This window comes from Lygodium microphyllum, chromosome 16 (assembly GCF_053477565.2).
Source record: "Lygodium microphyllum isolate KBCC chromosome 16, Lygodium_microphyllum_v1.1.10, whole genome shotgun sequence".
Classification (NCBI taxonomy): Eukaryota; Viridiplantae; Streptophyta; class Polypodiopsida; order Schizaeales; family Lygodiaceae; genus Lygodium; species Lygodium microphyllum.
In genome coordinates, this window is record NC_141150.1 from 109,738,621 (window position 1) to 109,810,709 (window position 72,089).

General features: G+C 37.8%; 1 protein-coding gene and 1 pseudogene across 3 annotated transcripts; one reads left to right on the forward strand and one right to left on the reverse strand.

Annotated features, from left to right (window-relative positions):
• Nucleotides 1–7,686: 7,686 nt before the first annotated feature.
• On the forward strand, nucleotides 7,687–8,609 carry LOC148023233 (glutamine synthetase PR-1 pseudogene; annotated as a pseudogene).
• Nucleotides 8,610–14,955: 6,346 nt separating this feature from the next.
• Nucleotides 14,956–31,837, reverse strand: LOC148023234 (ABC transporter G family member 22-like). Of its 3 annotated transcripts, none has more exons than XM_087696255.1 (11): nucleotides 31,368–31,837; nucleotides 30,314–30,984; nucleotides 28,783–28,910; nucleotides 28,189–28,442; nucleotides 27,008–27,338; nucleotides 23,942–24,364; nucleotides 23,438–23,743; nucleotides 22,800–23,084; nucleotides 22,163–22,270; nucleotides 21,760–22,049; nucleotides 14,956–15,394 (listed from the first exon to the last, which is right to left on the reverse strand). In XM_087696255.1, the coding sequence occupies exons 2-10, from the start codon at nucleotides 30,963–30,965 to the stop codon at nucleotides 21,783–21,785; spliced, it is 2,754 nt and encodes a 917-aa protein (XP_087552381.1). In that variant the 5' UTR covers nucleotides 30,966–30,984; nucleotides 31,368–31,837; the 3' UTR covers nucleotides 14,956–15,394; nucleotides 21,760–21,782. The 3 variants fall into 3 exon arrangements, with proteins under 3 accessions (XP_087552381.1, XP_087552380.1, XP_087552379.1); XM_087696254.1 differs by lacking the exon at nucleotides 14,956–15,394 and adding an exon at nucleotides 20,331–20,654; XM_087696253.1 differs by lacking the exon at nucleotides 14,956–15,394 and having other exon boundaries at nucleotides 21,546–22,049.
• Between the last annotated feature and the right edge of the window lie 40,252 nt (nucleotides 31,838–72,089).

Sequence of the window (72,089 nt, forward strand, 5' to 3'; positions counted from 1 at the left end):
TGCACTCAAGATTGGTATAAAGGTTTAATTATGATTGGTCCTCGAAATGATTGGGTTAAAATACAAGTTATTCTAAAAGGATTTTTGAAAGAGTTAGGAGATGAGATGGTTAGTGAAATGGATGAGAAATCCAACAGTGACTTTTATGATTCGAAAATGGAGAGGATTGATAATAAAGGGCGTTATGCTTGGTTATTTAGAACACAACACCCAGCAAGAGCAGAAAAAGTGGAGGTAAATACAGTACATCAGCCTCACAAGGTAAAACAGTTAGGGATTGGTGAATATGCTGTAACATTTTCATTAGACAACGATTCGGATAGTGATATAACTCACTGGTTGTCAACGACTAAAGATACAACCCTAGACTGCTTAATGCTCTCTACAGGGGAAGCGGAATACTTTGATGATTCACTCGAAACATATTCCCGATTATCCATGGATTAGGAAGAAATGATCAAGAAGATGTGTTTTTTATGTATAGCAAGGTAGAAGCAATTTGTATGGATGAATTAGAAGAGGAAGAGATGCCTGAGTTAGTGACATTTAATGTAGATGACATCTGAACAACCTCTTTGGAGAATATGGATGAATTTGATGTTACTGAGAATAATAATGGCATGCATGAGAGTAGGGTTTTTACTATTTCCCCTTATGAGGAAAATGCTCTACCCTTTGGATTTGAACAATTGCCAAATATAGCTAGAAGAACTTATTGTCACTAGTTAGAAAGAAAGGAAAGAGAAAAGAGGAGTAGGAATAGGTGCAAACTATTACAAATACCAATATTGTAGGATGATGAGGCTGACTCAACTTCGGCCTTACATAGGTTTGCACAAACATCTAGTGAACATCATGGTAATTATGTTAGGATCATTAGAGAATTAAATGAGGCTTTGGAAGTAGAACGCGAGGCAACAGTGAGCTGTAAATGAAGTAATGAAGAAAATTACTAAGTTACAAAAAGCAAAGGCAGAATTTCAATTTTGAGAAAGGCGATATCTAGATGAAATTTCACTTCTAGAGTTGTGTTTAGATGAATGCAGGTCAGAATTTAGTAGTGGGGAGTTACAGATGAAATAAGCCTTACCTATAGATAAGAACTATTGGGACGAATATGAAAGGACTAATTTGTCTTGGGAAAAAGATAAGTCACAAGTGTCTTTTTGAACTAGAAACTCGAGGGAAAAACCCTACTAGTGCTCCTTGGTTGTATCAGCCCTTTAAGCGCTTCAATGGAACTACACAGAAGATGTATCATTGTTCTAAGGGACCACTAGTTGGTTATCGATGAGTCCAATCTAAATACGCTAAGATCAATATGCAAAATATGCCAGAGATTGTATTACCTCATTCCAAAGAAAGGTTGATGGATTTTACTATCTATGGGGATGGAAAGGAACCACAATTTAAAGGGTTTGAACCTATGACACCTAGGGATTTTGTAGAACTTAGACAAGTCATACATTATTTGGGTTGTCAAATTCAAGGTGAAAAAAATGAGGATATGCATTCATTAATTCTTAAGCTTAAGGGTAACCAATGGTCTTGGAGTTTAGATGATCAAGAATGTTTAGAAAAGAAAAATAAAATCTTATGTCAATATCATCGTAAGTTACATGATCAATATCGATGTGATCAAGAGGGCCTATGTGTTTCTAGCATGATGATGATGAGTGTATTTTCTGGGACATCTAGTAGAGGCCGTCTTTCTTTTAAGTTATGCCTACAATCATGAAGGAGAGGAGAAGATAAGTGAGTCTGAATAGACGTGTCTTGCATGTTGATGGGCTCTTTGTGTGCGATCTTGGAACCAAACTGATTGAGTTAGGAGGATGTTTATCATGGCTACGAGCCAGGAGGGAAATCCTAGGGGCAAGGCTCGATTGACATAAGAACCATAATAATGGTTTTAATTAAGGGATAGAAAGGAGGGGAAAGGAAATGAATTACAAGAGGAAAATTAAAAAAACTAGCAAGAAGGAAAGGATGTTATGGGAAAGGAGGGGTCGTGAAGATGGAGGGTGCCATCATGCTAAGTGGAAGATCGAAAGAGGGAGATGGGGAAGAGGCTATGATTGCTGGAAGAGTATTCAGAAAGGGGAAGGAAGTCGATAGATGGGCAGTTGGAGGAGAGAGAGAGAGAGAGAGAGAGAGAGAGAGAGAGAGAGAGAGAGAGAGAGAGAGAGTGTGTGTGTGTGTGGAAATCTCAAGGAGGGCATCATCATCTTCTTGGGCGCCAACAATTAGAGAGAGAGAGAGAGAGAGCATTTACATTGCAATGGAGAGATTGCCCTGTCCTTGAATGTACGCCAAGTATAATAGTATACTTTCCATTCATCAAAGAGAGAGAGAGAGAGAGAGAGAGAGAGAGAGAGAGAGAGAGAGAGAGAGAGAGAGAGAGAGAGAGAGAGAGAGAGAGAGAGAGAACATGATGAAGAAGAGGGCACCATATTCTTCAACAGTATCATTTAAGAGAGGAAGAGGCTTCCAAGCCAATCAAAACAAGAAGATTGCAAAAGAAATGCAATTTTGGGGAAGAGCAAGAGAGGAGCATTGAAGCCAATGGAACCATCGCCATGTCTTCTCCTCCAATCTCAAATTTGAAGCTTCAATGTACCCCCTTCATCTGAAGTGATAGGGTAGGAGAATAATTTTTTCCTTTCCAATTGCTCCAGTGTGCTTTGATTTTGTGGAAGCATGCTAGAGATATTGAATTACTCTCTTTTCCCCTTTTAGTCGTCAACATGAAACTATGGAGATATTGAATTACTCTCTTTTCCCCTTTTAGTCATCAACATGAAACTATGGAGGCCAAGCTCTTAAGCTTGAAATTAATCAAGATTTAAATCTTAAGAGAGTTACAAGTGGCTATTCCTATGGGAATAAGGCAATTTGAAAATGAAAACTCAAGAAAGCGAGAAATGATGAACTTGCTGTTTGAAACAAGGATTACGATTCTCGCACTTTACATAAGTGCCTTAACTCGTTTAATAGAAAAAAGTGATTCAACATAAATATTTCTTTGGTTTAGAATTTTTATAAATGTATTTGAACTTTGAGTTTCAACTCTAGATAGTTGTTAGAAATTATATACGTCTAATTTTATATTTTAAAAATAAAAAATAGTAAAAAATACTTTAAAATGATAAATATAAAGTTTTATAAATATTTGGTTGAATAATTATGAGATGTAATATTTTTATAATAAATTATGTGATATTAAAAGTATTTTATTTTTTCTAAAATTTTTGGAAGATGTTTAGTATGTCTTAAAAATCAAAAATAGTTATTTTGGATAAAAATTATTATATTTTTGATAAAAATCATGTTTTTAATTCAACAAAAATTAAGATCTTCTATAAAAAATCAGAGAATATAGTTTTGGATATTTGGGATTATAGAAAAATAAAATTAATTCGATGTTATTACGTTGAATATTATTAATATAAAATATGGTAGTTCTAACTTTATGCAAATTAAAAGTGTTGATAAGGTATTAAGTTATACCATATTGGACAAGGGAAATGTTTTTAGAAGAAAATTAGAGTTTATGGGTTTGTGGAATGTTAGTTGATTTGATAATAAAAAGAATTAGATAGAACTATTGGATTTATGCTCTGAAATGTACTCCATGAGAGATAAAAATCCTAGGTTTAGTATTTTAGTGTCCAGTATAGAGATAGAGACGAAGAATAAGAATATGCAAGTTTATTGAGTTCTCGATATTAGATTAGTGGGACTACTACGAATGAGTGTCGTAACTATTGAGAAAGGCTAGCATAAATAATATAAATTAGTTATCAATATCACCTATTTAGTGCAACAACTCCTAGGAGTTGGCTTGACAACCTGATTAAAAGTGGCTTGGTCTTTGGCTAGTCATACAACAAACCTAAGAGAGGTAACATCTCGTCATTTTGGAAAAAAATAATTATTGATAAGCTTATTACTATATTTGGCTTTAAACGATTACAAACGCATTCCAAAGAAAATGCATATGAACTATCACTTAAAAAAATAACCTAATTAATATAATAATTTACTATTAAGTGAAAAGAATCTTTCACTTGAAAAAGGGTTATATGCTTGTCATTAAGAAATTATCTTAATTATGGTTTATTTCATGATATTTATTATTATTTCATTAATGATGCATGTGATCATAATAATAGAAAAAAGATAGATGGTATTAGGGAAGTGAATATTTGATAATTTTTTTTCTTAAAGTGACTATCTCTATTTCATTTTGCTAATGATAAACATACACATATGAGTTTTATAATAAGTTATAAAAAATCATTTAGATAACACCATGAAATAATCAATGTATTAAATCAACATAAAATTGTATAGGAAAATATATACTAGATCTACATAAATTAGGTGTGTAGTAATATAATTCAATGACTAAAAAGATGAAAGAAAAATTACACTTATGATTTTTTCATTGCTTAGAATAATTTTTTCAAAAAAACAATCAACATTACACTTAGGACATAGCTAAATGAGAATTGATCTTTCTAGATAATATTGAAAGTTCAACAAATAGTTAGACATTGTCAGTTAAACCATAGAATATGAGTATAATAAAATAAAAATTATTTTCTTATTGAAAACTCACACAATATTAATATTAATGATTATATTAGCGAGAGCATCAATATCATGAGTTGACCCATGTATGAATCAGCGAGAAAACCTAACCTAAAATATCGAGAATGTTGAAGAAAAAAATCACTATGAAATACTCAACAACCGTGAGACTATCAATTTCAGAAAATTAAATAAATATTGGAAGTCTGAGGACTTATTGGACATCGATAAGAATTTGTAGATAGAAATTCTAAAGTCTAAACAGACTTGGAAAAATATTTGAAATCCTGCTAAGCACGGGTTAGGGGAAGGCAATGTATGTATTGCTTACCATAGCTATAAATGCCCATATTATTTTTTAGGGCGGAAATACCAAAATTTTCATATGGATAAAATAGACTTTAGATTCGCGAAATAACTTGTAGATCCTGAAAAAGAGTTAGAAGTAGGAAGTGAAACCCTAAGAATAAGGTGGGACCTTAAAAGAGAAATCCTAGATTTGGATGGGGCTACTTCCTATGCTAAAAACACTTGTTGCTGTTTCTTTTTGTTTTGTGTATGCATTGATGGTTTCACAAGAAATATTGATTGTGCTTGCAACAGTTAGATCTGATTGTAAATATATAATTAGGATAATAAGAGGAAAGATCGTGCTATGCCTCCCCCACGGCTAAACGTAGAACCTTGCTCTAAGGGGGATTGTTTTGTACCACCGTAAGGAGCTTTGGACCGGCCCCCTATGGTGAGAGGTTGCTCGGTGAGGAATTCATTAGGTAGGAGGAGGTGGGAGTGCCAAGAGGGCTCTGGCCGCTCTCTGGCCATAAATCTCTCAATCACTCCTAGGAACTGCTTGGCCCTCACACGAATCAGGATGGGATCTTGGAGTCCCTGATACTAGTGAAGGGACGGAAATCTTGGAGGGTTTCTTTTCTTTTGCACAGATAGAAGGGATTTACTGGTGAACGGAGGTTTATCTTCTACGTAGGCTGAATGAAAAATCATCGTAAATAACTTTGTGAAATAATAAATAAATATGTTTTGCCAAAAGACTGTTTTCTTTGTCTTTGTGTTGTGCCATAAAATTACGCGAAGGAACTTGTGACAACGGGTTAATCAATGAAGTTGCTTTCATATGTCATAACTTAATATGATAGGTAATTAGAAAACTAAAGAAAACCATTTGTGACAAGCGGGTAGGTGAGATCCCTGACAGATCCATCCCACAGATAGGTGGTCTTAGTAAGCTGGGAGCTTCTCTCAAGAGATTGAACGAAACACTAATTAACAAAAATTAGGTAGAGCCGAGCATTAACTTACCTAGGGTCGGGTCTTAAAACCTTGATCGAAAATTCTTAGGGGAAGGTGCAGCAGCTGTACCATAACTCTGTTAAGGTTCCCTGAATCCTAACCAGTTGGCTGAAAAAAAGTCATGCACTCCATGAACCAAGGGTAACTACGATCGCTCCAGTTGGACAAGAAGCCCTTGTGGGACACCCCTGATGGAGCTAGTTGATGCATCGAGACCTTAGTTGTCAAATTAAGATCCCAAGCTTGAAGGTTGATCCTCGTGGGGATGGCTAGTACCTTCTGTTATGGGGTGGACTTTGGGAAACCTAGACAATAAACCCCTTGCATTCTTGTGAGTGCCGAGCAAAGCCATCTAGGATAGTTCCTCGATGGACCACCAAAACGTGCTGTAGGGAATTTAGGCAAGCACGTCATATACTCCTTACTCAAATTTTGTCCATATTGCATCTTGTAATTTCTACATGATATCAAAACTCGGGGGACTCTAAAGAGTGAACATTATGCAAGAGGCAAGGGCTTTAACAATGAAGAGGAGAAATGCCATTTGTTGCATTAGATAGTAGTGTTGGTGCATTAAGTGGTGTTGCTGTATCAACAATTCAAACATTAAGGATTTGTCCACCAACCTTCAGTGAAGGCAAGTTAGATGGTACAAAATACACTTTGTGGAAGTTTAAAAATACAAATATCCTTGATTCTTATGAGCTTTTGGAGACAGTGCTAGTGACTGACCCAAAACAATAACCCACCCCCGACGACCCATGAAATTCCAAATATAAATCTTCTATGACCTTAGAAATGAAGAAACAAAGATGTGTTGTTTGCCTTAGTTACAAGCTGTTTTGAGAGTGTTTTGACCTTGATTCAACATATTTCATCACTCGAATCAAGAATCTATATGACTAGATGGGATGGCATTGGGATATAAAAGACTAATGAGGAGCTAGCTCGAAGGTGCCTTTGGATTTTTCCACCACCAAAGTTTGATGGACTAGTAATTATCCTAAATACTCAGGTCAATCCCCAAGCTTTGATGTTTGAGAAATTTTGTGCACTATTAATGGATGAGGAGTTGCAACTTTAAGCTTGAGGATATAGTAGAAGTGGAGATGCTACATTCTTCACTAATGTGAAACGTAAATATGGTTCCGCTATCATGACAAAAAGAAGAATGGTGGTAAGAAAAAGTTTTAAAGGAGAATGCTTATGCTACAAGAACAAAGGACATGTAATTGTAGATTATAATGTCAAGAAGGCATATGAAAAGAATGGCACCATGAAGATTAAAGGAAAGGAGACATCTAATATGGTTGAAGCGCATAGCTGGAGTTATTAATGGTGACCATTGAGAAAGTAAAATTTGGCATGAAATATTTGGCCATGTAAGAGAGGGGGATTTAATAATGGGGAAATACTAGCTACACTCGCTAGTATATAAGGTGTTAAGAACTTGAATTTTGACCATCAAATAATAATACAAGTCTCCTTTCATCCTCACCTCTCTCTCCAAGCTTTCATGGCTTCTTTCTCCCTCTTTTTGTCTTTCTCTCTCCTTTTCTAGTATTTCTCTCTCCTCATCTCTCTCTTTCTCTCTCTTCCTGCAGTCTTTCTCTCTCTTTTGCAATCTCTCTCTCCTCTTCTTCTCTCTCTCTCTCTCTCTCTTGTCCTCTTCTTGACAAGTGGTATCAGAGCCATAGGTTCTTGATCAAGTTGGCCAACATTCCATTTAGTTTTTTTTTAAAGTTACACAAATCTAAGAGCCACAGGTATATGAGTACAGACATGACATGGAGCGCAGTGGTGTTCCTAAGGACTTCTGGACCACAACAAGGTCTACAAGCCCGCATTAATAGAGACTTGGAACAAGTTTGGTGGTAGGAAGGTTTAAGTTAGCAATTCATTGGTCATTTTAGGCCATTTTCTAAAGGTATTTTTCTAAAAATAGTGGTAACAGTAGTGGAGGAGGGAGTAGTTACTATTAATTTTTTTTAAGGGAGAGTCTCTCTCTCTTTCTTCTCAGAGCTCCTCGATCTGGACATCACTCACACTGGCAAGATCATTACTGAATACATCTAGATTGGTGGATCAGGTCTAGACTTGCGCAGCAAAGCAAGGACTGTGAAAGCCCGAGTCAAAAGCCCAAAGGACCTTCCCAAGTGGAACTATGATGGATCTAGCACAAGCCAAGCTCCTAGAGAAGACAAAGAGGTTATTCTTTATCCCCGGGCCATCTTCAAGGATCCTTTTTATGGTGGCGACAACATTCTGGTGATATGTGACTGCTACACCCCTACTGGTGAATCCATTCCAACCAACAAGCATGCAGGAGCTGCAAAGATATTTTCCCAGAAGGAAGTAGAGCAAGAAGAACCTTGGTTTGGCATTGAACATGTGTTTACTCTTCTCCAGAAGGAAGTTAAGTGGCCTTTAGGCTGGCCAATCAGAGGCTTTCTAGGCCCACAAGGTCCATACTACTGTGGAGTAGGAGTTAATAAGACCTGGGGATGTGACATCATCAATGGCCACTAAAAGGCTTGTATTTATGCTGGCATTCAGGTTTCGAAGGTGATGCCTGGCCACTGGGAATTTCAAGTCGGTCCTTTTGTAGGTTCTCTGTCGGAGATCAGCTTTGGTGCGCTCGTTACTTTTTGGCATCAGGGACGCCTGCATCGTCATCGATGCTAAGGCCAAGCTTCAGAATGTGATGGATTTGGTTGCCAAACCCAAGCTGAAACCAGATATGAGCAAGGCAGTCTCAAACAGGAGCATCACCACTTGTCATTTTTATCCACCTCTGCCCGTCCTTCTACAAATGCTGTGACAATGGATTGAAATAGATATCTTCTTTGTCCTCCTTATCACTCTATGTGGAACCAGTACCGTCAATCATTAAGGAGAACCATGGCAACAATAAAAACATGAACTATTGCCTTGTCTTATGATATTGGGAAAGCTATCAGTGCACAAATCCATCCTTAGAGATGTTAATGAGCTGATAATCAGCTCGAGTCACTTCAGGGACATCACAATTGCGAGGGGAAGGCACAATATCTTCCAACTTCTTCCCTGTGAAAATGTGTGCTGCTGCTGTAATATAGAAGGGGAATTGACAAATGAGTCAAAGACCTTGATTCCTAGAAACAAATACTTTGGTGCCCAACTGAAGCTCCAACAATGGCTCCTTCTCTCCTCTTTTGCTGTTGAAAAAGTTTTGATGTTTATTGCCACTAGTACTACTAAAGAAATAGATGCTTTAAAGCTGCCACATCTGATGCTATCTTGAGCTTCTTCTTAGCTACTTCTTTGCTGTCCAACTATAGTGAACTTCCTGTTGTTCACACTGTTTGAATGGTCCATTCTATGCTGAAAATTTTCACTACTGTTTAGTGATTGCATCACCCTAATCTCTTGACTTGTGATGATTGTTTGAGCATAAAATAATCTCTGAAATCCATAAAATAAATGAGGTGAGATAGCAGTGAGTCACTGCTTGGTAAGCCCCTACCCTTGAACCCAATTTTCTTGGCCAAGCTTTAGGAGATGATGAGAAGGCCTACGTGGTCGCATGTCCAATGTTAGTTGAGTGTCAAGACCCTAGGTTTTGACCTTGTGCCAATTGCAGTAGGTTCGGGCCATGATGCCATGCATTGTAGATTGTCACAAAGACTCCCATATTTGCAGCCTTACAACTAGCCTTACCTAGGTAATAGACCTCCAAATTTCTTTGAAAGAGGAGCCCCATTGGCCCTCCCAACACCTAACGATACAAAGCCATCCATCCCTAGGATAGAGATCAATTCCATGGCATACCTAGGGTGCGTGGACCCTACATAACCCATCCACTAAGTGATGCTCTGGTCCACTACGTGGAGGAGGCTAACAATGAGGACTCCTATGTGAACCCTTACATCTCATATGATGACAAGGGCAATCTAGTCCTCATGGACTATTGACCAGTGCCCGTGATGGAATTAGGGAGGGGAAGAGATAGAGGCTTAGGAGGGTAGACCCAAGAACCAATTTTTCATTGTGCTTGTAGTCACCAGGATACATCTCTTTGCATTTCCCCGAGAGGAAGCAAGAAAATCAAGAGAAGACTGATCTCAGATATGCTGAGTGTGGAATCACTCGTCTCTTTGTTGATTGCTTTAGGCAACATCCATCTTCTAGTTTGGCAATTGTCCCATTGGTTCCACTGGGATTGTTCGGTGTTGAGACATGCGACGAGGAGGCCACATCCACCCATTGCATGTCATGACCCACTTATAGACAAGGCATGATGGCATATCATTGCCAAGGCCTAGCAACCTAGGTGTAGCCTCAATCAGAAAGAAAAGTCGTAGGCAAAGAAAGAGGAGAAGTGAGGCAAAGGTTGCATTGAAAATTGAGAGTGCAATGACCTCAATGTCATGTTGGCCAATAGAACGAAAGTGAGGCCATTTGGAGTGTTAAGAATTGGCCATTGAAGATTGCAAGTGAGGTTCTCTTTGGACTTTATAGTCATCAAAGGAGTGGACTACAATATCCTATTAGGCCGACCCTAGATGTGCAACGCACGAGTCATAAAGACTAGAGTAATGGTCTGATCTTCTTGGGCAATCGAACATAAGGGGTAAGAGTGGAGATGGATACTTGGAAAACTACACTAGCCAACCTAGATACCATCTCAACTATGCTCAAGGGCGACGCTCAGGTTAGGAAATATTACGGGCCATTGACTAAGTATATCCCTTTCCTAGAGGATAAGCGAGATTGGATGCATGTGTTAGCCACAATTGATCTGCCATTCTCACATAACAAGGAATCCAAGAAAGCTACTAAGGTTGTCAATAAGCCCAAAGACATGCCCCTAGTGCCAATCTGTATGATGGCTAGGAGCTCGCATGGGCGACCCGCCTCTATCATGTTCCACATCCCCAACAACAAATGAGACCTACAAGAGATCTTAGAGCACCTAACAGACAAATTAGCTGGTAAGCCAGCCACAAATCTTAAACCACTCAAGGATCTCTTGGATGAACCCAAGTGGCAATGGACCAAGGTGCATGACTTAAACTTGATGTATAATTGGGTCTTAACCATGAACAACAAGGAACTACACGTGGGAAATGACAAGCAGTTAGATGAGGATGAGTCCAACAATGAGTACGAAGATTGTTGTTCCTCCAATGATGAAAGTATAGCAACAATGTCGATTTTAAAATACTAGTATAAGTTTACATCATCTCTTCACTAAGGTGTCAACAATGCTTTTGGGATAGCAAAGGTCAAGCATGATATTACAATGGTAATATGATGTAAAAGCATGTGACTAATGTCATACAGTTGACCTATCGGTGCACTTTTTTTGTGGTACCAATAGGTGGAGATGGACAATATAAAAGACTCATTCAATCAAGGCAAAATTTTTGGTTAGCACCTTTGTAGGACACAATTTTGTAGGGATGATATCTTTCAATTCAACCAACAACTTTTGGAGGTGTATGAAGATGGCATATACATATTTTTTGGTTCTACAATGTGATTAAAGAAAATTTCTAGATTTTTAATTGTAGTTGCTCAAGGCTTAATTCTAGTCATCACCCTTCGAATTCTACTGAAATTCTCAATTGTTGTCAATTGAGAGACCTTCCTCACAAACAAAGCACTTGGCCTAGACCGATGAGGATCAACTTGAGGGATCTTATCGTCCTAGTAGTCTCTAACAACACTCTAGCACCCAACCATGGATCATTTCTTGTCCCTTTCATAGACCAACTATTGGACACAATGGCAGGGTATCTATGACTACAGAATGATGCCCCTTTGGCTCTTTGATGCTCCAAATACCTTCCAACACGAGATGGTGGCCACTTTCCAAAACCACTTTTATGATTTCATTGACGTATACCTAGATGACTTCTATGTCTTTGGCCTACTCTATAAGCATTGGGAATACTTGCATCAATGATTTAATTGATGCTAGAGTATAGAATCTTTCTTAACCTCGACAGATGCATCTTTGGGGTTTCTTTAGGAGTTCTATTAGGCCACATCGTCTTTCCATAGGGAATACCAACATATATAGAAAAAATTTGAAAAGATTACAACCCTTCACACCAACCAATCTTAAACAATTAAATGGATTTCTTGGCCATGTTGGCTATTACAAAAGGTGCATTGCACATTTTGTAACAAAGTTAACCCCCCACACAAGCTTCTTAGAAAGAGTGTAGATTTAATTTGGGCATCGAATTCTGAATAACCTTTCAACACCCTGAAGCAGTGTTTAATTAAAGCATCCATCCTACAACCTCTTGATTTGACAAAGGAGTTCGAGTTGCATATATTGATGCATAAGTTGAAGGGTTAGGTGTAGTCCTATGTCAAAAAGGCTCCTCAAAGAAGCTATATCAATTATTTATTAGGCTAGCTGTAAGATCATTGATAGGAAGAGGAACTATATAATGAGAGAATTAGAGTACCTCGTGATGGTGTTTGCATTAGAAAACCTTTAGCACCTCTTGCTATTGACACACTTCAAGTTCTATGTGGATCATAAGGCTTTGTACTTATTGACTAATAAAGCTTATGCGAAAGGAAGATTGATGAGGTGGCTACTCTTATTCCATGAGTGTAATTTTGAAGTTGTCCCCAACCCTAGTCACTCACATATATTAGATGATCATCTATTTGGAACCTTAAGGGTGAGGAAGAGGTATAAGATGATGTGGACCTTTTTTACACTTCCTTGTTTATAATTGAAATAGTTACCCATGGTACTTTGATATCACCAATCTCTTGGCTACATAAGAATACCCTCATTGACTTTCCAACTGAGAAAAGAAGAAGCTTCTATTGGAATCAACCCCTTACACTGTTTTAAGCAACACATTATACAAGATACACGAGGATGAAGTGCTATGGGGTGTGTTGTAGGATATGAGATTGGCATTGTCTTGAGGATGTGCCATGATGAGCCATGTGGTGGTCATTTTGCAATAGAAGTCATAGCCAAGAAAGCTCTAGTTGTAAGATACTGGTGGTCTCCCTTGCATAAAGATGCCTATGTTTATTGCAAGCACTATGATACATGTTAGTGGATGGGGAAGCCTACCAAAACAAGTACCATGCCACTAAAACCTATCTTTCCCTTGAAGCTATTCAAGAAATGGGGCATCAACTTTGTTAGACCTATCAATCCTCCCACTAGAAGGAAGAAAAATAGATATATCCTACTTTATGCTAATTATGTGACAAAGTATTGTGAAACCAAGTAAGATGATGGAAACAATGTGGCTTTGTTCCTATACAAGAATATTATCACTCACTTTGGCAGTCTCTTAGAGCTCGTAAGTGATTGGTGTACCCACTTTCCTTAAAAATTTATGAAAGGATTGGTAGAAGTTTACAAGATTAGACATCTAAATTCTATCCCCCTATTACCCCAGAGCCATAGACTAAGACAAAGTCACCAATCCCATTCTCTATTTGATCCTAACAAGAATGATTGTAGCATATCCCATGATTGGAATGACCAACTTACAGAGTCCCTTTGGGCATACATAACCTCCCATAAGGCCACTACTATTATATAGACAAAGGTTATCTTTATTATTGAGCTAGAACTCCCCTCTTTGTGAGTGGCCATTAAGGAGTGTCTAGGAGATGAAGAGTCCTTGCAACATTACCTCTTGCACTTGGAATGATTGGATGAGATATGGCGGATGACATTACAATGCATGGAAGCCATGCAAGCCTAGCATAAAGCCTACCATGATAGCTTCATAAAGCACGAATAATTCAAGGAAGGAGAGCTAGTTCTAGTGTATGATTCGTGCTTTGGAAAATTTCATAGAAATCTCCAATCGATTTGGATGGGCCCCTACAATGTGCTTGTAGTAAACCTTAATGGCTCTATCCAAATCCAACCTACTGATGCCTATGATGATCCCTTTCTAATTAATAACTATCACCTAAAAAAATATTTCCCTCCCTAGGAATTTTGACAATTAAAGTGACTAGTCCCTTTCCCCCTTGGGTACCCACCAACTGCACATAACAAAGAATGAGCATACCATATTCATTTCATACCAACACAAATCTCTGCTATACCTCTCTCTCTCTCTCTCTCTCTATATATATATATATATATATATATATATATATATATATGTTCGCACTCCATAGCTTCTACTTTACTTTTCCCACCATAGCTTCCCTCTCATGTAGTAGGGACAATTGTAGTGGTTAAAATTTGGAATTGGATGTTTATCCATAAGAATCACAATTATACTTAAGTCAAATTTAGTAGTTAATATTTGCCAATTGGACATTTATCCATAAAAGTCAAATTTAGGGGTTAAAAGTTGACTAGGCAACTTCTATATCTTATGCATGAAGTTCATAAGGATCCACTATAAATTTTATAAATTTAAAATATATAAGGATGTTTTGATCATCCTAGCTCATCAAAACTACATTTGGGAAAAGCATAAACATGATGGCATTTGCTTATAGGTTAGTTTGTCCAAAGTTGGATTAATCCAAAACTTCATAGAGTCACAAAGAAACTACTATTATTAGATTCTTATGGTTGGATTTGCACTACACCAAACTACTTCGAAACAATTTAAAAAAAAAGAGATTCAAATGGAACTTCAAGTCTACTTGAAGCTCCTATCACTTCTAGTGGGCTAATTTTGTAGCATGTCAAAGTAATTTGAACCAATTCACATTAGAATGCTTTGGAATTAAAAATATAATTTTAATGAGTATTATTTAAAACCCTTATGCATTATTTTTAGCCTCTTTATGTTGATGTCACTTGTCATTTTATATGTGTTCTTTACACATTTTTACTTTCATTTGTATTGGTGACATGTGAATTGATTTTAAACTATGAAAACCCCTTTTTGACACAAATTTAGGCCAAAGGAAATGAATAAATTCCTTGGAGATTAAAATACCAACCTCCCCCATTTTCATGTGTAGTGCAAGAAACATCATAGCTTATTGCATTTAATGGTAGAATGCTACTCTTTTTAGCATAGAGACCTGAGAATAGTAGACATAAGTTGAGGTGCACATGGCAAAAACGTGAATACACCACCTTGCCCACTTGGTAGCAAATGATACCCACAACATAAGCATAGGAAGAGTAAATAGGAGAAGAAAAAACCATCAATGGGTATAAATAGCATGGTGACAAACAAAGGGGGGAAAAGGGGAATAATGAAGAGTAGGATGAGGACAAGGATTATGTAGTTGTGGGTGCAATAGATCTTATATAAGGAACATGGTTAGCTTCTACGTAAGAAGTGTCATTTACCAAGTATTTAAGGCATTTGTTTGGTATTCAATGATGAGGTTGCACAAGTAGGATATAATATTTCTTGACCTTGAAGGAGGAAAGATAGAGATTATGAAGGTGGTTAATGGTATAAGCCTTCCATTTACTTAAGACCATTCTTCTCAAGATCACATTTGAAAAGCCTTTTGACTTGCCCTTCTGTATCAATAAGGACCACTTTATTAGTCCATCGAAACTAACAAGAAATAGCTTTAATCCTAACAAAAAATACATAAAAATGGAAACGTTATCATAAAATAATGCTAGTAACTATTGCAAGAACATGTATCTCATAGTTGCATGTAGGTCATGATTTGAATAGCTTTATATTTGAGTACAAATAAATGTGCTTATAAGATCAATAAGAGATGTGACAACATTGATATAATGAGTCCTATTATCCTTACGCAAAAAGCTCAAGATAAGCGAAAGATTAGGGGATTGATATTTCACTTGTGGATGCATACGAGAGATCAAAATGTTGACACATAGAGTGCAAAATTGAACTTATGCAACAACAAGAGGGACTCAACAATTTAAGGATTATTGACTTATATGATTGTCTTAAGTACAAGCTTAGGTTATTACAAACAATGTGCTTAAAGCCTACATGCTAAGAGACAATGGAATATTGAACCTATGTGCCAAATGTAGCACATGCAAAAGTAGAAGTAAGATTTTAATGAGTTCTTGACAAAAAGTTTGGATGTACTCACTAATTGTGTGTTTCATGATATTTATAAATTTTTTTATAGTGTGTTCATATTATATTATCAAAGTAAGAATTTACATCAAATGTCTATCAAAACATGGTAGAACTAGTAAGCTTTATTGATGAAAATAAATATGTGACTCAAGGGAGTTGGATTGGCTCTCCCTAAATGTAATGGTTGAAAGAGTCAGCCTAAGCAAGGATGAATATGACTATATGGCAGTGATGTTTGATCTCTTAGTGGAAACTTGATCTTCTTGTCTTAGGTATGCTTCTAAATTTAGGCTAAGAATCTATAGGCATAATGGTACCACATTGCATAAAAACAAACTCAAAGTGGAAAATTCCAATGAAAAATGGATTATTATAACTTGAGAATTTTCAAGGAAAAGGGATCTAATTTGGTTGAGACACGTGATGCAATCAATGGCACTAACAAGTCTTGGAAAGCCATTCTCTTCACTAAGAGTAGCTTCGTATGGAAGATAGCTATGAAGAAACTCCTGGTGCGAGACTTGCTAAAGATGTGGGCCCTATCTTAATTGAAAGATGAGTCAATGTCCCACTTACTTTAGAAGTGCAAATTTGTTCTCACCAACGTAAATCTCTTGTATTCCTGTGTGTGTGTGTGTGTGTGTGTGTGTGTGTGTGTGTGTGTGTGCGTGCGTGCGTGCGTGTGTGTGTGCATGCGTGCGTGCACTCCATATCTTCTACCTTACTTCCCACCATAGCTTCCCTCTCATGTAGTAGGGACGATTGTAGTAGCTAACATTTGCAAATTGGACATTTATCCTTTAAAGTCAAATTTAGGAGTTGAAAGTTGACCAAGTAACTTCTATATCATATGCACAAAGTTCATAAGGATCCACTATAAATTTTATATATATATATATATGTATATATATATATGGATGCTTTGATCATTCTAGCTCATTAAAACTACATTTGGGAAAAGCATAAACATGGTGGCATTTGTTGATAGACTAATTTATCCAAAGTTGGATAAATCCAAAACTTCATAGAGTCACAAAGAAACTACTATTATTGCATTCTTATGGTTGGATTTGCACTACACCAAACTACTTCGAAACAATTTACAAAAAGAAAGTTTCAAATGGGACTTCAAGTCTTTTTGAAGCTCCTATCACTTTTAGTGGGTTGGTTTTGTAGCATATCAAAGTAATTTAAACCAATTCACACAAAGAGATTTAGATCAGAAAGCTCTAGAATTAAAACATATTTGTAATGAGTATTATTTAAAACCCTTATGCATTATTTTTAGCCTCTTTATGTTGATGCCACTTGTTACTTTATATGTGTATTTTTATTTTCATTTGTATTGGTGATGTGCAAATTGATTTTAGACAATGAAAACACCCTTTTGAAACAAATTTAGGCCAAGGGGGATAAATGGATTCCTTGGAATGTGTAGTGCAAGAACTATCTTAGCTTATTGCATTTATGGTAGAATGCTACTATTTTTAGCATAGAGACCTAAGTATGTTAGATATAAGTTGAGGTGCACATGCCAAAAAGATTGAATACACCACCTTGCCTACTTGGTAGCAAATGATACCCACAACATAAGCATAGGAAGAGCAAATAGGAGAAGAAAAGACTATCAATGGGTATAAATAGCATAGTGGTAGACGAGGGGGAGGGGGGGAGGAGAATAAGGAAAAGTAGGATGAGGACAATGGTTATGTAGTTGTGGGTGCAATAGATCTTATATAAGCTGGAACATGGTTAGCTTCTATGTAAGATGTGTCATTAACCAAGTATTTAAGGCAGTTGTTTGGTATTCAATGGTGAGGCTGCACAAGTGGGATATAATATTTCTTGACCTTGAAGGAGGAAAGATAGAGATTATGAAGGTGGTTAATGGTATAAGCTTTCCATTTTCTTAAGGCCATTCTTCTCAAGATCACATTTCAAAAGCCTTTTGACTTGCCCTTTTGTATAAATAAGGACCACTTTATTAGTCCATCGAAACTAACAAGACATAGCTTTAATCATGACAAAAATACATAAAAAGGGAAACTTTATCACAAAATAATGCTAGTGATTATTGCTAGAACATGTGTCTCATAGTTGCATGCAAGTCATGATTCAAATAGCTTTATATTTGAGCACAAATCAATTTACTTATAAGATCAATAAGAGATGCCACAACATTGATATAATGAGTCCTATTAGCTTTATGCAAAAAGCTCAAGATAAGATAAAGATTAGGGGATTGATATTTCACTTGTGTATGCATTGGAGAGATCAAAATGTTGACACATAGAGCAAAAAATTGAACTTATGCAGCAACAAGAGAGACTCAACAATTTAAGGATTATTAACTTATAGGATTGTCTTAAGTATAAGCTTAGGTTATTACAAAAAATGTGCTTAAAGAACATGCTAAGAGACAATGGAATATTGAACCTATGTGCCAAATGTAGCACATGCAAAAGTAGAAGTAATATTTTAATGAGTTCTTGACAAAAAGTTTGGATGTACTCCCTAATTGTGTGTTTCAAGATATTTCTATCTTTTTTTATCATGTGTTCATATTATATTATCAAAGTAAGAATTTACATCAAATGTCTATCAAAACATGGTAGAGCTAGTAAGCTTTATTGATGAAAATAAATATGGGACTCAAGGGAGTTTGATTGGCTCCCCCTAAAGGTCATGGTTGAGAGAGTCAACCTAAGCAAGGATGAATATGACTATATGGCAATGGTGTTTGATCTCTTTGTGGAAGCTTGCTCTTTTTCTCTTAGGTATGCTCCTAAATTTAGGCTAAAATTCTATAGGCATAATGGTACCACATTGCATAAAATCAAACTCAAAGTGGAAAATTCCAATGAAAAATGGATAATTACAACTTAAGAGTTTTGAGGGAAAAAGGATATCATTTGGTTGATACATGTGATGTGATCAAGGGCACTAGCAAGTCTTGGAAAACAATTCCCTTCACTAAGATTAGCTTCATTATGGAAGATGGTTATGAAGAAACTCCTGGCACAAGACTTGCTAAAGAAGTGGGCCCAAGTCCCCCCAGTTTGCCCCCTATGTCAATTGAAAGATGAGTGAATGTCCCACTTACTTCAAAAGTGCAAATTTGTTTGCATCACTTAGCATAAGGTCTAGAAGAGAATCGCATTGAGAGGTTTCCATGGTGTCATTACACGAAGACAAGTGCTATTAGGTGTAAAAGGCAAGATGTCTCTAGGCTTTCTTCTCTTTTGGAATATCATTAGGAGCGATGTCTGTTGTGGCTATCTAGGAGGCTAGGAATAGAAAGGTGTTAAAGGCTACTACATGGCTACTTATTAACCTTGTAGATCATTCTAGTAAACTAGTTACTTAGGTTTTGAAGTTAATAGCATGTCTAAGTAGGAAGGATAATGCAAAATCTATTCCATGATACAATTATAGCACATGAGGTGTTTGAAAGCTTCTATTTTGGAGTGTCAAAAGCACCATAGGATGCACTTAAAGTTTGTAATAGCATCTACATTATGCTAAAGATGGATTGAAGGAAAGGTGTTGGGCAAGTCCTTGCAATTCTTCATGTTGTCAAAGGCTTTAAGAGCAATAACAAAGCTATACTTCTATAAGGGAGGTAGGAGCAGGTTTACTACCATGATATCATACTCATCATGGAAGTAGTTTTACAACCTTTGTATTAGCCATGATAGTCATGAACTAGGCAAATATCTCTTTACACTTCATGCACACCTTTTCAAGAATCTTATACATGTGAGATTCTAATGGTATCTTTCATAAATATAAGCCTTATGTGTAGATTGTTTCAATGAAAGTTAGATCTTCACGAGTGGCATCTTAGACGTATAAAGCTAATGTTAAGGATGGAATGGGTAGCTCTACACTCTTGACTCTTCATCAAGATAGTTGATAATAAGTAGTGTTCACGAAAAATCGAGGTTTAGTGTAAAGTGAGTTGGTAAATTACTTTTGAAAATTGTAAAGATAAGGTTTCCGAGTTTTAAAATCTAGATGTAGTTGAGTTATAATGTGACCAATACTAATGCAACATCTGAGAAATAAGTTATAAATAATCAAGGTTGAGGGTTTTTTTATCAACTCTAAAAAATGTTTTCCATGAACATTGTCAATAAGTTCAAATATTTGAAGCATGTGGTATTATTATCGGTAACATAGTTGCACATTATTTCAATGAAATTGACATTACTCATGGTTGAACTTCTAAAGATAAGTGTTTTAGAAATCTTCATTCATCACACAAATAAAGTTTGCTTATTTTATGGCCACATCAACAACCACATATTCAATCAAGATTTTGTGCCTTTGTATGAAGTGAGGATGAGATGTTTACATCCATAACTACATTTGACCTTGTGAAGATGCCATACATATGATTTGGGCTTTAGAGTGTTCTAGAGTCATTAATGATAAGTCACACTCACCAAATTCTCTTATAATGATTATAACTTTTATCTACTAAGGCATTACAACTCATAGTTGCAAAAAGCAAATAAAATGGCACATCATACAAGCAATTTGCACAAGTACAAAACTCTTACAAGAGGTATTCTAAAGAAGATTTGGATGTCTTCATAGTAGACAAGTTGTTGATTGGTCGTATGATTGAAAAGCCTTGCTATTAGCATTTTTCAAATTTCATTTTCATCACCATTTATATCGCCATCTTTCGTATTTCAATTTTGTTTACTGTTTCCAAAAAGTAAAAAAGAGATGTGAAGTTTCTAATGCCCAATCCAACTCAAAAGTAATATATAACATGTTTGATGTACTTTTGAAGAAACGAGAAAGGGGACAAAGGTACCCTTGTAAGCTTAACTAGGGGTGCTTTTTCAATATGAGAAGGGGACAATGGGACCCTTGTAAGCTTAACTAGGGGTACTTTTTTGCTGTAATGCGGCTTTTAAATTAATAGGTAAATGAAATAGTATCTACTTTTATTTCTCACATCAAGAGGGCCATAGATGGGAGGTTTCTCATGTGATTTCCCCTGCTTAGTAATAGTGTATCCCTTGGCCCTTCTTGAAGCAATATTACCAACAACACTTCAAGGTCATGAAAAGAGAACATTTGAGTCAACATTTATGACAGCTATGAAATTCAGAACGGTTTATATGTCGAAGAAACTTGTCGGGGTTTTGTCAAAGGAGAATGGAAGTTAAATCATCATGAGACATTAGGTTGAAGAGGGATGGTATATTTAAAACCGGAAAAGCTAGGGGGAGTAGGTGACTTGATCATGAATCCAGGACACACCCATGGAGGGGAATGGAAAGAAATGTGTAGAAAGAGTGATATATGCAAAAGTGACTACACACTCCAAGGTGGAGGCTCTTAGGTGTTGTCACATGTTTCACTAGGGAGTGGGGTTTGAAGGGGCAAGGAATACTTTTGCCAAAAGCAAAGGGAATACTTGCAAAACTAGTCATCTACCAGAGGTAGCCCATGTGCCAAAAGGTCCCAAGTGCGTCTTAAATCCTCACTCTTTTTAATGGCGATATCATCACTCGCAGGTAGAAAATGCAAATGTCGGCACTTTTATACAAAAGGGAAAAAATATTTTTCGAACCTTTATCCTCATACAAAATGGGACGGTGGTAATGCCACGTGGATTCATGATTCCAATGCTACGTATAATGGTATAATAATACTCGGGTTATACTACACATACATACACATACCAATAGATCAAGCACGTGTCGGTTAACACCCTCCAAAGGGGCGGTCGAGGCTCCACATAACCCTCGATCTAATGCTTCAAAATTGAAAGGATGTAGCAGCAAGGAAGGCTTACCACCACATATTTTCCTTCTCTTCTCAGGAATTAGCCGTTCTCATTGAGCGAAGTGCAAGATATGCAAGGAGCCTATACACAAATACCATTGTCACCATGGCTATCAATGAATGTGTAGCCCCATGCAAGGACGTGGCTCTCAGAGCTGGGGACGACCCTATGCTTTCACACCCTCTCCCACTCGAGCAATTGTAGAGCTTGTTATTGCCATACTGCACCTCCACTAAGACATTGTAGGTGTGAGCTTGGAAAGACAAATATTTGATCCAGCTGATAAAAGGTGGAATGTGCTGCAAGAACAATATGAGAAAAGGTAAAGATGCAATATAAAGCCATAGCATTTTGAAGTCATATCGCTCTTTTCCTTTCTCTTGGTGCTTGGAATACAAAAAATTTCGAGTACCTCCACGAAGAACCCTCCACCTAGCATGAACCCAAGGACGGCTATGGATGCAAAGGTGGTGGCCTTTTGCACATCCATCGTAGCAGCACCAATCAATAAGCCAAAGCCCTGTGTAGAAAGAAGTGAAATCCTATTTTGAGTACCATGGAGAACCCAAATACTCAAACTTACTCATCCACCCATCAATGGTTATAGTATGTCTACAGTCTAAATATTAGCTGATATTTTTTTGTGCAAAGATAAATGTGGGTTAACCTAAGCATTTTTGTATTAAGTCACGTCCCCATAAAAGGACCATATATTGTTCATGTGTGACAAAGGGGATCAAGAAGAGGTAAAGGCAAGCCTACTTGGTCAAACTAAAAAGTGGCATGTGAGTAGATAAACACAACTCACTAAAATTATTACATAACATGAGAAGTATTGATAATTTGCATCCTCTCCAAGTGTTTTATAGCCAATATGGAAGATTTTTTGTTTCCAGATTGGTTTAAATACCCAAGCAAAAGTAAACTTATTGTTTGCCTAGAAAGTAGGTTAGACATATTACCTTCAAAATAAACACTTATAGTATAAGACAATTAAAAATTTTCAAATTTTCTTTGATAAATTTACCTTTCGCACATGATGTGATTACCTGGGAAGTAATGACTGTGAGAAACACTGTGAGTAGAGAGAAGAAGAATGCAGCAGGTGTTTGAAGAAGGTTGGCCATGAAATAGAGGATTGTCATGAAAACAAAGGGCAATGCTAGGTCCAAGGGGAGGTCCCCAAGAATGCGAGCCATGAAGTAGGCACTCAATCGATACATACGAGATGCACGTTCTTTAGCTAGCATTGCCCTTTCCAAAGGAAATGTAAAGATGGCTGTGAACAATGGCAAATAACCCCAAAAAACAGCAATGAAGAAAAGAAGGCCCAGCTGAAACAAAACAACCAAAAACCTATCAGTGCTTTTATTCAAAAACATAAAAACATTATTGAGCTTATGTTCAAGTGCCCACATACAAAATATAAACATGCATGTGTGCGTGCATGCAGACACACACAAAAAAGTTTGTGAATACATATGTAATGTGTACGCACGTGTAAGTACACATATGTGCATGTGTACATACATACATACATACATGCATCCATACATTCATACATGCGTGCATGTATAAAAAATGTGTATACATCGACTCACACAAACAAATACATACGTGCAAAAATATTCTGCACATGCACTCATGCACATATATGTAAGCATACACATTAATCTTATTTGCTTACTTGGTCTTGTAATTCTTGTGGGGTCCTATGCTTGGATTGCCACCAAAGACAACCAGCTAACAATGCAGATGCCACCACTTGGACAACACGTAAAACGCTCAAGTACTCATGCCTCCTTTCCTTTAACCCACGAGTCAACAATATCAAGAATTGCTCCCACCATGATGTCACCCATGATGATGCATGCCAATCATCACAATCATCCACATCTCCCAAAGTTCTGTCATTGTCTTCTTCTTTTCTAAAGTCCATGAGCTTTGTCCTCTCCAAGGACAAGATTTGGTTCTCACAACAATCCATGAGATACTACATTGCAATACAAACTAATGGTCAACTCATGTCTTTACATCCATTTTCTTTGTGCATTATGTGGTAAGAAAAGCCTAGTCATTTGTCATCCAATTGACTTGGACAACTGTTAAATGGCTGGCAAACATTTCATTTTGAAAGCATTATGGTTACACTAAACATGTGCAAAATTAACAAAAAAAATTTAGATGGTACCTTCTTAACATCATTTGCCAAAAGGTTTGATGATGCGGTGGTCATTGCCAAGGGTGTGGTGGTAGTGGAGACGGTAATAACTGTGCTATTAAGTTGGTCATCTTTGATATGTTCGTGAGTTGCTCCCATAACAGAGTCATGAGTTAGTGATCCATTTGATTGCTTGCTAGGTGTATTGTATTGATTAATTAGGTGAGGGGGCAAGGAGATGTCATGGGTGTTACCGCTACAGAGGTCAAGGATAAAATCAGCTGGGTTCATGGGGAGGTAGGGAGAGAAGCCTATAGAGTCAAAGTAGGTCATGGCTCCCCTTGCCTTTCCAAAGTAAACACAATGCCCCTCTAATAACAACAACAACTTCTCGAACATGTGAAACACCCTGCTTGATGGTTGATGGATTGTTGTAACCACAGTGCGCCCTTGCTGTATGAAATTTACAAAGCCACAAATTCATTAGTACACCTTAACCCTTAAAACTTGCAGCAATATTAAACAAGAAATTCCATCATCGATCAACAATGATTCAAGGTTAAGTAAAACTCAATAGCATGTTTCTTTAAAGAAAGTTCGCTCATGTAAAAAATATTTGAAATGAACCTTGTTGAACATGGAGTATATGTTTAAAGACTATACCCAAAGTTTTATGCATTACATTTTGTTCAATGGTAAGGGTTTCACATGTTCATCAGTGATTGCATGAGTTCTAGCCACATTAGAGGTGTTGAACTCACATTTAACATTGCTATCCTTTTTTACGTACTACTTATATTTTGATGTTGCCAAACTACTAAGAATCATGGACTCCAAATCAATGCCAAATGATAGTTAATAGCAACGTAACAAGAACCCTTTTTAGTACTATAGTAGGTAATGTATAATTAGTTGATATGTAAAAGTTGATATAGTAGGTAATCAGTTAATGTAGTACTATAGTAGGTAATGGATAATCATTTGATATGTAACATTTCTTGTTATGTGGCACTCAAAAGCTTTCAGAAACCTTACCAACTTTATCCTTTTGTATTTTCTCCCAAGTTTTAATAATATTTGGCCATTGGTGTGGAAGGGTCGTCATGCCTTGAGATGAAATGTATCCTACCCAATAGCTTCATCTCAACAACATGCCAAAATTTTCATTGGAAAGGTTATTTATGGTTGACATCTCACGTGATGATCATCACACACACCAATGAGTTAAAGAAGTGTCATATCTAGGCTAGTTTTAGGACAAAAGTGGCCTTCTAAACTATGTACAACTTGTCTCCCCCATGCCAAAATTTGCATTGGAAAAGTTTTTTATGCTTGACATCTCACGTGATGGTTGCCACGCACACCAATGAGTTAAAGAAGTGTCATGTCTAGGCTTTTAATATGAGCGAGATATGATTTTGGAAGGATTAGCCACTCTTAATAGGATAAAATAGCTTTGGCTTGGTTCTCAAACGTTTGGATCCTTAACAACCATATAAATTAAGTTGGCATCATTTTTATACTTATCATTGCATAAAGCACTCTACGAAAATCTTGGGTATCATTGCATGTAGAGCTCTACTAAAATTGTGGGTGTGATGAGTCTATTGATGAATGTGTGTCCTTATCATTGCACATAGAGCTCTACTAAAATTGACTCTGCCAATGAATGTGCATTCTTGATGCAATTTTGTAGGCCAGATGTAATTCTTATGAAAGTCTACCATGCCAACTTTCATGACTATGGTTTGCTGTTGACATCACAAGGAAGGGAAACCTCTACAACATGGAGGAAGCCTTAGGGAAGGATCTTAGTCCAAATAGAGCTATGCCTCATGATATGCAAAAGAATTTCACCTTGCATTGTTGTCTTGTGCATGCTCGAAAACCCTTAGAATGCTTTCTTAGGAATTTTAACAAGTAGTTTGTTAAATTTCTAAAGCAAACATTGGAAAAGAAGGCCTTGCATTGTTACAAAAAGTTTGCATTAGCTACAAATTCTTTCCTTATTTATTTGGTATGTTGACTTCCATTTAGTTTGTTGAAAGGATCAAGGTACATCAAAATGCCCCTTCCCTTTGTCATAAGAAGCTTTAGTCAATTTTTATTGTGGAGATCTTCTTGTTATTGCCATGCAATAATGTCAACATTAGCTTCTCTAAGGGAGCCACTCTGTTCTTGGCTTGTTATGTTGATTACTTAGGGGAATCTCAATCAAAATCTCCCTTGTACTAGTTTTTAGTTCATATCTACACACTTCCTAAAGTTCCTTACTAGTGTTTGTGAAAAAAATTGTGGATAAATAGATAGAAAACCTTGCAACTTGATACTGGGAAGGCCTTATGCATAAATTTGTGACTAAAGTTTGATCCACCACTTTGTTTTTCCTCTTTCTTAGAAGAAATAAAGAAAGAAAACTTGGAAGAAAGTAGTTCATTACTAATCCTCCATGGCCTTGTTTTCTTTCTTTTTTGGGTACAAAGAAAGAGAAGTTTCAAAAGTGCATTATTATTCCACACACCCTCTTTTTTCTTTTTCTAAGGAAAGAAAATTGGATAATTGGAAAGAAAATAGTTGCTTGGAAAATTTCATTAAGGAAATCTTTTGAAATACTAAATAGAGAGAATGAGGGGGGAATTTTGGGGGGGGGGGGTCTCGGGTTTGGTGTCTCTTTTTGTTGAAAAGGAAAGAAAGAGGGAAGGAAATTTCGGAAGGGAAGAATTTTTATTATTAATCCATCACGTCCTCTTTCTTTTTAAATTTTTAATTAAAAAAAGTGTTACCCAAGGTAGAATTTTTACGCATTATTCCGGGGGAAAGTAAAAGAAAAAAGAAAAAAGAAATACTACCTGAGCCATGATTTTTCATTTTCTTTTCCACGTTTTGTTTTTTAAATAAAAAATTTTGGGGAGGGTACCCGGAGCCTTGATTGTTTTTTCAAATTTTGTTTTTTAGAAAATAAAGCTAGCTTTTGGATATATATACATATATATATATATATATATATATAATGTTTATATTTTTGTTCTAGAGAAAGAAATAAAGCTTTGGGTAGGGAGGGAAGGGAGGGGGTGGGAGAGGGGGGAGGAGGTTTACCCGGGCCATGTTTCGGAGGAGGCGGAGGAGGCGGAGGGCGGTGGTGGAGTCCAGGCCGGAGGTGGGCTCGTCGAGGAGGAGCAGGGACGGGTCCACCAGCACCTCCTGCGCGATGCACACGCGCTTGCGCTCCCCTCCCGACACCCCCCGCACCACCTGGCTCCCGATCATCGTGTCCCCGCACCGCTCCAGCCCCAGCTGCCGCACCACCTCCTCCACCCGCCGCCCCGCCTCCTCTCCACGCGGCAGCCTCAGCATCGCCCCGAACCTCAGCGTCTCCCGCACCGTCAAATGAGGAAACAGCACGTCGTCCTGCGTCACGAACCCCATCCTGCATCACCCAATATGCAATATGCACGCATGCAGCGCCAAGCAGCAGCAGCAGCAGCATCACGTTAGTACAGAGACAGAACAGCTATATGCACTGACACCACCTCTTCCTCCCCCACAGAGAGGTGGTGTCAGTGCAACTCCTTCAATTCCCACAATGCAACTCCTTCAATTCCCATAATTCATTTGAGGGTGGTACAACACTAGAACAGCTATAATGTACTGAAGCTACCTAGCCCCCCCCTCTTTCTCCCAGACAGAGAGAGAGAGAGAGAGAGAGAGAGAGAGAGAGAGAGAGAGTCTGTCTATCTAATCTCTCTCAATATGTGTGTGTGTGTGTGTGTCGGCAAACACATTGCAACTCCAATTCCCATAATCCATTTCAGGGTGGTACAACAGAACAGCTATATGCACTGACACCACCTCTTCCTCCCCCACAGAGAGAGAGACAGACAGACAGAATTTTTGACAGAGTCTTTCCCTTGTGCAAAAACTATTTTCCCTTCCTTTTCTCCTATTATAGTGTTCTACTTCATGAGCTTCTGATTCACACGGACCAGAGGTCACCAGACCGCTTTCCTAGCTAGGTGTCGTTAGGTACACCTGTCTGCCAATCTGCCATTGGAACAGCACCGAGCTAGAATATATGTTGTCCCTCTGAAGCAGAAGCTCATGATGTTGTCATAATTCACAAACAAAAAGGACAGCAACCCCTTGCCCCAAACAGCACTAAGCTAGGTATGCGGTCACTCCTAAGTAAAAGGATATGATATCATAATTCACAATGTGGGAATTTGTCTAAAACAGAGAGAGAGAGAGAGAGAGAGAGAGAGAGAGGATCTTATCATTACCTCCTTTTCAGCTTGCTATTATAAGCCTGGTCATTGTATAGTACAGTTCCAGACATGTTTTCAGGGCTGCTTTTCCGACTCCCCAGCAAGTTCAGCAAGGTGGTCTTCCCACTGCCAGAAGGCCCCATTAGAGCCAGCATCTCTCCAGGAGCCACTGACCCTGTTATGCCATGTATTATCTCCTTCTCCACTGATGCTTTCCCTCTCCATTTGGCTCCTTGCTTCACCACCACCTTATACTTTATATCAACGAACTGCATCATCATCAATAACATCACCATCTCCATTAGTACTCATATGTAAACCACCAGTAAAACAGCATCAATGTCATCATCACCATGCTCATGTGTAACCACCAGTGAAACATGGCTCTCTTGTTGTAGATGAACTAGCAGATTAATAGAAATTGGACTGTATCACCAGACGTTTCCAATTGAATTGCTAATTTCGCTGAAGTAGGTTGAGTTAAGCTGAATTAGCAAATCATAATTCACTGATTGATCGAGTTGAGACTTAACGGCCGTTATCAGTTATTAGTTCTCTCAACCCCGCTAGCTACAAATGAATGATAACACATTGACTGAATAGCTATACCTTTAGATGAATAGGCAGTGGAGGCTTGAGATCTTTCAATGGAGTCTCCGACTCCAGGTCCTCCTGCATGTTTCCTGTGAATTCTGTTCCTCCTTCCATGCTGACTGCATAAGCCCTTGCAGCTTCCACTGATTATACAAATAGACAGAATGTCAAGCACAACTCTTAAATGCAGCTCATCAGAGCCAATATTACACTGCTGCCGGTGGCAGTCGATCTCTTGATCTGTCTCACCTGGCTTTTTATTTTTCTAAACAGGATGGACTGCCTAAAAGTCAGCATATAGTGGGAACCAGCAAGCAAGCACAGCACTAGTTCATTGAGCTCATGAATACAGTGCCACTGCTGGTGGCTCTTGATTTTTAAAGAGAATGGCCTAAAAATCAGCTAGCTTGTGGGAACCAGCTAACATGAAGGTTTCTTTTCTGACCATCAAAGATCCAAGGAACCATGGAGTAAAGACTTTGAGAAAAAGGTCTTTTGATGATGTATCACCAGTAATTGCTCTTATAAGCTACTCTGCATTAACTATGAGTGCTGAAGCAGTGTATATGCACCCTTTTATATTATATCAAGCTTGGATAGGTAGTTCTCTCTCTTTCTCTCTCTCTCTCTCTCTCTCTCTCTCTCACACACACACACACACACACAATAGGCACAACCTACTAGGACATCCTTATATTGATCAATATTCATGCTCACGCTAAATCTCTCCATTTACATGATTTGACACCTTTCAATCCGCTCATGTGCAACATTGAATGCCTCATTCGTATCGAATTTTGCAACATGGGTTTTTCTGATTGGGAAACAAAATCAACATGCGCAAAATGTGAGCACTCAATGTGCACTGTGCTGTGTGACTGATACTGATACAAAATTTTAGGCTGAATGAGACCTAAAGTACTTTATGGAGACGCACACTGAGAGCTTGAGAAGGACAGATTTCTCATTCAAAATTCAGATGCAGCTTGAGGACGAGATTCTGCCTAGGAAACGAACATACCGAACCCACCGGCGCTATAAAAAAACAGGAATTCTGTGTAGATATTCTACAGATCAACGTCTTTGAACTGACAATGGAGATCAACCGCAAAAGTGATAATGGACCTCAACTGGTAACGGAGATCAGCTTTGAGCTGATGATGAAGATTAACTGATAATGGAGATCAGCTGCAAAAGTGCTACAAGAGAACTAAAACAAAATAGTATTGTCAAGTGTAACAGTGTGTAAACAAGATGAAGTAAGAGTAGTGGCACTTGGGAAGCCAATATTATAAACACAGTCTGTATAAAGATCATCAGTAAATAAGATGGAATGAAGGGTTTTGGGTAGTGAAAAGCCAAGATAAGTACCATTAAAACCTGCAATTTTGCAAAGATGCTACAAATGACTGAAAAGAAGATAATAGAAATGGGGAACAAACAAGTGCGAAAAAAGACGGAAATGAGAGAGAGAGAGAGAGAGAGAGAGAGAGAGAGAGAGAGAGAGAGAGAGAGAGAGAGAGAGAGAGAGAGAGAGAGAGAGTACCATCAGTGAAGAGATCATTTTCTGGGATTTGAACAGGGCCAACCATGGAGAAAGTGATGCCGAGGGGGCTAGAGGTAGAGAGGCGGGCTGAAGGGGGGTCATCACCATTAAAATAGTTGTAGCTATTGATAGCAGAGTGATGGTTGTTATAACAGCTCGAATCATCAGCATCACTCAGCCTACCGCTTGTCTTTCTGGGGGTGCATGAATTGGAGGGATTTAAGCTATTACTAGTATTGCTATTGAGGCGGCCCAATGCTCCTTTCAGCAAGACCAGAGAAGATGAAGCTGATTTTCTTGCCCCAGCTGCTGATCCAGCTACTTCAGCTAGCAGCTGCCCTGATCCCCCATTGATATTCATATTACTATTATAATCGCCATAGCTAGACTGCTGCCCTGTGGGTGTGTTTAAGCCACTTCCCCAATTGCTGCTCTGTGGCGTTGCAGGCCTCCCTGGCGTCCCCGGCCCATTGTTGGGGGTGCCGCCATAGCTGCTGCTATTGTAATTGTATACATTATTGTACTGGTCTTGATCTACTGAATTCATTCTTCTCAGTAATGCTCGAGGTGCGGATCCACTATTTGATACATTGGTAGCTGATTTGGTCCCATTTTGGAGATCTGTGACTGTTTGATCCAGAGCATCCTCCATTTTGTGTCAGAATCGGTACCTATCCATGAATTAGATCAGTTAATCTATCGATTAGTCATCCTATCCAATGTTCCTCAAAACTCAGTATTGCTGCAATAATACATTTATGCAAGCTGAAGTAAAATACAGCCATGCCGGATCAGTTCATCCATCAATTAGATCAGCCTAGCCAAAGGTTACTAATTACTCCATATTGGGAATAATACTTTTCATGCAAGTTGAAGTAAAATATAGCTGCTTAAATGGAATTGATAATTGCCAAGAATGGAAAGATGAATGATTTATCAGTTCATTTGCATGGATTGAACTTCTTTTGCAGTACAAATGCAACTGGAGGTAAATTCACAGAGCTACTTAAATGAAAATAAATATTGGCAAACAATGGAAGGTTGTTCATATTACCAATGAGTTTGCTGCAATGATTCCTGACCTTCCCTCGAAGAATGTACTCGATTTTGCCAAAATGAAGGAATGAATGAGAGAGAGAGAGAGAGAGAGAGAGAGAGAGAGAGAGAGAGGGGGGGCCGAGGGCGCTTCACAAGATGGATTCAATCATCAAGCAAGTAGGTAGGGGAAAGAAAGATGATGCAGATAACAGGCTGTTTTGGTGCTAAGAATAGTGGGGAGCAGCTGCAAAAGAATGGCTTCGAGTACAGATGAATAATACTGGTAAGGTTATACCTTTGCGCCAGCACTATATAGATTATAATTCACGTATTTGATCAATTGATCTGGGTAGGGGAGATGGGTCGAGAGCTAATATTGAAAGAGTGAGTGCATGCAATCACCGCCCGCATCATCAGAGGAATATAATTAAGTATGATTAAGATAACACGGGATGAGAAGCTGCAGCCAGTTTTTACAGATGAAAAGCTGGTCCTTTGCTAGAGGAAAGCTCACAGCCCTTGTTTATATAACTACACACTCTACGTGATTCAACGTGACACGTCACCCACTGCACGTGACACATCTCTCTCTCTCTCTCTCTCTCTCTCTCTCTCTCTCTCTCCTCCTCCTTTACTGTATTTTTCCTGGCTTGATTTTCAAAAAATGAATAAAACCAGTTAAAATTCAAGTTTTTCCTAATAAAAACCGGCTAGATTTTTCAAACATTAAAGTTACAAGCCCAGCTAAATCCATACTTTCCTCCCCAAAACTCAATGACCTTTATACCTTTTCCTTTTCTCCATTAGATGAGAAAAAAGTTTTTCGCAAGCTTTGTGTGTGTGCGTGTTTGTGTGTGTGTACATGCGTGTGTATAGACGAATGCTTCCCCCTTAATTACCCTACTTAGGCCTTCCATTGTCTCTCCAAAATGTTTGATTGAATAGGAGCTTGCCTTATGCTTCGCTTGATCTCACATCAATGCCTCTTTATACAACTTTGATTTTAGATGCCTCCAGTACAACTTCCCCTCACATTGCTTGATTGATTAGGGCACATTTAGTCAAATCGATTTTACTTTTAAGACACTGTGATTCAATAAGGGAACACTCTTTGAATAAATAGGGGACACTAGCTATGTTGCCTTATGCTTCACTTGCTCTTGTATTGTCTTTTAGACATTGATATTTTTGCTTGTAATTAAGAACTAGTGGGCCTAATGCTAGATTGATTAGGGTAGACTAGGTCATTTGTATATAGCAATGTTTAAGTAAATAGTGTGTTAGTAAATGAAAGACATGACTAGACACTCCATTTCCTCTTTTTAAGGAGGTCATTAAAAGGACAAAAGGCAAATAGGGGGACACGAGTTAGTTCGCCGTATGCTTCACTTAATCTCATGTTGTCTCTTAAACAAAGATTTTTTCATGTGTAAAGAAGTAGTGGCCCTGAATGGTTGATTGATTAGGGCACACTCATCAAGATCCTAAGGCACTGTTTGACTAGATTGTATGTAAGTAAATGGAAGGCCTCACTTGATGCTATATTTCCTTCCTGTTTTGCAGAGAGTAAATTTTTAAAATGAAAAATTCAATGTGAGCTTATTGTAGCGTATACATTTACACCATGTTTGTGGTTAGGTTGTAAATTTGAATTAATGTGTTTATAAAAGCATTGCATCTGTTCTAAGCCTTAAGACTTGTCTTAAAAGCACCCTAATTCAAACCTTCCCAAAAGGCTAAAGATAAAAGAACATATTAGCAAAGCTCCATGTTGTTTCTTGCACATACCCACCTCACTACAAACTTTCTAAATTTTACTAAGAACATGTGCTATATATTCAACGCATCCTTCAATATGAGACAAAGTCTACCATTTGAATCATGGAATCCTTCAACCTAAGCTACATTCTTTCCACCATATTGAGATGTATTAACTGTCCAGAGTAAATATTCATAGAATTCCAAGTAGGAATAAGGTAGGAAAAACTCACATATATCATCTCAAAAACCATAGGCACTAAGTAAAGCTATAACATACCCTAGACAACCCCCTTATAGGATCAAGCCAAGTGGGCATGCTTAAAAAAGTTAGATGGATTTGTTCATAGTGTTTGAGTCTCATGAATAATTACAAGATGAAGATCAATACTAGTGAGTTTTTCTTGGATCACATGTAGATTCGTATCATCATGCTTGGAAGAATTGGTGTTGAGCTTTTATTTGCATTAGGGGCTTTCACACTGAGCGAGTTTGAAAAGGGACATGAAAAGGTCACGAAAGTTTCAAACACATAATACAAAGTTTGGAAGCACCTTCCCATGCTGTTAAGGACAACAAGGATGACCAGGTCAGTGGGTGACTCGGGGGGTTCACTATATATATATTCTCTATATAACGTGCGTTCATGGTCTATTTATAAATATCCTAATCTTTGATTTTTTCTTGAATAAAACACAACCCTTTTCTATTCAATTTGTAAGTAACCCCTTTATATGACACCCTTCTGTACGTAAAAAATGTATAAAAATGGTGTTTTGAAAACCCCTTATTTTGAACTCACGTTATATATACATATATTCATGAGTGACCCCCCTGAGGTGGGTGATATGTACGTGGTAGCAGTTAGAGGGGGAAGCTAAAAGAAGTCAACAACCTCCTATCTTGAGTGACGAGGGTGAAACTATCGTGCTTATTTTATACCTTTTGTTATTTAGCAAATGTTTCAATGGAATTCCCTATTTTTGTAGGATTCCTTTCGAGACTCACCATGGAAAGGGAATAGTTTCAAGAGAATTGACACATTTGACCTCCCAAGCTCATAGTGAAAAAGTTCTCATACATGTAAATTGGCATCCAAAATTCACAAAAAAAATATTTTGAAGCCAATAATAAAATGCCTCAATTAGCTTGTTTTCAATTTTCTACATAAAAGTCTAAATTAAAAATTCTTTGCACAAAATTTTATAAGCAATGCTTTCCAAATTTTGGATTCAAGCAATGTCAAAATTTGTTATTTGCAAATTATCATGATCATATGAAAGGGATGTCTCACATTAAAAGTAAAAAAAACATTAGCCATGATTAATCAATGCACATCTATGATGACCAAGTGTATTTCTAACAATTCTGAACATAAGAGATAGATAAATCAATGTGTAAGATTAGGTAATTATTCAAGGCACCAAATGTGAATGCAATATAGCTTTTCAAAACACATAAAATGGGAATTGATTCTTAAGGATACCAAATGTGAATGTAAAAGTTTCTCAAAGGACCTTGATCCTTCAACACTAATGAGAGACTCATGACCTATAGAAATCTCTCACAAGACAAGAGCAAATCAAGTATGGTCTAGATTTCTACTTTAGAATATATTTTCATGCATTGGATTTGTATTCACATCAACAAAAATGAGCTAATTGTGTACATGCCAGACTAGTGTACCAAAAATATGCTCACTTTGCAATAATAATGTTGGGGGTAAAGATGCCTATGCCTATCTGCCCGTGTATTCATTACACTGATAGTACTTGCACATTTGTACACTGTACGTGGCGAGCACCTCTATCACTATCACTTCATTCTTTATTCTTTTAGTGACATTTGAGTAAGGGAAGACCGGTCACACATTGTGAGTATTGGAGTTCCCACATACTCTCTCACACACTCTCTCTCCATTCACCATAGCTCTTGCTTTGGTTTTGCCTCCACTTGTGTGCTTCCACTTAGGCTCTATCTCTTAAGTGGTATCAGAGTCAACCATTCGAGGAGCTTCTTCATCCTTTGCTTCAACCTGGATTCAAAGCTTCTACTCAAGGTTTCATGGCAGTCATTATTTCTTCCTCTGGAGATATGCATTGAGTCTTTCCTTCTTCCAGCTCGTTTCAGCTTGCTCCATGCTTGTTGACGAGCTTTCTAAGGTCTAGCTGAGTCTTGTTGAGTGCTTATTGAGTAGACGTGCAGTCATTTTATCTAGTTTGAGTGGATATAGAGCATGTTGTAGAAGTCATGGATAGCTATGGCAGCTTGATAGAACTATCATATTTTGGCCATAACTTTTGCATATGGTATCAGATTTAGGCATTCTATAGCTAAAAACGAAGAGCACAATGAGAGCTACAAATTTGGATTCTCATAGAGTTGATTCTATGCAATTCTCATTGGTTTATTTCACATAAAATAGAATAGTTCTGGTTTGGATAGCAAATACTAAAATCCATAATGCATGTTTGATGCTTCGGGGATGCTATTTTGGTACTTGAATGGCGTGGTTATGATTTTGGAACTAATTTGAGCTTGAAATAGCTCAGATTTCATTGTCATTTTAGTGTTGTATGAACAACAAAACAAACATTTATATGTGAAAATCTTATGTCTAATACTCATTAATGCTTTATGGGATCCTCAATGGATGTACCACTACTTTGATTGTTATGTATACTTTCTGATATGCTATGGCATGATTTTGAGGTAAGATTTGGGCTCCATTACATTGAACTTGGTTGTGGTTACATACCTTGGTTACTTCAATGCCTTACATAGTTACATGCTTAAAGAATCTATTGGGTTTTATGCTCATGGCTTATGCTTCATATAACTTGGATATCGAATGTCATGTACTTATTTTTTCAGCTTGCATTGCTCATTTGGCATTCGATTTTGTTCCACTGGAAGTTACATGTACTACTTTGGATGTTACATAGAGCTTTGGATTTATGAAATTGAGCTTGAGCTTACTTTCACCAAGACTATGGGACACTTACTTCATGCACATGCTCTCTTGATATGTATTGGATGCAGTTGTCCTACAGTGGATTGATTCGATCACTTACCTTGGACATGACACTTATGCCTATTAGTGTATTGTTAGTGGTATTTATATACTTTTGGTTTATGTATTGAGCTTTGCACAGTGGGTTATGCACTTAGTATCTCTCCTCTCTTTACCTTGAGATTTTCTATATGCATGATATCTATGCCTACTACATGTATAGTTTCTAACACACCGCAGTTGTGACAGCCTTTAATGTATTGGTTATTCTTAGAATTTCCTTCTTGGCCGCTCACACTTGGTCGTTGGCATATTGCTACAGTTTATAGTAGCTTGTCATTTCAGTTTTATGCATTCTATCTAAGATTAGCCACTTGGATTTGATAGTTACTTGATTACAATTAGTAGATAGCTCATTTTTCTAGTAGTTTCTCTTGCTCTGGCTATGATTTTGGGGTTTTTTTACTATCATTTACAATAGCCTATTTGTCTTGGGGATTGTGCTCTCATCTCTTGCATTATGGCTGGTGGGTCAAATGACAGACATTGAGAAGTTGGATGGCACAAAGTACAACTATTGGAAGGCATAAATTTGATAGGTTTTAGTGCACAAATTGCATATTAAGTCATTGAGACATGAGGGTGTAAAGTCCAAATGCTTTGATGTAGAGGATTGGGTTGAACTATATGAGTTGTGTAAATCTACATTCATTTTGTCACTCTCTAAGTAGATCTACTATTATGTTGTCTCTGAGGGGCAGACTACTCGGCAATTATGGGATGAGATTCACAATATCTATGATAAAGAGAGCCCTACCTCTCAAATGTATTAGTTGAAGCAACTCATGGACCTTGGTATGAAAGAGGGGACATCCATGTCTACTTAATTGAATGAGTTTCATTCTATTTTCAGCGACTTGTCTTCGCAATAGGGAATTGAATCTAAGGAAAATCATTGAAAGATGTAGAGAGTGCGCTCTTGAATGAAGAGGTTAATAGAAAGAATATCAATGCTTTCCACACCTCTCATGCTTTGACAATTAGAGGTAATGATGGTAGGAGTGGTAATGCTCGCCATGGAAGAGACTCTCAAAAGTCCCATTCTCAGTTAGGTGGATAGTCTCATAGTAATTCCTGTGGCCATAAGTTCACATTGACTTGTCACTATTGTGGAAAATAGGGTCATGTTCAGCCACAATGCAATAAAATACGTCAAGTGTAAGGAAAATAAAAATAATAAAGTGCAGGAAAAGAATGATGATTGCAACATTATCCGTAGCAAGTCCAATGTCAAGATTGAAGAGATTAATGTCATATAGACTCATTTTGATGATGACTACATACTTGCAACTTCTTCCCTTAATGTTTTGTAGTTGATTGATGCCTTGTCTACCTATGCTCAACATTGGCTCCTTGATTGAGGGTCCTCATTGGGGTGGATTTACTCCTATTGTAGCATAACAGGATGTGTCAAATTGGATAATGACTTAGCATTGACTATTATTGGTATTGGAGGTATCTAGCTATAGTTTCCTTCAAGTAGAATGTTTAGTTTGCATAATGTACATCATGTTCCAACTTTGATTAAAATCGTACTTTCAGCTCGATAGTTATATGATGCAAGTTATGATGTCTCATTTGGTGATTCCTCATGGAGGCTTACACGTGGAAATCTTGTCCTAGCACTAAGTGCTAAATTCGGCACTCTTTATCCCTTACTTGTATCTAGATCTATTGACCATGTCTTGGCAGTGGCTGCAATATGACATGTATTGCTATAGTATCGTTGCCTTGATCACATGTCATCAAAGGGAATGAAAGTGCTTAGTTGTTTGCAGTATCTTTTGCCCCTTGACTACAAGTGTTTTTATTCTTGTGATCATTGTCTTTATGGCAAGCAAACCCATAGTTCGCATAAGAAGTTTGGCATTACACACATGGGTAAATCTCTGGCTCTTATTCATTCTGATGTTTGTGGAGTTATGCTCTACAAGTTATTAGGTGGTGCAAAGTATTTTTCTATTTTCATTGATGATTACTCGCATAAGGTTTGGGCATATCCCATAAAGAAAATTTTGAAAGTCTTGGCTACCATTCAATGTTGGCTTGCTTTTGTTGAGAACTAATTTGGGTATAGGTTAAAATGCATACATTCTAATAATGGGAAAGAGTATGTCTCTAAGACCTTTGAGAAGATTTGTGATGAGAGGGGTATTAAGGATTGGTCGACTACCATGTACACGCCATCCCAGAATGGTATGGCTAAGTACATGAATAGGACGACTTAGGAGTGAGTTCGTAGTATACTTAGCCATGCAATCTTACTATAGCACTTTTGGGATGAGGTAGTTACCACTACCATACATTTGATTAATTGGTCCCCTGCACTACTCTTGACTATCAAGTTGCAAAGGGGATATGGTTTGGAAAACCTCCATCATATGCTCATTTACATGCCTTTGGTTGTGAGGCTTTTTGCCATGTTTCCAAGGATAAATGCAATAACTAGATCTTAAGTTTGTGAAATGCATCTTTCTTGATTACGGGGATACATGTGAGATGGGATATTGCCTATGGGATTCGTAGGCTTGGAAGGTCATTCACAACCATGATGTTTTTTTCCATGAAGAGAAAATGCAAAAGTAGCCTAAGGCAAGTCATTGAGGTACGTAGGGTGATATTTCAGGAGGAGTCCTCTCTTATTGTGCAACCCTTTAGACAGCCTATAATAGCCGATACTTGAGTTACCCAAGACCACGATGTTCGACAAGAGGTACATGCCCCATAGTCTATTGTGTGGCAGTCTACTAGAAATAGACCTAAGCCTAATCGATTTGCGCCCCCTATGGATTATGTTATGGTGACAAATATTGATGAGCCTCTTACCTATGATGAGGCCATGCACTGTTGTGCTGCTGCATGGATATAGTGTGGAAAAACCTGGAGTGCATCATCATCCCACTTCTTATTAATCTAGAGAGTCCATGTCATATTAGTCATTAGTGTTATTATCCATAGTATAGATGGTTCAAAAATACGAGATGTTTGGACAATTTTAGCCTAATTTTGATATTTTTTTTGTAAATATCCTAAAAGGTATAGATAACTTCTAGAATAGGGTGACATACAAAAAACAAGTTGCTTTTCAACTAGTTTGGGGAGATCTCATAAGAAAAGAAGGGGCTTCCAAATTCACACGGCACACGATCATAGCTTTCATGCAACAAATAACACTTCAACGGGAAGAAGAAGAAGAAAGAGAGATTTGGAAGAATTCTGAGCAAGTATCTTGAATTTTTAGCCCCCTTTTGGAGTCAATGGAACCATCAAATTTGTCGTTTGAGTAGCAGAGAAGAAGTTAGTGTTTGGTGCCCATTTTTGGTCTACTAGGGTACTTTAGGAGATCTAATGCTTGGATATTTCTTTCGAGTAGTCCCATACATGGATTTTTTAAATCTTCTCACGTTCTATCTATATATAATGATTTGAATCATTAAGCTTTGTCTATATGTTGTGTAAAGGATTAGCAGATTTGAATCCCTTGCATATGTATGACCTTTCAACTAAAACCCCTCCAACATTCATGAACACAATGTGAAAGGTCATCGAAAGGAAAGATAAGATGGGAGAACCTTCAAGCACAATTTCTAGTGATGTTTTGCAGCATTTAGTATAGAATATGAACATACTTATGCATGTACAACAACAATAACATGTGATACAAGCTTTTGCTCAAACAAAAACTATTGTGATGAATACTCTACAAAAAGTAGAGCATGAGATGAAGTTGTTCAATGGCAGGAATGTATTTGCATATTTGCATACCTATGCTCAAAAGATGGAGTTCTTTAGGGTGGTTCGGCTTGCGTGGAGCCAATATTTTGTACGAGTCACTGTACATGAATTGAAAGCTTGAGTTATTGAATTGTACGTGCATGATACTGATTGGGTAGCTTTCAAGAAGTCTTTTTGGGAAGAATTTTACATTGAAGACACTAGTTTGATTACTTGCAAACTTTCTAAGAGTGGATTCTAAAACCCAATAAGGGTATTGTGGCAGAATAGATATTGTAGAATAGCATCCTCTTGCAAGGCAAAAAATTGAATTGTTTCTACAAGCAGCAAATCCTAAGCTTTAAGAGAAGCTTGATGATTTGTTAGAGGATAGAATACAGAGACATGACTTTAAATAGAGTGGATGCATGTTAAGGATGTTGTTACTGCACTGGTGAAAAAGCATAGAAGAAGAGAAAGATTGCATATATCTAGCTTGCCCACTATTATGAAAAAAATAGTTGATGTATTTAGTAAACTACCTACTTCTGTGGCTAACTGTATGGTTGCACCTGCCGTTCCCACTACTATGGGAAGATGTATTCGATGAATTGGTTAAAGACATGTAGGATCTTCAATTGAAGGTTGCAAAATTAGATGAGAAAGGACAAGAGGAAAGGGGATATGTAGCAGCCCCTAAACTAGGGAAAAGATATATGTGGTGTGATAGTTTGCAACATGAAAGAAAGGATTGTGCTGCTTATCAGGAGGCCTTGGCATGACAACTCATCTTTTGGAAAGATTGCAAGATCCCTACACAAGAAACGAGATTGCCTCTCGCTTTGAATTTTGAAAAGGCACATACACAAAAGTTGCTGGAAGACTTGGTTATCCAAAATGCTTATGTGGCTATATATGCTGCTACTTTTGATCTGCATTTGGATAGAATGCTTGACCAAGTGAAGATCGGTCCAAAGGCTGCAATATGGACACATGCTTTGCATGCAGCTAAAAAGAGGAAACCTATTGATAGTGAAATGTCTCATGTAGTAAGGCAAGACATTTGTGACATGATTGACTGGAAATCACATATACATGCATATCCAATGTATACATATTTAGTAAAAGTGCAAAACACAGATGTACTTGTAGAAGAGAAATGAAAGAGATAAAGATAATGCATGGACATCTAAGAGAGTGACAAGAAGAAGTGTAGATCCGTCTTTAAAGTTGCAAATCATCCACCTTGCGAGCATGTTATGGAAGAGGTTGGATAGAAGAAAAAACATGATAGTAACAAGAGAACAAAAGGAAGGGCAAACAATTGGAATATAAGCTGTAGTGTCTGATATTGAGACAGCCCACAGATGCCTTGGAAGATCATGTAGTAGAAGAGTCAGTCATTACATATATAGATTTTCTTAATGCATTTGAAGAGGTTTATGAAACTCATGTTTTACTTGCTCTAGGGACTCAGAGGGAGATTGGTGACTTGTTGGATGTACATGATTTGCAGGACATAGTTGCTATCTTTGAGACAATTCAAGAGCTAGAGGCTATGAAGATAGAGGATTCTGTATATGATGCTCCACAGTTTTTTTTAAAAAAAGCTTTATCAGAGGCCTTGATAGAAAATTCAAGATATGGATTGCTTCACTATTTTTGGTGATGGGGTCAGTATGTGTTGGATGCAAGTGAGTCTCAGTTAAATACGTTTGATGTGGTACACAATTGTTAGTGTGAGCAGATATCCATGCGTTGGACTCTGAAAGAGTAGACATGTTGCTACGTATTTATTGATGGATGCATTGATAGTCTGTATATGGAGATTCAACAGCCTCTAGTATATGATGCGTACCCAAGGCTTGATGACCCTAGAGTGGATGCTTGGTATGGTGTTAGAGTTGTGCAAATTCTAACCATTTTAATCTATGATCTAGGGAGATTCCTTCTTATGTGCATGATGAGCGACAAGTTGACGCTACGGGTGTTTTGACCCGGGTGGTGCATCAGTGGCACATACTAGAGGATGTGTAGGTTTAGAGGGGGTGGATGTCGTACTGCTACATGGGCATATTGTGAAAAAACATGGAGTGCATCATCATCTAGCTTTCTTATTAATCTAGAGAGTCCATGTCATATTAGTCATTAGTGTTAGTGTTCATAGTATAGATGGTTCAAAAATACCATATTTTTGGATAATTTTAGCTCACTTTTGATTTTTTTTTTTGTAAGTATCCTAAAAAGGTTTAGAAAACTCCTAGAATAGGGTGACATGCAAAAAACAAGTTGCTTTTCGACCAGTTTGGGAAGATCTCATTAAAAAGAAAGGGGCTTGCGAATCTCAAATTTTAGGTAGCAAATAACACTCTAGACATGAAGAAGAAGAAAGAGTAATCTGGGAGAATTCTAAGCAGGTGTTCTGAATGTATGTGTTTTTGGTTGATTAGGGAGCTCCAGGAGATCTAATGCTTAGAGATTGCTTCTGAATGGTCCCACAGACAAGCATTTTGTTTATTTTATCATGTTCTATCAATACATAGTACTTTGGATCATTGAGCTTTGTCTTTATATTGTGTAAAGGCTTTAGCATATTTGAATCCCTTGCCTATTCTTTTTCTTCTCTTCTATATCCTATTCTCTACTTCCTTCTCTCTCTAATTCCTGGTGGATATGACATTTCGACTAAAACCCCTCCTACAGCGTAGAGGTGAAAATTACTATTGGGAGAGGGCCATACAGTTAGAGTATGACTCACATTTGAAGAATCACATGTGGGATTTGCTTTTTTTGCCCAGTGGAAAATGTGCTTTGCTATGAAAATGGGTATACACATTGAAGAGTACCCCTCGATACCCCAAGCTAGCTTTTAAGCCCGAGGAGATCAGTCATAAATATATATATGTATCACATGAGTTCAACATAACGGATTTTTAAAACATTTTTACACATTTTTTACATACAAAAGGGTCCCATATGAAGGGGTTACTTACAGATTGAATAGAAAATGGTTATGTTTTATTAGGAAAAAATTCACAAATAAGGATATTTATAAATAGGCCTTGAATGCACATGATATAGGGGGTATACATATAGTGAACTACCCAAGCTTATAAGGCTAGATTGGTTGTTAAGGATGTTAAGTAGGAGCATGATGTTGAGTTCGATGAAGTTTTCTCTTCTATTTTTAAGATGAGTATCTTATACTTAATTTTGGCTTTGGTTACATAGCTTGATCTGGACCTATATCATATGGATGTCAAGACATCTTTCTTGCATGGGGACTTGCATGATGAGATTTAGATGCAGCAACTTAAGGGCTTTGATAAAAAAAGGTAGAGAACACCTAGTGCGCAAGTTGAGAAAGAGTCTTTATAGGCATAAGTAGACACTTAGGAAAAGATATCACAAGTTTGATGCTTTCATGTATTCCCAAGGATATACACGTAGTGATATGAATCTATATTTATACATGAAGAAGGCTTGTGATGGTAGCCTTACGATTTTAGTACTCTATATTGATGATATGTTGGTTATTGGGAGCACTCATGATGAGTTGGATGCCTTGAAAAATCAGCTTAAGAAGAGATTCAAGATGAAGGACATGAAACATGCCTCACATATTCTTATGATGCACATCACACACGATCACTCTAAGGGTCTCCTTTACTTATTGCAAAAGGAGTATATCCAAAAGGTTCTTGAGTGGTTTCATACGGAGGATGTTAAGCCTATTGGCTATCCTCTACTTCTCATGTGAAGGTTAGTCATGAATGATTGTCCATAGAGTCCGATGAACAGAAGGCCAAGATGGCCAAGATCCCTTATGTATCTACAATGGGAAGTTTGATGTATACCATGATAGCTACTCACCCTAAAATAGCATTTATAGTGGGAGTTGTGGCATACTATATGGCTACACCATGGCAAGTGGCATTGGGATGCCGTGAAGAGTATCATGAGATATCTTAAGGGCACTACAAATATGTACATATGTTATGGTGGCCAGGATACAAGAGTCGTAGGGTATACTGACTTTGATTATGCAAGACATGCAGACAGTAGAAAGACCACCTCAAGCTATGTCTTCACCTTTGTTGCTAGAGGTGTTTTTTCTTCGATGTCCAGGGTGTAGAAATGCATGCCCCTATCCACTATAGAGACATAGTATGTTGTAGCCACTGAGTCTTGCAAGGAGGCTCTCTAGTTAGGACATATGATGATAGAATTTAGTATAATTGATGTGATCCTTACACTACATTCAGACTCTATGAGTGCTATTCATTTGACCAATAATCAGATCTTCCATGCGAAGACAAAGCACATTGAGGTGTGCTATCACTTCATCCAAGGGGTGGTGGAGGACAAGTCTGTTGAGCTTGTCAAGATCTTGATTGATGAGAATCCTATAGATTTTCTCACTAAAAATCTCTCAGTAGAATGTTTTGCCTTCCTTAGGTAGATGATGGGCGTAGGATGAGGTGATGTCTATTTCTCATCCAGTTGCACTTTATGTATATATATACTTTATTACTTTTTTCTCTTTCTCTCCTCATTAGAGGCACATTCACCTTTACGTGGAAGGTTGTTGGGGGTAAATGCACATGTGCCTAGCCACCCATGTATTCATTACACTAAAGACAGATGTGCCTTACCACCCATGTATTCATTACATTGATAGTAGCCACATACTTGTACATTGCAAGTAGTAGGCACCCATCACTATCATTTCATTCTTTATTCTTTCAATGATATTTGAATAAGGGAAGGCTAGTCATACATTGTGATTTTCACATTCTCTCTCTCTCTCTCTCTCCATTTGCCATAGCTCTTGCTTCCACTTATGTGCTTCCACTTGGGCTCTACCTTTCAAATAGTTATGTACACGAGTGTTGAGCTATTTCAAGTGAGTTGCATGGTAGAGAGAAGATTTTTTTGGTGAAAAAGCTTGCTCCTCCATATCCATATCTGGTCCTCTCCCTATGCATGAATGCATGCATATAAAGGAAAAGGGTGGGGGGACTATCAAGACTAATGTTGACAGAGTCCAAGGGAGTAAGGATAGGTGGGCAATGGAAATAGAGTCTTATGCTTCACAAGCTAAGGAGAAGACTATGGATGCCAAAGCTTTTTTGCAAGGCATTTTATACTCACATGCTGAAGATCAATGAAGCAAAGAGGAAAGCCCTTGAGACCTTAGGAAAGAAGGTTCACAAGGTGATCATTAATCTACCAATGGAAGCCATGTGCACTGCATACTACTACTAGCATATTTTGTACTTCATGGGGAAGGTGCCACAAAAAATGAAGAATTCAACATATCAAGCTCGTTCACTATAACTCTATATGCTCATAAGGACATGCTTTTATCAATCCCTATTGGATACCTAGACTTAGAGGGATTGGGTCCTCTTGTGTGCTGTTGGTTTACAGAGGTAACCTGATCCATGCACTGTCATGGAGGGGGTCCACTTTCTCCTAATGAGATTTTTCTCTTAAAGTGCTAGCCTAAATCAACTTCCCTAATCTTCACTTGATATTTGAAATAGAAGATAAGAGTCTAAGCTTCTATCTTAGGCAAGGTCTTATATGTTCCCCCATTACCCTCTTATCTTAGAGAATAGCATGAAGCTTGTATCTTGTGGGATTATAGGGTGAAACCCCAAGAATTTCTAGAGGTCAAGGATGAAAGAGGTTTTGAAGTTCTATGAGAAGCTAAGTTCTCTCAATTCCTCAATTCATGCTATTACTCCCATAAATCAAGCCATTTTGCAAGAAACTACCTAAATAAAATGGGAACAGAAGACAAGGAGGATGAATATATAAAAAATCTAAGAGCAAAGAAGTTACTATGGCTAATGGAGGCACAAAATAAAGGCTCATCAAGCCAAAGAAGACGATGGACAACACATTGTTTCACAAACTAGAAAGCCTATCCAACAAAGAAGCATTGGTTAGCTAATTAAAAAAAATTGAGAACTAGAGAGGAGCAAGACTTAATAGAGTTTATGCATGTGTAGATGGATATTGGATATGGCCTAATGTGATATACCTTGTGTTCTTCGATTTAGTGGTGCCATTGGACGAAGTCCATGATTGAGAATGTGATATAGGATATTGCGATAATATTTTGTTATGAAGTGTGTAATAGATGAATATGTTAAGCTCTTGGATCATAATATTTGACTTGTGTGTCAAGTCATTCAAGTAATGAGAATTAATGTCACTTTACAAGTAGTTGCAAGAGAAGAAGTTCCTTCTAAAGCAAACTCCACTACCTGAGCCTAACAAAGAAGAATCTAAGATAAGGCAAGATATAGAAACTTGGATCAAAGCCATGGATGATTATTTTTTGAATATAGAAATTATTAATGCCATGATCAATTTGTGATTACATGTCTCCATCTCACTGGTGAGACTAAACCATGGTGGAAGCAATGGTATCAAGATAAGGGAGTGGCTGAAGCTTCCCAAACTTGGGAGCAAATTAAAGTAGTAAAAGGGTGATATCTTTCTTCATCTTTTGAATCTATAAAGATGAATGAATTATATAGCCTTTTTTAACTTACCTTGACCCTAGGATACTACTCAAAGTTTGCAAATCTTTGCAGGTATGCACTGCTAATGATGACAAATCAACTAATTGCAAGGTTTTACAAAGGGTTAAATCCACATCTAAATACTCGTCTTGAATCAATGAGACCAACAATCCTTGAGGATGCCCTAATATAAGCAAAGCCAATAGCTAAATAGACTACTCAAAATGGTAAAAGGATCCACCCTATGAACAACAACTACATAATGAAATATCCGAGCCATGGAGTTAATATGGAAAATGCTAGAGAAAATGGTTGAGCTAATACTATTACTCAAGGACAAAATGAGATAGACAATACAATGCTACTAGCCTGAAAGGAGTGGACATCTAAATCATTCTCAAAACCCTAATAAAACAGCTCAAAAAGACCATTGTATTAGTAACAATAACCAAGGTTATGGATGTGAAAGAGTGGTTGCTAAAAAAAATGGTAGGTTAACATGAAGAATGCACCCTAGGTGAAGAAATTGAAAGAGGAATCATGCATGCTGCTGTTGAAAATAAAGGAGTAGACTGCCAATGCTTTGACTTTCAAACTATAGCTACTTATAAGGGTAGGCCATTTAATATTTTGATTGACTATGCAAGCACTCGTTCTTTTCTTATACCAAAGACAATTAGAATATTGCATCTAGAATCTAGGGAAATAAAGAAACTAGTGGTAGATTTGGGTAGTGGGAAAGAAGTTACATCTATTAAAACTGTGGGAAAAATATAATGTAAACTAGACTAAGAAGACATTGAAGCTGAATTCCAAATTTTATAGTTGGGATGTTATGACTATATCTTGAAAATAGATTCACTTGAGGAGAATAAATCTCAAATTATTTGTCCAAGAGGAGATGATCTTCCAAGATTTGGAAGGGGAACACCATGAAGATGTATGGGAAAGCTAGAAGAACTAGAGTCCAACTAGCCAAAGCATGCTAACTTTAGAAAGATATAAGAAAGAGGCAGCCAACCTACATGATCTGGTTAAACAAGGATGAGAAGACTAAATAAGTAACTCTACCTTCTTGGATGAATGACTTCAAATATGTCTTCCTAGAAGAGTTAATTCGATTGCCCCTGAATTGAGAAGTTGAGCACTAGACAAAGTTGATTTTTGGATCTAAACCAATATGCAAATGATTATAGAAAATGTTTGTACGCAAATCTATTTAGCTTTAAGAGCAGATAAGGAAATTGATTGAGTAAGGATTCATTTGCCTAAGTAATTCACATCAGGGTGCACATATTCTTTTCCAAAAGGATGGATATCTCAAACTCTGCATCTAGTAATGGTCAAGAACAAGTATTCTATACCCATGATAGATGAATTGCTAGACCGACTACACAAAGACATATATTTTTAATTAAAGATGGATTTTAAGTCTAATCTCAATTAAGGAAGAGGATATCCCAAAGACCACCTTCAGTACTAGATATGGTTACTAAAAATTCTTGATAATGCCATTTGGATTAACAAATGTCTTGGAAACACTTAATTGACTGATGCAAGTTATATTTTGGCTATAATTGGATGATTTTGTGCTACTATTATTTAACAATGTACTAGCATACTCCAAGCCATTTAAAGACCATGAAAATTATCTAAGGATCACATTACAAATTTCGTGCAAAAAGGAGCTTTATGCCAAAAAGAGCAAATGTATATTCTTCATTAAAAATTTTGAATACTTAGGATACATTATCTTTGTTGATGGAATCTTGGTAGACCCTACAAAGGTGAAATATATCCTAGATTGCCCAATACCTAAGTCAATCAGGGAAATTCAAGGATTCTTGCTTGAGGAAATCACTCATAAATATGTAAGTCTCATGTAAGTATATCTGTGGATTCAAAATAAGGGATTTAAATAATACTATTTTCTTACATTTTTTACATATAGAAGGGTGCCATATTTAAAAAAATGGAACTATGTCCACAAAGATTGATTAATGATAATGACCAAAAGTATCTACAATAGTACTCTCTTTCGTATTTATAGTTCTCCTCCATCCTTATCACTAGTTCTTGTTATTTTCCAAATACTTACAATGCTTTGGGCTTCTTCATTCAACTTTGATACAAAGGTTTATGGATTAATTTTATACATTATAGACCATCCCCTCATCAAAAACTTTGCCCTCAAAGCTAGAGAAACAAAACTATGAAAATCTACATGTTATCCTAAAGAGGGCCGTAGAAGAAAAATGGCCATAACTCCAGATAAACTCCTCTAAATGAGGCAAATGAAGTGTTTCAATGTAGAAAAAATTGCATAGTACCCTTGCAAAACATAAAAATCCAATTTTGATGGAGCTAGGTCAATAATTTTTAATGCAAGAAATTATTACAACAAACTATAACCTATTCTAGAACATCATGAAATAACCAAAAGGACCCATCTAGTAGATCAAAAGGTATACCAACATACTAGTCATTAGACATCCAACAATAATAATCCTCACCCTAATCAAAAGTTATTCCAAGATAGTAGCTTTCCAAGAGAGAAAAACTGTCATCAATACTATCATCCATGTCATATGCATATGTAGTCCAATCATAATGTCCATAGGTATCCCCATCAAGAAACTCATATGCATCCAAAAATACCCCTTCTCTTGGTTGTTGCACAACATAGTCATGTATAGGTTGATGTAGACCATAATAAGCACCATCATATAATGACCCATTGTCTTCAAGACATTAAATTTTAACACAATTCTCTTGAGTCCCAAGAGAGTCATGTAGCTCTTGAACTTGTTCTTCTTCTTGATCAACCTCTTGTCCATTTTTTATCTTCTTGTTCTTCATCATTCTTATCTTCTTTTGCTTAAGCTTCTTATTCTTCATCTTCATCTTCATGTTTCATTACTCTTGCAAGCAAACTATTCACCTTTACAGTAGGCGAGCTAATAATAGTATGTTGCCCATTATTTGTATGATGGTAACATCCCAAAAGATAATCATGAGTATCCCTACCATAGGGCTATCCATAGAAGCCATAAAAATAACCCTACAATTCACTTGCATATAGCTAAGAGTTACCATGTATTTCACTTGCATAGGGCTATCCATAGGGTTCACAAGAAGTACCCTACAATGCATATGGATATGCATAAGAATGTTGTCCATCATCATCAATATAAGAATGGGCATAATAATGTCCACAATGCTAGCCCATAACATCACAATAATGCCCACGAGTATGTCTATAATCTAGCTATCCATATACATGAGAGAATTGACCATCATTATAACAAGATCCATACCATACATATTCCCCAATACCATAATCATCATATGTGCCCTGAGCAGCATGATATTGTCCATAGGATGTAAGTACAGAAGAGCTCTCATCATATGACTCCCCCAAAGCAATCATCTTGTTGTCAGTCATTGAATCCAACATGTGGCGAAAATTATCAACCACTTCCCATAACTCTACTATTTGTGACTTCCGACTAGCATTTCTCATATCTTGACTAGACATTGCATAAGTGATGTCCATAGTATGATGGAATTACTAATTTCTGTCTAACGTGAGAGGTACTTATCCAAATGAATTTTTTGGTGGCTCTACTCAAATATTATAATGTTCCCTTCAACGTAGAAGCATCAAACTTTTGTTAGAATGCAAATACTACTTTTTGTAGCAAATTTAGTAAATATGTCCACAATGAAAATAACACCTTGTTTTGCCATGTTATGAGCTTTTTTGAACTTGTAAATCCATGTATTTCATCTAAAGAAAATTTTCCAACCTTCTAAACAACTCATAGAATCATTGGTATGCGATGAGTCAAATTTTACCCATGATTCCCTGTAGTATCAATCAAGATTGACTAGTTCCTTGTGGCATTGCAATAGACCTCGATAGGCCTTACCATCAACAAATACTTGCAACTCTTCCTTGATTTGAAGAATAGAGTCTCTCAAAAGCATTCAAAAGACCACAAATAGATGACCCATACATGAATTATATGCAATGTGTAATAGTTTCTAGCATTATTACATAATCCATACTTGCCTTCAACTTGATCTAAAGAATAAAGATGCATCCAATGCCATAAAATCACCAAGAATTTGGTCCAATCACTGCCTAGAGAAGATTTTCAAGGTAACAATAGTGCTCCTCTTCAAAATTGAACTATCCTTGAACCAAACTTGAGGAATCCCTTGTTGTATTTATGCTTCAAGAGAGTGTAAATGCCAAAAATCCCTTCATGGGTCATCAATGCTGACCAAGAGTGAGTTGAATGAACTTCTTCTTACTTCACCGAAGTGAAAGAGAAAAAATTCCCCATGAATAAAACCATAATGGACCAAGATTGAAGGAAATTTCATGGTACCTTGTTGTCTAAGAGATTGAGGAAGAAAGAATACACCAAATCTTGATGATTTGGTTTAATGTTGATAAGGTGTTTAATGCTGAGAGAAATATCAAAAGACCCTTCTAATCTTCAAGGATTTGATAAAGAAATATTTCTACCCTATTTTCCATAGCAAATATTTGAGAAGAACTGCAAATGATTGAAGATAATGCTTCAATCATTGGCATTGATGTATGCTAAATCTTCAAGAGGATTTCCAAGAGAAGATTGAGCCAAAAGCCCCTCAAATGCCAAGGATTAAGTAAAAGAATACTTACTATCCGACACCTCCATAGCTAGTGTTTTGGAGCTCCATGGAAGCTCAAGGGAAGAAAAGATATTGTCCAAAACTAATAAGTGACCAAGTTAGCGTGAAATGGAGCTTGTCTAAGCTCTAGATTAGAGCTAAATAGTTGAAAATTTGAGCATCAAATCAAAAGTATATTGATATCCTATTTTATTCAGTATATTACTTTTCATTTGAGCATCAAATGAAAAGTATATTGCTGTCCTATTTTATTTAGCATGAATGACAAAGTCTATGCTCTAGATTAGAGCTAAATAGTTGAAAATTTCAGCATTAAATGAAAAGTATATTGCTATCCTATTTTATTTAGCATGAATGACAAAGTCTATGCTCAAAATGAAAGAAGTAAGCCCTCAATGATGAGCAAGGGAGCTTGAAGTGTCCATGACCATGGATAAGAATCAATTCTTGACCATAAATAGTGCAAAGATCAAATGTAGAGCACAAAAATGACTTGCAGAATCAACACATTTTGCATTGGCTATCGTATAGTACAACTGGAAGATCCTCCAAGCAATGAGCTACTAGATCTAGTCCATTTGGTGTGTATAACCTAGTACTAAAGGTTTTTGTTGTCTATGGAGCCATGGGAAGGAAATAAGAAGCAAGATCTACCATGAAAGATTTCTAAGAGCTTGGGAGAAGAGAGTGAAGTAGTTTCAAAAGGTAAACCCTTCCTTTTGCTCCCATAAGGCACTATAAGTCTTTTTTTGGTCAAAGAACCACCAATTTTGGCTCCATTATGTCCATGACCTACTAAAATGACCTAGATGCTTCCATTTCTCTAAGATCCTCTTCAAATGTCTTCAATGTTAGCCACAATTAATTGCTCAAGCCTCAATCAAACTTAGCACAACAACTAAGAACGTGTCTCCAGTTACATGTCATAGCTATTAACACCATGTTTGAGACATGAAAATGACCTATTTGTTGGATCTAAACTAAAGCTGTGATACCAATGAAATGAAAGGATCCCAACTTAGCCTAAATATAACCACAAAATTGAACATGAAGTAAACTAATTGTTGAAATTTGTATGAAGACATAGCCTAACTATGCTAAGCTAGGAAAATGAATAAGAAAACCAAAAAAATGGAACTGCTCCACAAAGATTGATTGATGAGATAATGATAAAAAAGTATCTACAATACTAATCTCTTCCCTATTTATAGTTCTCCTCCATCCTCACTAGTTCTACTTATTTTTCAATTATTTATAAGGCATTGTGCTTCTTCATCTAGCTCTAATACAAATATTTATGGATCAAATTTCTACATTACAAAAGAGGATTTACATAGAGTGAACTATGATCATATAGGTAATTGGACATCAAGAGAGCTTGGATAAGCTTGTTAACTCTCGAAATTACACAAGGCACAAAGAAGGCTTAAGAAAGAGAATAAAAAGATAGCACAATGGAAAAAGAAGACCGAGAGGCGCATGAAAAATTAAGAACAGAGTGCATAAGAGATAAAGTGCATTTTAGCCCTTTGTAAAAGAGCACCAGGCTCCCTCTTGTGCAAGTTGTAAATGAAAAGGTGCATGTAAAGGAGCAATGAGAGTAGGAAAGAATAGGAAAAAGAGTACAAAAGAGTACCAATGCCAGATGACTAGTCATGGAAATGGGTTGGGTACCCAAGGGGAGAAGGGCATGTATAAAAGCAAAAAAGTGAATGGATAAGCTCATTCTTGGTGTGTGTGCAAACTAGCTCTCTTCATGTTCTTACTCTTGCTTCCTTTTTGTGCATGAGAGATGGAGAGAGGGAGCATGAGAGACTCGGGGGGGTCCACTAGGGTTTACCATATGGTACCACGTGAGTGTAAGGGAGGGGGGTTATTTAAGGGAAGGAATGTACATTTTATAAGGTACGGTCCCATAAATAGGGGGTAGATAAGGGTTATTTTCATATATTTCTTGAATGCAAGTGACATCTCCTTATTACTACTAGTGAATCCCACGTGATGAGAGAGGGAGAGTGTGAGTGTGTAAGAGCAAGGGACTATGGAGAAACTCTTGTTCTTCTCTTTTCTTCTTCTCTTTCTTCTCTTCTCTTTTCTCATGCACGTGGCTATGGAGGTTGGAGGTTGGAGGTTGGAGCATGGAGATGGAGCTTGATTGATCTAGCACTGTCAATTGTAGAACCATCAAAGGATTTGAGGAAGAGGACTACAATGATTGGATTCAATGGTAAGCTCTCTACATCATTGTGTGAGAGCATGCATAGCTATGTGAGAGGTAGCCATTACCACTCACTTGAAACGCTTGACTTGATAAGCAGTCCGTAGGGTCTCGATAGCAGTTGCTAGTGATAGCGATGACATTTTAGTTCTATTATTACCGCGACTAATAGATTCAAGCTTGAGTGCTTGCATGCTTCAAATTGAGTGACAGAGTAGGAGTTTGTCTCCAAAATGATGCTTGGTTTAGGTAGAAAGTGTGGGAATTAGAAGGTGTTTGATTTCTTTTGCAAAATAGTTTAGGCTTTAGAAGATTTAGGAACGTTAGTTATATCAATGGTAGGATATTTTTCATTGGTAAGATGCATTAAGGTTGAGAAAATAAGGAAAAAGAAAGAAAATATATTTTTTTGTAACAACTAGGAAGTAGGGAAGCAGGGAAAGCAAAGAAATAAAATTTTGAATACTTTAGAAGGAAAACATGGAGGGAGCGAAGAAAAAGAGAGTACTAAAAGAAGAGAAAAGGGGGGGGGGAAGAGCTCATTTTAGCTTATGAGAGATTGAGAGAGAGAACAACACATCAAGAGAGTAGCAAGTGCAAAAATTTGTTGTACCATCACTCCCTGTGATTTTAGGCATGCTCAGAACCTTTCTCGCTGTGATTGAGAAATAAGAACATGATTATAATTAGTTGCATATGTGATTTAGAGATTCATTTGTCCTCCATTTTTCGCCATTCGAGGTGTTTTTCCACTGCTCAAATGGCATGCCAGGCCTCGAATGCAATCGATTTCTAACTCACCCCTCAGACAACCAAGTCACATTTGTCCACTTGGACAGCCCTCTTGGACTCAGATGGGTTCCACATTTGGACGGTCAAGTTGGTCCACTTAAACATCTCTAAAAGTCCACTCGGACAACCCACTCTTGGACAACCTCAAACAACCAAATTGTCCACTTGGACGGATCTTCTCGGACTCAGATGAGCGCCCTTGTTCGAGTCAGCCCACCATTTGAACAAGCAAAATTCACCACTCGGATGGTTGAATTTGGGACTCGGACGGATAAAAGCACTGCAACTCGAACATCCAAATTGGATGACTACCTGAATCAAAACCCATGTTTTAGGGACCATCTAGACCCCCCAAACATACCAAATGCTATGAACTAATCATAGCAACCCTAGCTAGATTCTAGACTTGCAAGTGTGACCATAGAGCTGATCAACACTAGAATTTACCCTGACAAGCCCAATGATTGACCAAATTAGCCAGCCACTTATAGGTTACTTCCCAATAGAGACACTATTTGATTGCGTGGGTGGACCACCCATCAGGACCCCATAGAGGATCAAAATTGACTACTAGGTATGATTGCAACTCGTGTAACAAAGCTACAATCATATAGAATGGAATGGCATGGTGTGTATGTGTGTGAATGATTTCATTGAAGGTTGCACAATGCATTGTAGGCACTTAGGTGCATGGGAAAAGTTGAAAGCTTGATTGTGCATAGCTCATCTTGCATTGCATCATTCAAGTGTGTGAGTAAGCATAAACTTGTGAAGTAATTTAATTAGCATGGAATACACTAAAGGGAAATTAAGCTAAGAAACAAACCCACTAGCAGGACTTGCAAAATCCCTAGAATCACAAAAACAAACCAAGACACCCAACACTGAGAAGTGAACAACCTCAAACTACCTCATAATCAAGGGAAGAAAGGAACAAACCACAATTAGAGACATATCCTTAGTCATCCTAATCACCCTCATTGACATCTTAGTGGGTCAATAGATCGCCAACATGGCAGGTGTTAGCATGAACACATAAAATCAAGACCTTAACCTAAGAGTTTTTTCAATCAACATATAGCAACTCATATCATGGTATGGCCATCAAATGAAAATAGCACACTATGGGAGATCCATAGATGAAATCATAGCCAATCTTGAGGAGGAGAGGAGGCTAGGAAGAGTTTCCCTACAACTCGTAGCCAGCTACAACTAGGATCAACATGCTTAGAGACTATGCCAAGAGATAGAGCTTAACAAGGTCCAATGAATCCTAGCCATTGCAGAAGGAAATACCGATAAGGAGAGAGCATAAGAGGCTAATCTCACATTGAGTGAGCTTCTCACAAAGTAACTATTAGATAACATTGCCGTAGAGCAAAGCAAAGCATCCCTAGCAACTTCATTGCTAGCTAGATTGGAAATCACCCCAAATGTTAGAAGCCAGACCAAGATACCTATAATTGCAAAGAAACTTGAGAAGTATTAGATAGGTAATGATCCTTATAGCTTCATTGAGAAATTTGATCAGGTGTGCAAGGAAAATAGCCTCATGGACCCTGCTGAGTGTGCTCAAGCTTTTAGACTCTACCTAGGGGACAAGGGATGAACTTGGTTTACTAGCCTAGACAACACTGAGTGCAACAACTTCAATAACCTAAATGATATTTTCATTAAGAGAGTTTCCAAAGATGGATACTCAAACAACCTCATTGTCAAGCTAATGAATGCCAACCAAAAAGACAAGGAGGAAATCCAAGACTATGTCACTCACTGAGAAGTCTCTACAAGAGGATTCCATCAATATAGAGCAACCCAATGAGAGAGTAGTCTTCACTATGTTTAGCAACAGAATCCAAAACAAAGAGATATATAAGGCCTTAGCTAGTAACTTGAACATGAAAAGGGATGTGTTAGACAACGTCTTTGAGGAGGCAATACACATGGATGACTTGCTGAGAGAGAGAAGCTCAAGAGTCACACTACAAGAGAATATCACCTCTAGGAATAACGAGAGAACCACAACCCTTAGTGATTAGTCAAGCCATGGCACGCAAGATAAGGGAAAAAACATCAACCAAAACCACAAGAAATAGCTAATTTGAAGTTAGAGTTGACCAATCTACAAGAGATAATGAGAAGGCCAATGCGACCCCATGTGCAGTGTGTGCATTGTGGTGGAAACCATCTCCTAGATAAATGTCCCAACCCTAGATCACGGCCTTATGCTAATTGTGGTAGGTTTGGACATGATGCATTGCACTATTGGTTGCTAAGAAGGATCCCAGACCCACAACCCTATACTTAGCCCTACTATCTAGAGAATCGACAGCCCCAACTTTGGAAGAGGAGCTCCATTAGCTCTACTAGCATCCAATGACTCAAAGCCATTTGCCATGAGGATTGACATCAACCCCATGAGAATCCCAAGGCCACTTGGACCCATAGTGCTCCACCTGTCAAGTGATGCTCTAATACACTTTGTAGAGGAGCTATTGGAGGATGAAAATTATGTGAATCCTTATGTCTCTTATGATGAGGAGGGTAATCCTATATTGATAGACTTTAGACTTGAGCCAATTATGGCTTCAGGCAAGGAAGAGGTAGAGGTCTAGGAGGGGGCTTGAACTAAGAGCCATTAGCATGTTGGACTTGTGGACATCCAAGGAACATTTCATCTCGTTGCCATGAAAAGGAGCAAGCAAACAAGGACAAAGCTGACTTGAGATGTCTAAAGTGTAGAGCCACACATTTGTATGTTGATTGCCCTATGGACACAAACCCTCCACTAGTATGGCAATTGTGCCATCAGTATCACTTAGACTCTTTAGTATCAAAACACCTAATGATGAAGCCACACCAATCCCACTAAGCATCATGGTTCAAGCTCAGATGAAGTAGACCAGTATCTCATTACCTGGATCTAGCAACTTAGATGCAATATTTGAGGGAAAGAAGAGCCAGAGAAGAAGAAAAATGAGGGTAGATGCCAAGGAAACACTCAAAACACAAAATGCCACTACAGTGACCAAAGGAAAACAGGTTACGGATGCAGAGGCATAAACATGTACTCCTAAGATAGTGGCAAAGGGAAGTGCCAAGGTTGGAGAATACCCCAACCCAAAACACCAATTAGAAGTTGTAGACAAAGTCAAAGAGCGGGTGAGAGAAGCTCAAGCGCACCTACAAGATGCAGAGCCTATCATGGAGGATGAGATTAATGAGCTCTCTAATGTGAGTCCACCAATCTCCCCTCTACACACTTAATATTAAGAGGCACATCAATACCCCATGTAGTATCACATAAGCAGAATCTAGATGCCATAGATAAATGAATTGCCTAAGAGCATTGGCAAAAAATCCTTAAATAGAGGAAAAGGAAAAGGTGGGCAATTTGCTCACAACACTGATGTCAACTCATGTAATCTTGCCATCAAGAGAATTGCTTAGGCAAAACCCCATACTATGGCAAGTGTTGAAGTAGTGGATGCATTTTGGGAGGGCACAAAAATACATGCAGTCTTACTTGTTATTGCATTAGGTGATGCCACATGGAAAGGAATTGTGGACACAGGAGCAAGGGTTAGTATGCTCAGCTACACAATTCTACAAGCCTGGGAAAACCCACGAATGGAAACTACATGGTTTAATGTTACACTAGAAAATGGAATGAAATTCAAAGACCATATAGAGTGCTAAAAGATTAGCCTCTAAAGATTGCAAGAATCTAGTTCTCGATTAACTTCATAGTCATTAAGGGAGTGGACTATGATATTCTATTAGGCAGGCCATGGATGAGAAATGATCGAGTGAGAGGATTGGGGTAATGGCCTAATATTCTTGGGCAACAAAAAAAAAAGTTGTTCAAGTAGAGATGGACACTTGGAAAACCTCACCAGTTGACCTTGATGCTATCTCTGCAATACTAAAGGGTGACTCAGAAGGAAAGTGTGAACATGGACCCTTAACTAAGTATATTTCTTGCCCTAAGGATGAGCATGATTGGATGCATATGTTGGCAACCATCAACTTTCCATTCTCAAACAATGAGGATGATTGTAGGCAACAAGTTGTAGAAGCTAGCTAGTAAATCCAATAAAGTCACAACTTTTGAGTTAATCAAGAATGATGCCACATCAAGAGTACCTCTGTGCATGATGGCCAGGAGTTCCATTAGTCAACCAACAGCTATCACCTACCATGTACCAACTAATAAACTTGACCTCCATAGAATTCTTGAGAGAGTGAGCTAGGGACTAGCTGCAAACTTCAAGCATCTTAAGGATCTCATGGTGGAGAATCTAGAGTAGCAATGGACTAAGATGCATGACCTAAATCTATTATACAATTGGGCCCTCCTTACAGAGATGAGAAAAGTCCTAAACTCTTATGAGAGTATATAGATATATTCACTTGGTCCTTAAAAGAGCTGAAAGGAATCGATTTGAGTATTGTGACTCACAACATTCCTATGACCCCTAATGCAATACCAATCAAACAAGGAATGTGCGCAATGAATCCAAAGAATGCTCATGTTGTGAAGGAGGAAATAGACAAGGTATTGAATGTTGGATTCATTTATGAGATTGAGAATACGAATTGGGTATCACCCATAGTAATTATCATAAAGAATGGAAATATTCAAGTGTGTGTAAATTACAAAAAGATCAATGCAGAGACAAAGAGAGACAATTATCCATTACCTACATCGAGCACATGCTTGAGAGAGTGGTAGGGAAGGAAGCCTACAATTTCTTGGATGGCTTCTCTAGCTATAACCAAGTGCAAATGTGTTTGCCTACATAGTCATGCCATTTGGGCTGACCCAATGCACCTGTTACCTTTCAGTATCTCATGTGTGCCATTTTCAAGGACATGCTTAGAAAGTGGCTGGAAATATTTATTGATGATCTATGTGTTCATTCCAATTGGGAGGAGTACCTAGACGAACTCTGCCTAGTCTTTGAATGATGTAGACAATATGATCTCTCACTGAACCCCTTAAAATGCTAGTTCTAGGCAAAGCATAGATGTATCCTAGGACATATGGTCTCAAAAAATTGAACTGCTACCAACTTTTCCAAACTTAGAGTGATTGTTGATTTACCACCACCAAGTGACTACAAGGGAGTTTAATGCTTTCTCGGCTACATGGGGTACTATTGATGGTTTGTGTTGAATTGTGCACCCATTACATGACCATTTTAGAAGTTTTTCATTGTATTTGAGTGGATTGAGGAGTGCCAATGTGCTTATGAAGACTTGAAAAAGGCTCTAACAACTACACCTATTCTACAAAGTCCCAAATTGTTCCATTAACTTCCATGTGCACATTGATGCATCAAAGTTTGTCGTGGGAGAAATTTTGTGCCAACCTGGAGAGCATAACTTGGATTACCCAATTGGATTTACAAGTAGACAAATCATTGGCATGGAAATAAACTACTCCACAATAGAGAGAAAAGAGCTAGATATGGTATCTGCTATTAAGAAATGTTGGCATTATCTTCTAGCTACACCCTTTACTTTCTTTGTTGATCATCAAGCATTTCTTTATCTTGTGAACAAACCCTATGAAACAAGACGTATTTCTTGATGGTTACTTCTGCTATTAGAATTCAATTTGTTTGTGGTAGTACACAAGGGAAAACAACATTACATGGCATGCCATATGTCTCACATAACACAAAAGAAGTAGCTAGACAAGGCATTGTAGATGACCTACTCAATGCATATCTGTTTAGAATGTCCAACGAAAAATATTTGTTTAGAGTAGACCTTACACCTTATTGGGAAGATGACATAGTCCACATCCTAGAACATGGTTTGCATAAACTCCCAATTGAGAAGGCTAGGCTAAAATGTCTCATTTTAAGTTGAAAGGATTCAACCCTATCAATTGATTTCCAACCAACTCTACCGATTAGGATAGGATAGATTGTTGAGGAGATGTGTTTGTAAACATGAGATGCATGATGTGCTTGTAGAATCTCATGGTGAAATTGATGGAGGACACTTCAATGGGGACACTACAACATGTAAGATGCTCCATTTTCAATTGTGGTGGCCCATACTATCCTATGATGTAGCTAAGTTTGTGAAGCACTATGATGAGTGCTAATGAACTAAGGTTTCTATTTGTAAGGGTAAGATGGAGTTGACCCCAATGATAGCATACCAATCATTTGAAAAATGGGGGATTGATTTCATCAGTTTAATCAGTCTTGTAGCACAATACTCACAAGCAAGATACATAATCATAGCCACAAACTATCTCACCAAGTGGGTTGAAGCTTGAGCAACTTAAAAAAAGGACTCTAGGACCACTTCCAAATTTCTTTGGGAGCAAGTAAACTCACAGTTCAGATGTCCCATAGAATTAGTCAATGATCAAGGCCCATACTTCATCAATGAAGTGATTTCCCACTTGTTATCCACCTTCTTGATAGTCCATAAGAAATCCTCACCGTTTACCCTCAAGCAAATGGTGAAGCTAAAGCCACGAATAAAATCCTAGTTATTGTCCTAACTAAGGTAATCTTTGCCTCACATAGTGGCTGGGACAATAAGCTAATGGCAACATTATGGGTTTACAAGACATCCTATAAAATGACCGTAGGACAAATACCATTCAATCTCGCCTATAAAAGTAAAGCAATCTTACCAATACATTTCTTCATTCCAAATTTAAGAATAGCAATCCAAGAGATATGGGATGGCAAGGAAGCATGGAAAAATTTCCTAGTAGAACTAGAATGCCTCTATCTAAAACCTGACTCATTAGATCGCATATCCTAATTTGTGAGAAGGCACAACACAAGAGTTGGTTTGACAAACATGTCAAACAATGTGGACTCATTAGAACCCATTGCATAATTTGTGAGAAGGGACAACGCAAGAGTTGGTTTGACAAACATGTCAAACAAAGTGACATTGAATAAGGAGACTTGGTGTTATTATACTCTATAAAGAGTCACAAATAAAAGATGAAGTTTAGGGGGTTGGGACCTTTCAAAGCTCATAACATTAGTAGAAATAGCAACATGGAGCTTGAAACCCTAGAAGGAGATGCTATAGGCTTTTTCAATGGTAGCCACATCAAGAAGTACTACCCTCCATCACACCCACTACATGAGTCTCCAATGGTAATTCTACCCATGAATGTTAAGAGTAGCAACCATCATAAGCATTGATAATGAAGACGAAGAAATAGTAGCACGTGCCTACTTGCACCTAATGGTAATCACCAAAAGGGCACATACCCTTGATGCATTAATTGACAAGGGAGTTGATAACGACTTCCTCACATGTGATCATTGGACCCTCATTAGTCAACCTCAAATGCAACTAACTAATGGCTAACTTAGCCCATTTGGGGGATAGCCCTATTGACTACTAGGGAAGTGCAAAGTAATGGTTTCTATTGAGACTCAAAGCCTCCCAATCATCTTTTCTGTACTACCTAACAAAAAAGGTGTCTGTTAACCCCAAATCGAGATGGCCCTAGGTCGAGATGGCGGAAAAATGAAGAAAAAAAGCAAAAAAAAACATGAAAAAAGAGCAAAGACACGCAGGCGACCTCCAAAACCAAGCCGGGGAAAAAAGTGCAATTTTAAATGAAGGGCACCTCAAAAAACTCAAAAAACTCTTGTAAAAGAGTGCCAAGCTCCCTCTTGTGCCAATTGTAAAATACTAGACGGGTGTAGGCTAGAGGCATAAGGCTAGAAGAGGGAAATGGAAAAAAAGACCTTGCCACAAGGGCCGGTCATGTAAAAAAGGGATGGATGCCCATGGGATTTTAGGGTTTGTATACATAAAGTTCAAAAAGTGAATGAGAGCTCATTCTTTTGGTGTGTGGCAACAAGAGTCTTCTTCTTCTTCTCTTCTCCTCATCTTCTTACTTGTGTGTGCTCTTGAGAGAGGGAGTGTGAGAGCGTGAGGGAGTGAGTGTGTGAGAGTGAGGGATCAAGAGGGTGAAGCTCTTCACCATCTCCTCTTCTCTTCTTCTCCTCTCTTCTCTTTTCTTGCGTGCGCAGCTATGGAGGATGGAGCTTGGAGATGGAGGAGGCTTGAGGATGCTTGAGCTCGCATCTAGGATCGTGGAGCTACCGGTGTGTGTGAGACAGGAGGCAACTCATATCGGCATCACGGTAAGCTCACTACACTCATAGGATCGATGGCGCGTCGGCTAGATAGCCATTAGAGCTCGCTTGGAACGCTTGAAACAATAAGCGGTCCTCCGTGGGTCTTGGCGGTTGAGCGAAGGCTCCCACAGTGTCGACAAGGAATCACTTTTGGGTTGTGCTTTTAAGAAAAAAACTCAGTGCAACATCGACTATGACTCTCAGCACATCCACCTTGCCATAGGCAATGTTAGTATAGTCATGGCTTTCAAACAAGGGTACCATAGCTTCGCCAAAGCCCATAGTGCCACAATAGTTAAGCCCAGTGCCAATGCTAAGGAGGGGGGTAGTGAACCTGCACCGACATCCACTATGAAATACTTGCAACACTTAGAAGTCCCAACTAAAGCTGAAATCCAAATAACCAAGTGGGTTCTCAAATGTACCTCGTAGCCTACCAAGGGCATATCCACAAAATTTCATAGTTCTCATGTCCCATACACTAGAGCTAAAAGAAAAAGCTGGCATTACATGAATAGACAAAGAACCAAACCAAGATAGGTGCCAAAAGCCCTATTGCATGCCCAAGGCTTCTATGATGGAAACACCCTAGTGTTTGGACTCAACTTTCACATTGTTTCCTAGAAGCTATGAATGCTTGGACCTAGGCATACTTCACGAACAAATAGCAAATGACGTACACTCTTTACCTTGTTCTTGGGAGGAATTCGAATTCATATTCATAAAATCTCCCGGATTGCAAAAGAGTTGATTGCCATAAAAAATCTCCTGAGAAAAATCTTAAACCAATGGTTAATCATATCCTTCAAGAAAATCATAAGTCCAATGTTATTTGATGAGCTAAAAAAGCTAGTTGAATCTGAATCCAATTTTGGATGTCAATGCTACATTCTACGCATCTAATGGGAACAAGAGGGTTTTCAAATCATGGCTAATGCATGGTAAAGATGTGCCATTAAGGCTTTTGAATATGACCCCACCTATGTGGCCCCAATTTCATTTAGAGTACTGGCCATGACACAAAACAGACCATTAAAAGACAATGTTGTGTTCAATCCATACTTATATAGGATCCTAATAGAAGAAGAGCCTCATGTTGCTAGAAAAATGAACTTAGATGATCTCTTGAATGAATGATGTCTTGACCTATATCACACATGTGGGCATTTTCCCACAAGACATAGACTACCATTCTATATTGGAGTATAACCCAACCTTCTATATTGGGCTCTTGAAACACTAGAACACGTTAAGAGCATAGCAAACACCCTTACTCCTTCATTCTCCAATCCTAGGAAGGATTCTCATCACTCTAAGAGGGGAGGGAGTAAGGAAAAATGTGAAATAAGGTGAAAGGTGAATATGAATCGATGAACTCCAAAGAGATGGATGAATTGAATTTTCATTTAGTGAAAATTTCTTTATGAATTCTTGCAGGGAATGTATGGATTGATTGATATGAAAATTTTACATTTCTTGGCTTTTACATTTCACTATTTGATAATGTTCCTTCTAACTACTTTGTTTTTAAGCAAAAATTGTCCTGCAAGAGAACTCATTATGAGCTGTTGTGTTATGATAGGAATCCAAATGGTAGGGCTCCCATTTACCAAGGAAGAATGAAACAAATATCACTTAACCACAAGGTTGCAAGTGTTCAAATAGCTATGATATCAAGGTATACACAACCTAGAAGAAATCATGGTGGCAATTGAGGACACGGACAGACACATTGTTAAGCAATGTAATTTAGCGAAGTACCTTGACAAGGTCAGCTAGAAAATAGATCACAACATGTACACAAAATTTCTTAGATCCTTCAATGCCACCAAGAAGAATAGTGCTACAATGACAATAAAAAAAGGGGATGTAACCAAGAGTGTGGAAGTTGTGCTTATCTCGAGAAATCTTTAGGGCTAGTTTGGACAAGCCAAAAAAGAGGCTAAATAGAGATGTGTACAGCATAGTGGGAATAAATAAGCAACAAGTGTACACGAATGATGGAATCAACATAGCAGACATCCCTGAGCCCACTGTAAGATTGCAAGAAAAGATGGTTCATGTTCTCTTCTCGAGCGAGAGGTACAATGCACTCATGAACAAAATAGGGATATCACTGCTCGAGAGCATTGCAACCAAGGCATCAGATGAAGTAAACCTAAACTCTTATATTTGAACAACCATCCAGGCATCAACTAAGGTACTAGCATCATCTTTAAGAGTCGGAGTGGAGAATCCCTAGTAATGAAGGTTGATTTAAAAAGGAAAAAACATGCATCCAAGGCATCAAACATAGGTTTCAAAGGAGTACTAACATCGCTAATCCAAGAGGCTATGGGGGAGATGGACATAAAATAGAAATGGAAGAAAAAACCAAAACAATTGCCAATCCATGAGCATCATTCGCCATTCCAGTGAGCCCTCTTGTCTCTTTCTCTACATGGAACCTTGGGGAAGAAGAAGCTAATAGAGTTCAACAAAAAGAAGTAGAGTAAGCGGCTAAGAAGAATAGTCAGCTAGCACAGGGAGCAAGGCTTAACACCATCTAGTCAGGGAGAGAGACATTGATTTATGCTAAGGATTCTCATAAAAAAGACCAGATCCACCAATGAAGAAAATAGAGATTTGCAGAGTGTTGAAGAAGAGTCAAGGAAGCTCAAAGAGAAATGTAAAATGAGACAAGAGGAGAAGGAAGAAAGTTTAAGATGATAGGAGGAGGAGTAGGTGGCCATTGCCATCAAAAGATCAGTAGAGCAACCCTCTCAATCCCTAGAGATAGCCATGATGAGCCTAATACATGAAGTTGTGCCTATCACAAGTGCTGCAACAAAGGAGACCGAACAAAAACTAGTGGTAGAAGAAGGTAAGGAAAAGGCCCCTATGCAAGCAATACCATAACCACCCGAATACAAGGAGCCACAAAAGTAATGTTCAATGAAAGTAATGTGATGGCATGGGTACAATATCTACTAGGCAAACTACATGAGCTAGCACCAACATCATCAAAAGGGACCCCAACATAGGAGCCAAGAGACCAATATTAGCAACTAATGCAAAATCTCACCAAAGTCCTAAGGTGCCATAACTTGAGGTATCAATCACTTTGGTACCATCCATAATGCACAACATAGAAGATTATGATGATGAGCTAGTGAAAGAGCTCCAAAGCCAATGTGAGAGAATGAATGAGGAAAGAAAAGCTGCACTTGCCGAGTTAGAAGTAGAAAAGGATGCTTTTCTAGCCTTCTGAGGTTGGAAAAAAAAGAGAGGCAAATGATTATATATACCAAGAAAGTGACTACGCTGAAAGAGGCCCTGAAGGCAAGACATGGTGAAGAAATTTGTGGGACTTGTATGAAGAAGAAATGGAAAGTCGGATGGCTTTAGAGCAACTATGTGCCTTAAACTCCAAGGAGAAAAAACGTCCAAAGTTAGAAAACTAGGAGTTGAAGTGGCAGAGGGAGGAGTTGAGACGAGAGCTATATGCCACAAAGACGCAAAAAGATGAAGAGGCCATGAAGAAGATGACAAAGTTGCATAATCAACTCCAAGTAGCACTCCATAAGTAGGGTATCCTAAAGGAGCAGGTGGAATGCCACGGCCAAGACAAAGAAAGATATGGAAGGAGAAAGATTAGATGGTAACCACCCTCTTATGAGAGAAAAACCAAAGCCTTGAATAGATGAAAGAGAGAGCTAAAAAAATGGTAGAAAGGAATAATGCTAGAATTGGGGATTTAGCAAAGTGCCTAGTGTTATTAGAAAGCAAACGAATGATGGGTGAAGAAAAATAAGAAGCAATAGAGACAAGGATGTTGGCATAACAAGGAGGATTTCTTGAACATAGTGCTACATATCATACAAGCAAAAGGAGAAGAAGCAATTGAAGGGCTCAAAAGGAAATTAGAACTCATAAGGAGAGCATTAAAATATGGCCTCCATGAAAATACACCCAGAGCTAGCACCAGCCTAAGCATAGAAGAGAAAAGGAAACATCTAATCAAGGAAAGGTTGTCTAGGTAAGAGTTTGAGGCAAGATTTTGACCTATTAGGATTTGGGAAACAAAAGCAATAAGCACAACCCCTACTCAAGAGCCTGTAGAGCCAAATCTTGAAGAAAGACCTCATTTTGAGCATGTAAAATAGCTAGTTCTCACAATAAACCAAATAACTGGAAATTCATGAAGTACACCATACTTGCAAAGAAATACAAGAAATACACCATGTTTGCAAGGAATCCATAGCCAAGGTAGCTAGGCATGAAATAATATTGCCATAGAAGGCTGAGAATCATAGATGAATGCTGCAATATGAATACTCACCTCATGTCAAGGTGGGGCATGGTATGCACCCGATATCTTGGTGGCTAAGAGCATGCACCCTCTTAGTTGGTGGGAGGAAGGATCCTCAAAACATGTATTGCTTGAAAATGGAAAAAAGATCCCTCACATGTTACATCTCCACCTTTTATACTTAACCTAGCCTACTCTAGACTAAGGTGACTTATGCTTTATTACAAGCCATCGCGGCCTAAAAGAGCTTTGTCCTCAAAGCTGAATTGGGAAAAATTACAAAGATGACTTGAATCATCTAGAATCATGATGTAATAAAGCTCCATGTTGATGAAGATCAATAAGTTGATGAAGGAGGACCATATAAATGGAACATATTGCTTTAAACTATCCAAAACAGGATGTAGTACAAAATTGGCCATATCTGGAACTAGAAGTGGCCAATTTTCATCCGCGAGATATAGAAATGTAGAGGACAACCTATAGTATCTAACCATGCCTTCAAAACTGAACTTTGATGCTGTTTAAACAATTTACTTTCTCACAAAAATTTAATACAGCAAGCTATTTACTACCCTATTTATGAACTATCCTCTTGCTTAAGCCATGGAAATTGTTCCAAATATGATGCTTGTTGCCGTGAAGTCTCTTCAATAAGCAAACCCTTCCATTAGACAAGGTATTCCACAAGAATATGGTTCCTTAGAACCTTCTCCTACTTGCCAATAATCTTCTCGGGCTCATAGATGATCAAACCATCATCATCCAAGGGAGGTAGTTCTTCAAGAACTTGAATTTGAGGACCCACATCTTTTTAAGCTGAGAAACATGAAAGAAATTATGGATTCTTGTGTTTGAAGGTAAGTCTAGTTGATAAGAAAGATCCCCAACTCACTTGAAAATACGGTAAGGACCATAAACCCTATGAGCAAGTTTGTTGTGTCCTCCTTTAAAAGAAGCATAGCGTGACTTTGGAACCTTCAAAAATACCATTCATCTTCCTCAAACTCCACATGTTTTCTTTTTTCATCCACATAGACCTTCATTATCTCTTGTGCTTTATGAATGTTTTCCTTGCATTGCTTCATAAGAGCCTCCATCTTTTCCAACTCCTCATGGGCTTGTGGATTTACATCTTCATGAAACAATGCAGAGGGTACTTGTACTTTGTAGCCATATAAAGCTTCAAAAGGAGACATTCCAATGCTCATGGTAAGTATTGTTGTAACAAAACTCCGCAAAATGAAGTTATTGGTCCCATGCATTTTGTGCCTCATGGCAAAAGTGCCTCAAATAAACTTCTAGCCATTTGTTAACTCTTTCAGTTTGCCCATCCATTTGTGGGTGATATGTGGTACTTGGAGTCAAAAGAGTCCCCATTGAAGAGAAAAAACTCCTCCAAAATCTACCCATAAACTTAGTGTCGTGATCGAACACAATCGTCATTGGCAAACCATGAAGCTTGAAAATACATTCCATGAATTGTTGAGCCACTTGCTTTGTTGTAAACTGGGCCTTAGTTGGGATGAAATGGGCTGATTTAGTCAAATGTTTTTAACAACCCATGATGACCCGCTAAAGGTGAAGAATGCATCTCATGCAAAATACAATCTTTGAAAGAGGATTGTGGTGTCAAGTAGACTCTACCATGATACCATAAAAGACAATTGTGCCAATTGAAATCGGGATACTCTTCTCCTTTACCTTGATGAAATTCCTTCATCATCTTTGATGCTTGCTCATCAAGCAAATATTCTTTTTTTGGATGTTATGAATCCAATCCTTATGTACAATTGAAATTGAAGATATAGAACATGCCCATATACGTGATAAAGCATTCACCACAACATTATCTTTTCCAGTCATGTAGGATATTTCAAAATCATAGATTTGAAGAGTAGCCTAGCCACCTCCTTTATTTAGGGGGCAAATTTGGTTGGGAAAGAAAATATCTCAGCACACGGTGATCACTCTTCACCTTGAAATGGTTGCCATATATATAGTGATGCCACTTTTTTATAGCATGCAAAATTACCAATATCTCTTATTCATAGAAATATAGTTGACATTCCTTGTCATCAAGCTTGCGACTTTCATAGGCCATAACTCCATGATCTTGATACAAAACAGCTCCAACTCCTCATCCACTAGCATCCACACATATAATTAATTCCTTAGAGAAATCTGGGCATACAAGAATAGGTGTTGATAGTAATAGAGATTTTAGCTCATTGAAGCTCTTGTTGGCTATGGAGTCCCAAAAGAAAGATTATTTCTTCAGCCTATTGATCAAAGGAGCCGCCACATGAGTAAAACTTTTGATAAACCTCCTATGGAATGAAGACAATCCAAGGAAACCCCTCAAGGAAGAAGTAGAATTTGTAGGAGTAGGCCACTCTTTGACACATTTCACCTTGTTAGGATCCACTTGAATATCTTGCTCTTCCACAATGTGACTCAAGTATTCCACTTCATCTTCCATGAAAGAATACTTTAACATTTTGACAAAGAGTGTGTATCTTCTTAATGTGTTAAAGACATCTTGCACATGCATCAAATGCTCATCCTTGGATTCGCTATAAATGAGGATATCGTCAAAGAATACAAGGACTATTTTGAACAAGAAAGGCTGCAATATCTTATTTATGAGTGTTTGAAAAAGTATTGGGTGCATTTGAAAGCCCAAATGGCGTGACCAAGAAGTGGTATAACCCTATTTCAGTCCTAAAGGTTGTTTTATACTCATCCCCTTCCTTCATTGGAATTTGATGATAGCCCGAATGACGATCAATCTTGATAAAGACCTTTGCATCTTTGAGCTCATCCAAGAGGTCATCAATGCGAGGAATTGGGTATCTATTCTTCACTGTAGACTTGTTAAGTTCCCTATAATCAATGCACATGCAAAAAGAACCATCTCTATTCTTAACCAAGAGCATAGGAGAGGCAAATGGATATTGACTTGGATGAATTAAACCCATTTGAAGCAACTCTTTAACTTGTGTTTCCACCTTTTCCCTTTCAAACTTTGACAAGCGATAGGGAGGTTTGTTGATGGGTTTTGTGTTGGACAACAAGTCAATAGGGTGATCTACCTCTCTCTTTGGAGGCAAATATGATGGTTGCTGAAATAAATCTTTATATTCCTCCAATAGCTCTTCCATTCTTGGATCATTTTTCTTTGAAGAAGATCATGGCTTATTTGGTGGCTACTCTTCATCCACTTTTTCAAGCAAAAGAGTGAATATGCATGACCATGCATTGATTTCTTTATGCATCTTCTTCATAGCAATGAGTTCCATTTGCTTTTGACCAATACCCTTCAATTTTATATGATGTCCATTCCATTGGAACTCCATCAGCATGTTTTGTAAGTCCAAAGAAAAATTTCCAATGGTTTTCAACCATCGTAGCCAATGACAATATCTATGGGACCCATTTTCAAAGTGATCAAGTACACTTCCAAAGTACATGAAGGAGATAGAGTGATAGAAGTGTGTAGGCATACTTCATTACTTGATTCATAATGATGACAAAGTTAAAGCTTGCTATTTTTGAATTCGCATTTCAGTCTATGGTCTTGTGTCCACTTTTCTCCGCACTTGAAGCATAATCCTTGGCTCTCATGTCCCTTATTTGATCTTGAAATGACCTTGCTGTAAGTGTTGTTTTGAGATCCATTTTGTGCATTTTCAGCCCTTGCAAAGCTTTGTTTTGCTTCAACCATTGGCATATAACCATTTCCTCCACTTGGTTTTGATCCATAGACCACTGGATATGTAGGCAACTTGCTGTAATTACTATTGTAAGTACTAGTTCCCTTGCCTTATTGTCTATAAACATCCCTTTGCTAGCTGAAATGTGCTACAACCTTTGAAGGCTGATTAGGTAATGAATATCCTGCACTTTTTTAGTAAACCCCCATTGAGTCTCTTCTATATTTCTGCCCATACCTTTTGGCATACAAAATGGCTTCATGAATTGTATTGGGCTGCATTGCACCTACTTTCAAAGAGAGGGATGAATCTAAACCAAAGATGTATTTGTTTAACTTGGCCAAATCATCAATCCCTTCAATGTACATAGAAATATTAAGGAACATATTGGAGTAATCACGAATGGACATGCCCCTTTGTTGAAGACTATACCATCTTCTTTGCAATCTTTCTTTCTCCATTGGAGAGACAAACAATTCCAACATTACCTTCTTAAAATTCTCCCAAGAAGCAAAATTATGACCAACTCATTGCATATATCTCCACCATGTATGCATGTAACCTTCAAGATGGAGTGCCAAAAAATAGATCTTGGCTTCATCATGGCGAGGGAAAAGTGTGAAGTACATCTCTAATTTATTTACCAATTCTTCCCACTCTATTGGAGATGCATTATCCCCCTTGAAGTTGGAAATAGTAATTTTTTCTTTGTACTCCCTTTCATTATAAGTTATTGGAGTGCTCCCCAAAAGTTGATTGTCTCCAAGAATCTCTATGGATTGAATCTCTTCCAAAAGAGTTTGGTCTAGAATTGTTACCACCATGATTTGGTTGTCCCAATCTAAAAGAATGATATTGTCCATTAGTGGGACCATGAAATGACTTATCTTTGTTGGTGATATCATGAAATGACCTTCTTTCATCAAATCTTCCACTCTTATCATGAAAGTCCAATTCTTTTGCCTTGATGGTAGATTGAGAGGGAAAAGATTTGTAGAAGAGGTCACATCCATGAAACTCTTCATTCTCTTCTTCTCTTATGTCCTCCTCTTCTTCATAAGTAGCCTTACGTCTTAAATTGAATTGAGGACAGGGATGATGCTTTGATGACATTGGTGGCTGATAATGAGCGCTCCTCAATGTTGATGGCTCTCCTTTCTCAAAGGTTGACATTATAGGCTAATCAATCCCTTTTCCTTTCATATTGGAGGGCTGGGGCTGAAGTATTTTCAATATGAGTAGTGGGTTCATTTGGTGTAAAAGATGTGATTTGAGTCTTCAAATCCTTGATAGCTACTACTACATCTTCAAATCCACTCTTCATAAACTTGACTAGCTGTTGAAGTCCTTCATCCACTTTGTTGGATGTGTTCTCAACCTTCCCCAAGGATTTGGATAGTTACTCATAATGATCATGCATCCCAATGTTCAGTATACGCATCTCTCTTGAAAGCATAGTCTTCAAAAGGTTCATGAGACAATGGATTTCCATAATTACCCACTCGTGCACTATGAGCATTACCAACACTTACCACATCATCTTATTGGTCATGATTGAGGGCTTCATTAGTGTTGTTTTGATCATTGATATATTCCCTGATGTCTTCTTGAATGGTCTACATGACTTGATCTTTCCTTTTATTTTTGGCCATTATGTATAGGTACTGTAAAAAATGACTATAGGGAGGAAAATTGTCAATACCTTGCTTAGTATTGCACCAATGCCAATGTTTTCTTGATCCAAAGGAAGCTTATATATTAGGGATACTCCATATTTAGCAAGATCTCAGCTTACAATAGGGTATAT

Bases quoted from the DNA above. Each gene is read 5' to 3' on its own strand.
- LOC148023234 (XM_087696255.1), bottom strand. From the start codon at position 30,965: ATGGAGGATGCTCTGGATCAAACAGTCACAGATCTCCAAAATGGGACC. The intron at 24,365-27,007 runs GTAAACCTCCTC...AATTTCATACAG, and splicing joins TCCTCCGAAACATGGCCCGG to CAAGGGCGCACTGTGGTTAC. The intron at 22,271-22,799 runs GTAATCACATCA...CTTTCTACACAG, and splicing joins TCACAGTCATTACTTCCCAG to GGCTTTGGCTTATTGATTGG.